Source organism: Neoarius graeffei, chromosome 26 (genome assembly GCF_027579695.1).
Source record: "Neoarius graeffei isolate fNeoGra1 chromosome 26, fNeoGra1.pri, whole genome shotgun sequence".
NCBI classification, from domain to species: domain Eukaryota; kingdom Metazoa; phylum Chordata; class Actinopteri; order Siluriformes; family Ariidae; genus Neoarius; species Neoarius graeffei.
The window spans coordinates 56122837-56194610 of record NC_083594.1 but is presented as its reverse complement, the minus strand read 5'-3'; the positions used below and the strand labels follow the sequence as shown (position 1 = coordinate 56194610).

Sequence of the window (71774 nt, the reverse complement as noted above, 5' to 3'; positions counted from 1 at the left end):
TAAATATGTTATTTGAACCCTTTCATGTATAAATTATTCTCAAACATTTCCAAATTCTTTAAATGTTTTATTTATTTAAAATTGTACATCATATGAATTGTGACTGTTTTGAAGCTGGTTAAGAGAATGACAATAGTGTACAGCAGGGGTGTCCAAACTGATCCATAAAGGGCCATGTGGCTGCAGGTTTTCATTCCAGCCATGCAGCAGCACACCTGATTTGGCTTATTCAATCAACTGACACACCCACCTTTTAATCAAGGGTGGGTGTGGCTGCAAGTATTTGACTGTGTGAAGACAGTTCAGTTGATTGAATGAGCCAAATCAGGTGTGCTGCTGCATGGCTGGAATGAAAACCTGCAGCCACACGGCCCTTTATGGATCAGTTTGGAGACCCCTGGTGTACAGAGTCATCAAAGGAAATGCTGGATACACTGAAGAATCTAAAATATCAAGCAGATGATAACACCTTTTTGTTTTCCACATAATTCCAGATGTGTTCCAGATGTTATTTCATTGTTTTGATGTCTTCAGTTTTGTTCTACAGTGTAGAGAATAGTCATGATATAGAAAACCCTCTGAATGAGTAGAGTAGGGGTGTACAAACTTTTGAGTGGTATGGCACATTCATCAGGGACATGAGTGTGATGGCAATTTTGGACTTTCAGTGATTTTTCTTTGAACTGTTCTTTTTCTGTGGCAGAATGATTACAACATCTCTAACAGGGGAAAAAAGAGATCTTGATTTATTTTGGGTTTTCTGAAATCAAAACAGGGTCAAAAATATATGTACACCCAGTTTGATGATTAATTCAGTGGAGCTGAAATTTTCAAAATGTCTAAACTTGCCAAGGCCTCTGAACTTCCTGTTAGTGATGATTGACTGCAGCTGGAAGCTTCTCTGTGCACAACATAGAGTTTGACTGACCAATACGCAGTACAATGGGTAAAGTCCAAGGAGCTCAGTGCAGATCTGAGAAAGAGGATCACAGATTTACACTCAGGAATGTCTCCTGGAGTCGTTTCTAAACATCTGCAGATCCCAACATCATCGGTTCCAATGATTTATACACAAGTACAAGTTATTGAAGTGTGGAGCCACTTTGTTGGAAGAAGATCCAAACTACCCCCCTCACCTGAGAGGAAACTGGTTCAGATGTTCAGGGACCACCAAGACCCAGGCCTGCCATGACCTGGAAGCTGCTGTCTCCAGTCAGGAGAGTTTCACATCCCCATAGACTGAGAGGCTGCTGCCCAAGAAAGAAGCTCCTGCTCCAAAAGCCACACCTTCAAGCTCATGCAAAGTTTACAGCTGATCACATGGACAAAGAAAAAGCCTTCTGGAGGAAAGTTTGATGGTCAGATGAGACAGAGATTGATGTGTTTGGTCACAATGACCAGAGATACAGAGGAACAGTGCACCAGGTGCTCAGCATGGTGGTGGCAGCATCAGGCTCTGAGGCTGCATTCAAGTGGATGGAAGAATAAAGAAGGAGGATGACCTCAGAATTTTTCAGCAGAACCTCAAACCATCAGAAACTTGGACACAGTTGTGTGTTCCAACAGAACAAAAGACCCCTGTGGCAGCGGGAGCGTGGTCAAGCACCGGTCTGGGACAGGAGGGCGGAGTCTGGGAAGGTAAGTGGCAGAATCACGACACCTGAGAACAATTAACCTGTGTTTGTGTGTGTCTTCCCAGTGACCGCGCCCTATTTAAGGAGGGAGAGTGAGAGCAGAGGGGCTGATCTCCGGACTAGACGCTGGCTGTGTGTGTCTCTGTGTCTAGCCAATATATCATTGTTCACTGAAAAGTGTGGCAATAAAGCCTTTTTACAAACCTGATCTCTGTCCTGCCGTCCTCAGTGCTCCACCCACACGTAGGGAGTCTTACAGTGGTGCCGAAACCTGGGACGTGGAGCACCAAATCAGCAGCCCCATGGAATCCTCCCCGTTCGCCGATCTGGTCCACGCCCTCGCCACGGCTCAGCAAAGCCAGCACCAGGCACTCGTCACGCTCCGAAAGGAGCAGGAGCAGCGCTTCGAAGCCCTGGTGCTGGCCCAGCAGGAAGACCGCGAGGCGTTCCGGCATCTCCTCACGTCGGCGGGGTCCACCAGCGCTCCGGCCGCGGGCCCGTCTCCCCTCATTGTCACCAAGATGGGCCTGCAGGACGACCCCGAGGCGTTCATCAAGTTGTTCGAACAGGTCGCCGAAGCCTCGGGGTGGCCAATGGAGCAGCGCGCGGCGCGCCTCCTCCCCCTGCTCACGGGAGAGGCACAGCTGGCCGCGCTACAGCTCCCCGCCGACCGCTGGCTGGCCTACGCGGACCTCCGCCGGGCCGTCCTCCAGCGCGTGGGGCGCACACCAGAGCAACAGCGCCAGCGCTTCCGCGCGCTGCGACTGGAGGAAGTTGGCCGGCCGTTCGCGTTCGGCCAGCAGCTCCGGGACGCCTGCTGGCGGTGGCTGAGGGCCAACAATCGCGACGCCGAGGGAATCGTCGACCAGGTGGTACTGGAACAGTTCGTCGCCCGCTTACCAGACGGAACCGCGGAGTGGGTCCAGTGCCACCGCCCGGCGTCGCTGGATCAGGCAGTCGAGCTGGCGGAGGATCATCTGGCGGCTGTCCCGGCGGCAGGACAGCAGATGGCATCGTCTCTTCTCTCCTCTTCTCTCTCTCTCTCTCTCCCTCTCCTCCTGTGTCCCGTCCTCGCCCCGTTCCCCCACCGCGGAGGCGGGGGCCGGCTCCACCCCAGCCGGCCCGCCGCACCCGCGGTGCCCTCCCGTTTCTCCCTTCTGTGTCTGTCTCTCCCCCACCTCAGGTGAGTGAGCCCCAGATCACAGGTGCAGAGGGAAAGCCCGGGCCGGTTTGCTGGCGCTGCGGGGAGCCGGGCCACCTTCATCAGCAGTGCACAGCAATGGAAGTGGGCGCGGTGGTTCGGATCCCCGACGCGCCAGAGGCCGCCCTCGATCGGGCCGGAGCGTATCGCATACCGGTGAGTATCCAAGGGGCTACATATCAGGCGTTGGTGGATTCTGATTGTAATCAGACCTCAATTCGCCAAAGCCTGGTTCAAAACGAGGCATTGGGGGGAGCACAAGGGGTGAAGGTGTTATGTGTGCATGGGGATGTTCACAGCTACCCTTTGGTGTCGGTCCACATTATTTTCAGAGGGGAAAAATTTATAGTGAAGGCGGCGGTTAATCCTCGCCTTACCCACTCGTTAATTTTGGGGACTGATTGGCCGGGATTTCGGGGTTTAATGACACGCCTAGTAGAGAGTGGGTCCTGCCATTTGACAGGAGGAGGTCCCGGTGTCGCTTTGGCGGGAGCAGCTGTCACAGAGCCGTCTACGTCATCTCCGCGTCAGAGTGAGAAGCCGCCGGCCCCTCCTCTCTCTATTGGGGAATCCCTCGCGGATTTCCCATTAGAGCAGTCGCGAGACGAGACTCTGCGGCATGCGTTTGACCAAGTGAGAGTAATCGATGGTCAAACGCTCCCGCCGAACGCCACCCCGTCCTTCCCCTACTTCGCGATTATGAAGGATAGATTATACCGAGTGACGCAGGACACTCAAACTAAAGAGCGAGTCACGCAGCTTTTAATTCCGAAAAGCCGCTGGGAATTGGTATTCCAGGCGGCTCACTTTAATCCCATGGCTGGACACTTGGGGCAGGATAAAACACTAGCCCGAATAATGGCCCGATTCTATTGGCCGGGGATTCGCGGCGATGTCCGTAGGTGGTGTACGGCATGCCACGAATGCCAGTTAGTAAACCCAGCGGCCATTCCAAAAGCGCCTTTGCGCCCTCTACCGTTAATCGAGACCCCGTTTGAGAGAATTGGGATGGATCTCGTCGGGCCATTAGATCGGTCAGCACGAGGGTATCGCTTTATATTAGTTCTGGTGGACTATGCAACGCGATACCCGGAAGCCGTGCCTCTGCGCAATATCTCAGCACACAGTATTGCAGAGGCACTCTTCCACGTCATCTCCCGAGTTGGAATCCCGAAAGAGATTCTGACTGATCAAGGCACTACGTTTATGTCACGAACACTGCGCGAACTGTATGGGTTATTGGGGATTAAGCCGATCCGCACCAGCGTGTATCACCCACAAACGGACGGTTTGGTAGAACGATTCAACCGCACCCTCAAAAATATTATTAAAAAATTCGTAAGTGAGGACGCACGTAATTGGGATTAGTGGCTCGAACCCTTGCTGTTCTCAGTGCGAGAGGTCCCCCAAGCCTCCACGGGGTTCTCCCCGTTCGAATTATTATATGGGCGTAAGCCGCGCGGCATCCTGGACGTGCTGCGGGAAAATTGGGAGGAGGGACCTTCACAAAGTAAGAATGAAATTCAGTACGTTATGGACCTGCGCGCAAAACTCCACACGCTCACCCACCTAACTCAGGAGAATTTGCGGCAGGCCCAGGAACGGCAAGCCCGCCTGTACAACAAGGGTACGCGCCTTAGAGAGTTCACTCCGGGAGATAAGGTACTCGTACTGTTGCCCACGTCGAGCTCCAAATTGATCGCCAAGTGGCAAGGACCCTTTGAGGTCACACGGCGAGTCGGGGATGTCGACTATGAGGTGAGGCGAACGGACAGGGGTGGGGCGCTACAGATTTACCACCTCAATCTGCTTAAACTCTGGAACGAGGAGGTCCCCGTGGCGTTGGTGTCGGTAGTTCCTGAGAAGGCGGAGCTGGGGCCAGAGGTTCAAAAAGGAACATTGGCATCACGTACCTCTCTGGTCCCCTGTGGAGACCACCTCTCCCCGACCCAACTCACGGAGGTCGCCCAGTTGCAGACCGAGTTTTCGGATGTGTTCTCGCCCCTGCCCGGTCGCACTAACCTCATAGAGCACCACATAGAGACACCCCCGGGGGTGGTAGTGCGTAGCCGCCCTTACAAGCTACCCGAACACAAAAAAAAGGTGGTTCGGGAAGAACTTCAGACCATGCTCGAAATGGGCATTGTCGAGGAGTCCCACAGTGACTGGAGCAGCCCGGTGGTCTTGGTACCCAAGGCCGACGGGTCGGTCCGGTTCTGTGTGGACTATAGAAAAGTCAACGCGGTGTCTAAATTCAACGCGTACCCAATGCCTCGTATTGATGAGCTGCTTGATCGACTCGGCACTGCTCGATTTTATTCGACACTGGATTTGACGAAGGGATATTGGCAGATCCCCTTGACTCCACTATCCCGAGAAAAAACGGCCTTTTCCACACCGTTTGGTTTACACCAATTCGTCACCCTTCCGTTTGGGCTGTTTGGGGTGCCCGCGACGTTTCAGCGGCTGATGGACAGAGTCCTCCGCCCTCACGCCACGTATGCGGCAGCATATTTAGATGACATCATCATCTATAGCAATGACTGGCAGCGACACATCGAACATCTGAGGGCCGTCCTTAGGTCGCTGAGGCGAGCGGGGCTCACAGCCAACCCAAAGAAGTGTGCGATTGGGCGGGTGGAAGTACGGTACCTGGGCTTCCACTTGGGCAACGGGCAGGTGCGTCCCCAAATTAATAAGACGGCAGCAATTGCGGCCTGCCCGAGGCCCAAGACCAAAAAGGGGGTGAGACAGTTCCTGGGGCTGGCTGGCTATTATCGTAGGTTTATACCTAATTATTCGGACGTCACCAGCCCGCTGACTGATCTCACTAAAAAGGGGGCACCAGATCCGGTCCAGTGGACGAAGCAGTGCCAGCGGGCTTTCTCAGAGGTAAAGGCTGCACTGTGTGGGGGGCCACTTCTACACTCCCCTGACTTTTCTCTCCCCTTTGTGTTGCAGACCGATGCGTCGGACAGAGGGCTGGGGGCGGTTTTGTCCCAGGAGGTGGAGGGGGAGGACCGCCCTGTCCTGTATATCAGCAGGAAGCTGTCGGTGCGTGAGGGGCGCTACAGCACCATCGAGAAAGAGTGTCTGGCCATCAAGTGGGCAGTTCTCGCCCTCCGGTACTACCTACTGGGGCGCCCTTTCACCCTCTGTTCGGACCACGCGCCCCTCCAGTGGCTCCACCGCATGAAAGATGCCAACGCGCGGATAACCCGTTGGTATCTGGCGCTCCAACCCTTTAATTTCAAGGTGGTCCACAGGCCGGGGGCGCAGATGGTCGTGGCGGACTTCCTCTCCCGTCAAGGGGGGGGGGGGAGTCGGCTGCAGGCCGGACGGCCGCCCGGCCTGAGTCGGGCGGTGGGGGTATGTGGCAGCGGGGGCGTGGTCAAGTGCCGGTCTGTGACAGGAGGGCGGAGTCTGGGAAGGTAAGTGGCAGAATCACGACACCTGAGAACAATTAACCTGTGTTTGTGTGTGTCTTCCCAGTGACCGCGCCCTATTTAAGGAGGGAGAGTGAGAGCAGAGGGGCTGATCTCCGGACTAGACGCTGGCTGTGTGTGTCTCTGTGTCTAGCCAATATATCATTGTTCACTGAAAAGTGTGGCAATAAAGCCTTTTTACAAACCTGATCTCTGTCCTGCCGTCCTCAGTGCTCCACCCACACGTAGGGAGTCTTACAACCCCAAACACATATCAGAGCTGGTTGTGGATAAAATGGCAGAACATGAAGCTTAAAACGAGTCCTGACCTCAACACCATCTAAGATTTCTCAGAAAGATGCTGCGCTGAGACTGTAGAGTGCCTCAGAAATCAGCAGAAGTGTTTCTGGTTTCTGGAGAACGAAGCGATGTGGAGACGAGTCTCAGTCCGTGTGTTCGCTGGGCTTGAGTTAAAAAAAGCCAAGTCTCACCTTTTGAGTCATGTGACCTGGAGAGTTACAGAGTCTCCACAATCTTACATGATAAACTGGATTTAAAAATATGCTAATGATGTGAGGTACTTTTGAGAAAGCTGCTTGCTAACAGATGCACATGCTAACGCTAGCAACGTATCTCACTGATAAAACCATGAAATAAACTTTTACACACATGAAGTTTATTTACTGCTGAAAGTGGAATATTTTATTCACAGCACGGATTGTTCTGATTGGCTAACCTTTTTTTCTTCTTGTTTGACATCATATTTTGTGATGTCAAAGATGTTGAAAGAAAATTCCCACAGAGACATTTTTAAAGAAAGGAAACGCAGCACAAAGTCCAGCGCTGGAACCGTGATGAATGCAGGGTGAAGCTGGGTGTGCTTAATTACTGATGGGAAACCTGGAGGACACACACTTGTGTGTGTGTGTGTGTGTGTGTGTGTGTGTGTGTTTATTGCATTTTGCTGGAAACATGATGTCACATGATTTTAAATTTCAGTACCTGTCCAGGTTCTTTTTAATCCCTGAGATGTGTTCAAGGTGTGAAGGTTTTCATTTTCATTATCATGCAGCTCCACCCACTGAAGCCCCGCCCCCAAAGCTTAAAAGTGTAATTCCAGCAGAAGCTGAAGGTGCAGAGGACCATAAACTTATTCGTGTGAAACACACTGTACATTTACACGATCACTGATTTGATATGATCAATGAGTGAATAAAGATGTGAGCATATCTTTTTATAGAAATGGCTTAGCGTTAGCTTTATCGTTAGCTTTAGCATTAGCATTACATTCTGAGTTTGTCACAAAGAAGTGATATTTAAACTTGAGCTTGATTATTGAATGTAAACTGAAATGTGAATGACAGTGAAATCTGATCTAACGTGAGCTGCAGTAAAATACACTGTTACGCCTCACTTGAGCGCTGTTAGCACTGCTGAAGGTCAAAGGTCACAGGTTATGGCAGAATGATACCGGCAGCCATGTTTGTTTTTTAAAATCATAAAATCATCCTATTTTGAGTCACATGAGGGGAAATAAAACAAAAACAATCACTTTTACACAGCTTTATAGCTCTGTGTGTGTGTTTGCATGTCAGGTGAACTGTATCTCTGACACACACATTTTATTTCACAGTTGCTATAGCAGCAGCAAACAAATACAAACATGATCATGCACACAGAGCGTGATGAAAAAACACAGAAAAACACAGGGGATAAATAATACACAAACAAAATAATAAATAAATAAATTACACCACCATGTGTATTTATTAATGATATATACAGTGGTGCTTGAAAGTTTGTGAACCCTTTAGAATTTTCTATATTTCTGCATAATTATGACCTAAAACATCATCAGATTTTCACACAAGTCCTAAAAGTAGATAAAGATCTCATCTCATTATCTCTAGCCGCTTTATCCTTCTACAGGGTCGCAGGCAAGCTGGATCCTATCCCAGCTGACTACGGGCGAAAGGCGGGGTACACCCTGGACAAGTCGCCAGGTCATCACAGGGCTGACACATAGACACAGACAACAACACACTCACATTCACACCTACGCTCAATTTAGAGTCACCAGTTAACCTAACCTGCATGTCTTTGGACTGTGGGGGAAACCGGAGCACCCGGAGGAAACCCACGCGGACACGGGGAGAACATGCAAACTCCGCACAGAAAGGCCCTCGCCGGCCACGGGGCTCGAACCCAGACCTTCTTGCTGTGAGGCGACAGCGCTAACCACTACACCACCGTGCCGCCTGTAGATAAAGAGAACCCAGTTAAACAAAAGAGACAAAAATATTATACTTGGTCATTTATTTATTGAGGAAAATGATCCAATATTACATGTCTGCAAGTGGCAAAAGTATGTGAACCTCTAGGATTCACAGTTAATTTGAAGGTGAAATTAGAGTCAGGTGTTTTCAATCAATGGGACGACAATCAGGTGTGAGTGGGCACCCTGTTTTATTTAAAGAACAGGCATCTATCAAAGTCTGATCTTCACAACACATGTTTGTGGAAGTGTATCATGGCATGAACAAAGGAGATTTCTGAGGACCTCAGAAAAAGTGTTGTTGATGCTCATCAGGCTGGAAAAGATTACAAAACCATCTCTAAAGAGTTTGGACTCCACCAATCCACAGTCAGACAGATTGTGTACAAATGGAGGAAATTCAAGACCATTGTTACCCTCCCCAGGAGTGGTCCACCAACAAAGATCACTCCAAGAGCAAGGCGTGTAATAGTCGGCGAGGTCACAAAGGACCCCAGGGTAAATTCTAAGCAACTGAAGGCCTCTCTCACATTGGCTCATGTTAATGTTCATGAGTCCACCATCAGGAGAACACTGAACAACAATGGTGTGCATGGCAGGGTTGCAAGGAGAAAGCCACTGATCTCCAAAAAGAACATTGCTGCTCATCTGCAGTTTGCTAAAGATCACGTGGACAAGCCAGAAGGCTATTGGAAAAATGTTTTGTGGATGGATGAGACCAAAATAGAACTTTTTGGTTTCAATTAGAAGTGTTATGTTTGGAGAAAGGAAAACACTGCATTCCAGCATAAGAACCTTATCCCATCTGTGAAACATGGTGGTGGTAGTATCATGGTTTGGGCCTGTTTTGCTGCATCTGGACCAAGATGGCTTGCCATCATTGATGGAACAATGAATTCTGAATTATACCAGTGAATTCTAAAGGAAAATGTCAGGACATCTGTCCATGAACTGAATCTCAAGAGAAGGTGGGTCATGCAGCAAGACAACGACCCTAAGCACACAAGTCATTCTACCAAAGAATGGTTAAAGAAGAATAAAGTTAATGTTTTGAAATGGCCAAGTCAAAGTCCTGACCTTAATCCAATGGAAATGTTGTGGAAGGACCTGAAGCGAGCAGTTCATGTGAGGAAACCCACCAACATCCCAGAGTTGAAGCTGTTCTGTACGGAGGAACGGGCTAAAATTCCTCCAAGCCGGTGTGCAGGACTGATCAACAGTTACCGCAAACGTTTAGTTGCAGTTATTGCTGCACAAGGGGGTCACACCAGATACTGAAAGCAAAGGTTCACATACTTTTGCCACTCACAGATATGTAATATTGGATCATTTTCCTCAATAAATAAATGACCAAGTCTAATATTTTTGTCTCATTTGTTTAACTGGGTTCTCTTTATCTACTTTTACAATAGCAATAACAGACAATAACAGAGCCGCTCCTGTTTACTCTGAAAATCATAATATGTGATTCTGATCCAGGAGAGGATAAATATCTGATACTCCCTATTAGTCAGACAGAACTGAGGAAGCCTTTTGTATGAGAGGTGAAACGTTTTCAAGAATCTTCAAGCAAGTCCAGTTGCCCATTTCTACCACCCACAGTATAATATGTGCAGCATAACATCAGCAGCACGAGGTTTAACTACACAGAAGAGGTAAGGACTTGTTCTAAGCGCTGAACTCCCTCCGGTCCAAAGTTCACCTAATAACTCCTTACTGGAACTGAACTTTTATGACTATAAAACACACACACACGATGAGAGAAAGACGTACAGTGTGGGATTGTGTGTACATTGTGTGTTTTATTCATGAAAATAAAATTAAATATCATGTGAGTGTGTGATGTGAAACTCAAAGAGCAATGAGGTGTAAAAACTACACACACCCTTCACACACACACACACACACACACACACACACACACACACACACACACAATGCAGTTTCAATCCCGCCCTGAGGAATTTAATTTTTTAGAACCCTGAAAGAAGAATCTCACATTTACACCCTATTAAAAAAAACCTGAAAATAGAATTTAATAAATTAATACAATTCCAAAAAAAATTTGGATAAATAGAATATTTCTGATGATATACAGTAGGGCAAAAAAGTATTTAGTCAAGTTCTCCCACTTAAAAAGATGAGAGAGGCCTGTAATTTTCATCATAGGTCCACTTCAACTATGAGAGACAGAATGGGGGGAAAGAATCCAGGAAATCACATTGTAGGATTTTTAATGAATTAATTGGTAAACACCCGTTTGAACTCGTTATCAGTATAAAAGACACCTGTCCACAACCTCAAACAGTCACACTCCAAACTCCACTATGGCCAAGACCAAAGAGCTGTCAAAGGACACCAGAAACAAAATTGTAGACCTGCACCAGGCTGGGAAGACTGAATCTGCAATAGGTAAGCAGCTTGGTGTGAAGAACTCAACTGTGGGAGCAATTATTAGAAAATGGAAGACATACAAGACCACTGATAATCTCCCTCGATCTGGGGCTCCACGCAAGATCTCACCCCGTGGGGTCAAAATGATCACAAGAACGGTGAGCAAAAATCCCAGAACCACACGGGGGGACCTAGTGAATGACCTGCAGAGAGCTGGGACCAAAGTAACAAAGGCTACCATCAGTAACACACTACGCCGCCAGGGACTCAAATCCTGCAGTGCCAGACGTGTCCCCCTGCTTAAGCCAGTACATGTCCAGGCCCGTCTGAAGTTTGCTAGAGAGCATTTGGATGATCCAGAAGAGGATTGGGAGAATGTCATATGGTCAGATGAAACCAAAATGGAACTTTTTGGTAAAAACTCAACTTGTCGTGTTTGGAGGAGAAAGAATGCTGAGTTGCATCCAAAGAACACCATACCTACTGTGAAGCATGGGGGTGGAAACATCATGCTTTGGGGCTGTTTTTCTGCAAAGGGACCAGGACGACTGATCCGTGTAAAGGAAAGAATGAATGGGGCCATGTATCGTGAGATTTTGAGTGAAAACCTTCTTCCATCAGCAAGGGCATTGAAGATGAAACGTGGCTGGGTCTTTCAGCATGACAATGATCCCAAACACACCACCCAGGCAACGAAGGAGTGGCTTTGTAAGAAGCATTTCAAGGTCCTGGAGTGGCCTAGCCAGTCTCCAGATCTCAACCCCATAGAAAATCTTTGGAAGGAGTTGAAAGTCCGTGTTGCCCAGCGACAGCCCCAAAACATCACTGCTCTAGAGGAGATCTGCATGGAGGAATGGGCCAAAATACCAGCAACAGTGTGTGAAAACCTTGTGAAGACTTACAGAAAACGTTTGACCTCTGTCATTGCCAACAAACAAAGGGTATATAATATAAAGGGTATATAAAGTGTTGAGATGAACTTTTGCTATTGACCAAATACTTATTTTCCATGGGCGGCATGGTGGTGTAGTGGTTAGCGCTGTCACCTCACAGCAAGAAGGTCCTGGGTTCGAGCCCCGTGGCTGGCGAGGGCCTTTCTGTGTGGAGTTTGCATGTTCTCCCCGTGTCTGCGTGGGTTTCCTCCGGGTGCTCCGGTTTCCCCCACAGTCCAAAGACATGCAGGTTAGGTTAACTGGTGACTCTAAATTGAGCGTAGGTGTGAATGTGAGTGTGAATGGTTGTCTGTGTCTATGTGCAGCCCTGTGATGACCTGGCGACTTGTCCAGGGTGAACCCCGCCTTTCACCCGTAGTCAGCTGGGATAGGTTCCAGCTTGCCTGCGACCCTGTAGAAGGATAAAGCGGCTAGAGGTAACGAGAACTTATTTTCCACCATAATTTGCAAATAAATTCTTTAAAAATCAGGCAATGTGATTTTCTGGATTTTTTTTTCTCATTCTGTCTCTCATAGTTGAAGTGGACCTATGATGAAAATTACAGGCCTCTCTCATCTTTTTAAGTGGGAGAACTTGCACAATTGGTGACTGACTAAATACTTTTTTGCCCCACTGTATAACTATTAAGAAGAGTAATGCATTTAAAAACATGTTTAGTTGGGATATTTTCCAAAATGCAATAAAAACAAAAATCTGTGATTTGTTAATTCACGTGAACTTTTATTTAACTGACAAAAGTACAAAGAAAAGATTTTCAGTAGTTTTACTGACCAACTTAACTGGATTTTGTAAAAATAAACAAAGTTAGAATTTGATTCCTGTAACACACTCAATAAAAGTTGGGACCGAGACAAAACAAAACTGAAAAGTTTATCGGATTTTCAACTAACACCATTCTGGAAGATTCCACAATCAGCAGGTTAATTGGTCACATGATTGGGTTTAAAAGGAGCAGCACCAAAGACTCAGTCTGTGTAAGTAAGGATGGGCGTGGCTCACTGCTTTGTGGCAAAATTCATGAGAGAATTGTTCATCAATTCAAAAAGAACATTTCTCACTGTAAGATTTTAGGTCTTTCAGAATCTATAGTCCATAATATTGTGAAAAGATTCAGGGAATTGGAGACGTCTCAGTGCGTAAAGGACCGGGTCAGAACCTCTGCTGAATGGGCGTGACCTTCAAGCCCTCAGGTGGCACTGCTTGAGAAACCGTCATGCTAATGTGACAGATACAGCCACGTGGGTTCGGGAGGACTTCAGAAAACTGTCATCACTTAACACAGTCCACCGCTGCATCCAGAAATCTCATCTCATCTCATTATCTCTAGCCGCTTTTATCCTTCTACAGGGTCGCAGGCAAGCTGGAGCCTATCCCAGCTGACTATGGGCGAAAGGCGGGGTACACCCTGGACAAGTCGCCAGGTCATCACAGGGCTGACACATAGACACAGACAACCATTCACACTCACATTCACATCTACGCTCAATTTAGAGTCACCAGTTAACCTAACCTACATGTCTTTGGACTGTGGGGGAAACCGGAGCACCCGGAGGAAACCCACGCGGACACGGGGAGAACATGCAAACTCCACACAGAAAGGCCCTCGCCGGCCCCGGGGCTCGAACCCAGGACCTTCTTGCTGTGAGGCGACAGCGCTAACCACTACACCACCGTTCCGCCCCGCATCCAGAAATACAACCTGAAACTGTATTACACAAGGAAGAAGCCATTCATCAACTCTATACAGAAACACTGCTGATTTCTCTGGGCTGGAACTCATCTGAGATGGACCAAAAGACAGTGGAAACGTGTGCTGTGGTCAGATGAGTCACATTTCAGCTCATTTTCAGGAAAACCGGATGTCAAGTTCTCAGTGCCAAAGGTGAACACGACCATCCAGTTTGTTATCAGAGAAAGGTGTAAAAGCAGTGTCTCTGATGGTATGGGGGAGGGGGGTTGGTGCCCACGGCATGGGGGAGGTGCATGTGTGTGAAGGTACCAATGATGTAGAGGCATATTTTGGGATTTTAGACACATGTTGTCATCAAGGTGACATCTCTTCCTGGGAAGTCCATGTTTATTTGAGCAGGACAATGCCACACCTCATTCTGCATGGGCTGCAGCAACATGGCTTCATAGACACAGAGTGCATGTGCTTGACTGGCCTGCTGTCAGTCCAGATCTGTCTCCTATTGAGAATGTATGGCTCATCATGAAGAGGAGAATCAGATAATGAAGACTACGGACTGTGGACCAGCTAAAGTCTTGTATCAAGCAAAACTGGACAAAAATTCCAACTGCAAAACTGCAACAATTTGTATCATCAGATCCCATACGATTAAAAAGTGTTATTAAAGGAAAGGTGATGGAACACAATGGGAATAATGCCTCTGTCCCAACTGTTTCTGAGTGTGCTGCAGGAATCAAATTCTAACTTTGTTTATATTTTCAAAATATAATGAAGCTGGTCAGTAAAACTATTGAAAATCTTTTCTTTGGACTTTTGTCAGTTAAATAAAAGTTCACGTGAATTAACAAATCACAGACTTTTGTTTTTATTGTGTTTTGGAAAATATTCCAACTTTTCTGGAAATGGGGTTAGTATAAAGGTTGTTCAAGGCTTCTTTAACAAGCGTGCACTGGATAATTAAATTTCTAGTAAAACTGACCACACCCCCAATTCAATAGAGGACATGTGATTGGACAGATGATTGGATAATTGTGTTGGAACACTCTCCGAGATGAAGACACTGTTACTATTGGGTTGAAGCTCGAACTTGTGTTCATTCCCCCAGAATTACAATCACGAGAGGCTCCTCTTCTGTTTTATTCCTTTATTTGAGAAATGAACGTTAAAGATCACTCTGACTCTGGAGACACGTGCTGTATGACACAATGAATGGAGAGTGTGTGATATTTTCATGCTGCTGGTGCGCTGAGGTTGCGTCCCTCTGCTGCATCATTAACTCTGTCGAGTGGCTCGGAGTGGATCCGCTGTGTTCCTGAAAACACACACAAAACTACACAGAGATGACTTTACAGATTATAAACAGTAAATCAGGAATAACGTTGATGTCGAGGGATGAAGACTTCATCTGAAACTCCATCATGGCTGTTTGAGGTTGTTTGTGTTTGAAGCTTATGAACCGCTGATGTCATCGTTCCTCCACAAGGACAACCAAAGAGCACGTCTACATTTATAAGAGTGTATCATAAACTGTTCTGAATACTGCAGTATACTGTATCACTGATTATTAGCACACACACACACACACACACACACACACACACACACACACACACACACACACTTAAGTGTATTTTTGCTGTTTACACTCACTAATTTCACTCAACATTAAACATTAGAGATTTTAATCTGCACTGCAAAGAAAACTGCGCAATGTGTGTGTGTGTGTGTAATCTGATGCTGTGTGATAAATTTGCAGTTCTGGTCATACCTTTGTGTGTGTGTGTGTGTGTGTGTGTGTGTGTGTGTGTGTGTGTGTGTGTGTGTTGATGGAGGATAAATTTCTACAGCTTTGTGTTAAACCTGTTTGACTTCATTAACGCTGAGGGTCAAACGAGGACCAGTTCAGCTCCAGTTCATCAGATAACACACACACACACACAGCACCTCCTGTTTAAACACACAGTAAGTCACTATTTTGTGTTTCGTATTCGTGATTTGAGGTGTTGAGGTCGTGTGTTTCAGTGAGACACAGTGACGCTTTCATTCCTGCGTGTGCTGTATTTCATGTGTCTCTTCCAGAAATTTTTCTGAACCTGATGTATTTATCAATCTGAGAGAACTCAAGAAAATACTTCAGCTTTAATCTTGTTGCTTTAACACTAATGTTTTCATGACAGTTTATATCACATTAACAACATGAGTGAAAATGTCAGAGTTCCATCGTGTTTCTCCGGACTCTCAGCGTGTGGTCGGTGAGTTGGTGTGAAACCACACGCTGCGTGTCAGATCAAATCCATCAGAACATCATCAGAACATGCAGATCAGACTCAAGGAAAATCTGTATAGAGGAGTTCAACCACGATCAACATCACGAACTTACTGTTACATTTATACACTCCCCGGCCACTTTAATAGGAACTTGTTGTTGATTCTAAGATCCCTGTTCTTGGCTGCAGGAGTGGAACCCAATGTGTTCTTCTGCTGTTGCATGCTGAGATGCTTTTCTGCTTACCACGGTTGTAAAGAGTAATTATATGAGTTATTATAGCCTTCCTGGCAAAAAAGCTTGAACCAATCTGTCCATTTTCAATACAGCTCAGAGTCTTGTCATCTGCAGAAATTCTCAGATGATTCTGCATTAGTGGGGTGTGTCGGGGGGGAGAGGAAACAGAGTATCGGCAGATGGTGGACCGTTTTGTGGAGTGGTGTGGTAACAACCACCTGCTCTTGAACGTGGCCAAGACTAAAGAGATGGTGGTGGATTTTAGAAGAAACAGGGCCAAGCCAAACACCATTACCATTCTGGGCAAGGAGGTAGAGGTGGTAGAGAACTATAAATATCTGGGGGTGCATACTGACAATAAATTGGACTGGAAATGCAACACTGAAGCTGTCTACAAGAAGGGTCAGAGCAGGCTCTATTTCTTGAGGAAACTGAGGTCTTTTAACGTGTGTACTAAGTTGCTACAAATTTTTTATCAGTCTGTGGTGGCAAGTGCAATTTTCTTTGCTGTCATCTGCTGGGGTAGCAGTATCAGGGCAAGTGATTCTAACAGACTAAATAAGCTGATTGGAAAAGCAGGCTCTGTGCTGGGGACCACTTTGGAACCCCTAGAGTTGGTGGTGGAGAGGAGAATGTTACAGAAATTGTTAAACATTATGGACAATGCATCACATCCTCTACACAGCACACTGGCAAAGCAAAAAAGTGTTTTCAGTCGGTTGATTAAAGTATATCTAATTTAATCTAATCTAATTTTCTGATCTCTGACCCTCTCTAATCAACAAGGCGTTTGTTTCCACCCACAGAACTGTCACTCACTCACTCACTCACTCACTCACTCAGTGTTTTTTGTTTTCTGCACCATTCTGTGTAAACGCTAGAGACTGTTGTGTGTGAAAACCCCAGGAGATCAGCAGCTTCCGAAATACTCAAACCTTCACGCTCCATCTGGATCAAACCAACACCCATACCACAGTGAGAGAAAGTCACACTGTGAGATCACAATCATACTGATGAGAGTTTAAATGGAAATCATGAGTTTTGTGTTTCGATGCAGAAAGCTTCACATACAACTCCTTCACTGTTCATGTGGTTAATGTTGAGAAAACACTGTTGCTAGGCAACTGGGAAATGTGGATGCTGTGCAAAAGCTAGCTCATGTTTGAGGCTAATGATTTAGCTCACTAATACACAGCTGTGCGAGATACAGCGAGAGTGTAAACGACACAGGACTGTCAGGAATGTCAGCGCTTCCCTCAGAACTGTTGGACATATTACTGAGAAAAGATGCTGCAAACACACTTAGCATTGACTGCTAACTGCTAACTCAGAGCTGTCAGAAACCCAGGTCTCTGTGTCCAGCACTGCAGTTTATAAGAATCAGGTCTGAGCAGAAAATAAATCCAGATGCAGGATTTTAAAGTCTGCAGAAGGCATGAGGTTGATAAAGACAGCGGGGTTAAACGAGGCTTCGTTTACGGTTAAGCTAAATGAACCTGCAGGTCAAGATTTTTTCTGTCAGATAACTTTGAGTTATGGAGTGTGATATGGATCAAAGCTCTGAGGCTGGAAGTGTGCGGGTGGGAAAGTGAAAGCATGAAGTGGAATAATAACTGGCCTGGTTACTTGTTTACCATCTTGAGACAACAACACAAGAAGCTGATATCACTCTCAGCCAATCACAGCACTCGGCCACGCCCTTCCTGCTCTGCTTTACTGGCAGCACTAACAGAGTTTCCAGTAAGCTACGTGCCTGAAGCCAATCCTGATACTGTGCCAAAAGCACCTGCTGAACAGGTACGGTGCACTCTGAGCCTCAACCACAGGCGTGAATGGCCTTTGTCCTCTTACAGTGTCAAATATCTCTGTTTGTGTGTGTGTGTGTGTGTGTGTGTGTGTGTGTGTGTGTGTGTGTGTGTGTGAGCGTGTGAGTGAAAGAGTGAGACAGAGAATTCTGTCATAATTCACACACATGATCCTGAAGGAATTCACTAACAATAATTCTGTGAAAATATTCCAGATGTCTCACCTGCTGCATTTTACTGTTCCAGTGTGTGGTCCAAATTCACAATAAATAAACAAATAAAATATGGTCATATTGTAAAATATGATAATATGGTGGAATGTATCACAGTGGAAATTTGTATGGAAAAAGTAAAAAATATAATTGTGAGCTGTTTGTACAGAACTCCAGCATCAAGTATCGATATATTTGAAAACTGGATGGAAAACATGTTTTCTAACTCAGTGCAGAAGACTGTGTTTATCTGTGGGATTATAATATTGATCTGTTAAATCCAAAAAAGCATAAAATGACAGAAGATTTCATAAATACAATGTACAGTATGGGTTTATACCCAAAAATCACCAAACCTAGTAGAATTACTTCTCATTGTGTCACATTAATAGATAATATATTTACAAACAGTATGGAAAATAATACAGAAAGTGGGCTTTTATATAATGACATCAGTGACCATTTGCCTGTATTTATTGTCTATCACTGTAATTACTGGAAACCTAAGGATATGAATCAGCTGAAATACAAACAGATAAGAACCGAAGAAAACATAAGGATACTTAAGAGTGAATTACTTAAACAGAACTGGAGAGTCGTATATGAGGAAGAAGATATTGACAAAGCATACAGTGGATTCCTAAATATCTTTAAAACACTATATGATAAAACCTGTCCTGTAAGGAAATACAATGATGGACAAAAACAAGCAAATGGTCCATGGATCACCAAAGGATTAAAAAATGCCTGTAAAAAAAAGAACATGCTGTATAGACAATTCATAAAAAAAATAACTTTGGAGGCAGAAATTAAATATAAAAAATACAAGAATAAATTAACCAGCATTATGAGGACATGTAAGAAGGAATATTATAATAAATTATTAGATAGTAATAAAAATAATATGAAGGGGCTATGGAATGTACTGAATAGTATTATTAGGAATAGAGCTAAAAACACAAGCTACCCTGATCATTATATTGAGAATGACAGATCAATAAATAATATGGAAGAAGTGGTAAATGGTTTTAATAGATTCTATGTAAATGTGGGACCAAAACTAGACAACTTCATTGGAAAATATAAACTTTTAGCTGACAGTCAATATGGATTCCGGAAAAACAGATCAACAACCCTGGCATTAATGGAACTTATTGAGAAAATCACAAATGGTATAGACAATAAAAAACATGTTATGGGAATTTTCATAGATCTAAAGAAAGCATTTGACACAATAAATCACGACATTCTATTCAAAAAAGAGAGAGGTATGGTATCAGAGGGGTTGGTTTGGACTGGGTGAGGAGCTACTTAAGTAACAGGCAACAATTTGTAAAAATTGGAGATCACACATCTGATTATTTGCCCATAACATGTGGAGTACCGCAAGGGTCTGTCTTAGGTCCTAAACTGTTTATATTGTACATTAATGATGTATGTAATGTATCAAGTATAATGAAATGCATTTTATTTGCCGATGATACAAACATCTTTTGCGCCGGGGACAATGCACAGCAGCTTATGGAAACAATCACAACCGAAATGAATGAATTAAAAAGGTGGTTTAACGTAAACAAATTGTCATTGAATTTGAGTAAAACAAAGATTATGTTATTTGGAAAATATAAGTCGAACCCTAAAGTTGAATTGAAAATTGACAACATAACCATAGAAAGAGTTTATGAAATAAAATTTCTGGGTGTGATTGTTGATCATAAAGTCTGCTGGAAACCACATATTAATCATGTTAAAGCAAAAATAGCAAAGATTACTGCAATTTTGGGGAAATCAAGACACATTCTGGACTATAAATCACTACATACTCTGTATAATGCACTCATACTTCCATATCTGAGCTACTGTGTGGAGATACGGGGTAATAGCTACAAATCTAACCTGCAGCTGTTATCCACATTACAAAAAAGAGCAATAAGAATCGTCAATAATACGGGATATCTTGAGCATACAAACGCATTATTCGTAAAAGCACACACTCTGAAATTCACGGATCTGGTTAAACACAAGACTGCACAAATTATGTATAAAGCAAGACATAACCTTCTTCCGGGTGAGGTACAAAATACGTTTATGGAAAGGCACGATGGGTATAACCTGAGAGGGGAGATGAATTTTAAGAGAGTAAATGTTAGAACAACTCTGAAAAGTATGTGCATAACAGCCTGTGGGGTGAAATTGTGGAATGGTCTGGAAAATGAACTCAAAAATAGCATCAACATAAAACTGTTTAAAAAATTATATAAAAACATGTTAATAAAAATATATGAGAATGAGGACAGGCAGACTATATAGGTGATGATGAAATTGAGAGTAAGTCTGTGACTGGTCTTCTTGTATTTAGTGTATAGTTATAGGTATATGTATGTACTGTATATATGTATTGTATGTGTGTATATATGCATAACATAAGTATCTGTATATATGATTCGATTTGGTCGATATTATACCATGTCGGTATGTTTTGGTATGTTGGTATGTTTTCTTTTTTGTTTATTGCTTTTGTTTTCTTTTGTATATATAGTTTATTATGGTGGAAAGTGACATTTGATTAGCGGTGGTATAGAGGGTTAGGACTGGATAAATTATTACTTCTTCCTAATCCTTTCTGAACATTGTTATGTTACTGCCTTGTGGCTACGCTATTCTGTTTGTTTATGACGATGTTTTGATTATTGCATTTTTATTTAAATTTTATTTTTATATCTTCTTTATTGTTCAGAATAAAGTAATCAATCAAAAATCAATCAAATCAATCAAAATCAATCAATCAAAAATGTTGTGAGTTTATTTTGGTCTGTTTAACGTTCCATATGTAATTAACATTTCCACACTTCACGTTAAAATCAGTTTGCTGCAGCACTGATGAACTACACAATACTTACAGAGCACGCGGTTAATATTTAACACGAAACAGCGCCGTGGAACACAACAGCAGTGACTCAGGCGAGGAATTAAACCTGATGCACAAACTCGGCTCTCAGCCTGCAGAGTAAACCTATCGATTGTGACTAACTGGTACACGTTTAATGCGCAGTTAAAGCTAACGCTAGCTCCACAGTTTGGATTGCTAACAACTCTGACAGTGCCGTGTTGATGAAGGTTTGTGTTAAATTACCGCAGCTGGTGAGCCGAGGTCGTGGTCGACGTCAAGTTGAGACATGGAGCCACTGGAGCTTCATTCACACAGCAACCAAACATTTATCAACATCCATCCATCCATTACCCGTAACCACTTATCCTGTGCAGGGTTGCGGTCTGGAGCCTATCCCAGCTGACTACGGGGGAAAGGCGGGGTTCACCCTGGACAAGTCGCCAGGTCATCACAGGGCTGACACATAGACACAGACAACCATTCACACTCACATTCACACCTACGCTCAATTTAGAGTCACCAGTTAACCTAACCTGCATGTCTTTGGACTGTGGGGGAAACCGGAGCACCCGGAGGAAACCCACGCGGACACGGGGAGAACATGCAAACTCCACACAGAAAGGCCCTCGCCGGCCACGGGGCTCGAACCCGGACCTTCTTGCTGTGAGGCGACAGCGCTAACCACTACACCACCGTGCTGCCCTCAACAACATCCATTATACACCAAATCAATTGAGAGATGAAATGGAGTGACTGTTCCAGCCCTGAGGTTGATTATTTTCCCATAACAGCACCGCACCACACACACACACACACACACACACACACACACACACACACACACACACACACACACACACACTCTACTTTCACATGAACACTAATCTTTTACTGTTATTCCGAATACGACGTTACAGGACGTGTGAACAGTATCTTCTGAATTGATACATGTGGGATATTCTGATGTTATTCAGGTGTGAGGCGCGTTCTCTGGATGTGGATACAGTGTGTTTGGAATACGCATCTCCACTGGGGTTTTTACAGCAGGTTGTGACACACGGCCCCTTGTCCGTTTACAGTCAGCTCTGTGTGTTTTACACAAACCAGTGAGACAATCGGAGTATAACAGCTGCATGGAAACAGGAATATTAGTGGAATATTCATTTTCAGTCACCATGGAAACAGCTTAGGCGGAATATTGCCTTTTTCTGAATAAGGGATATTTTGTGCATTTGGAGCAATTTATTAAAGAATGACACATCATACTTTTTTAAATCAATTTATAGTTATATTTCATGTTGTTGCAGTCAGTTTCTGTCTCAGTGATGTTATAGCAGCAATAAACACTTGTTCCCTCACACCTTCATTCTCTCTCTTGAAACTGATAAAACAAAAATAAATCACAGCTTGTTCCACTGTGTTCCTGAGAAACTATAAAGAAGTGTAAACTCCTCTGTCCTGAAGACATCAAAGATCTTACAGGTCCAGCTTCACCTCTGACTGTTACACAGCACTCAGACTGGAGACTCCTTCCAGAAACCTGTTACAGAAACACATTTCTCCTGACAGAGAACTTCACCGTATCAACAGTTTTTAAGATCTGCTACTACAGAAATGATAACGTATTCAATGGAGTGTGTTAATATAAAACTGTGAGGAAGTGAACAACACTGGGCTCTGTGTCAGCCTTTGGGATTTAAACTCACAACCTTATGGTGATTCTTCTCTATGCGTTATACCATTTAAAATAAAGTTGCTAAAATAAAAATGTGGCTTTTGTGAAGAGGAGGCGCTTCAAAACAGCATCAGCCAATCAGATCATCAGCCAATCAGCCCTCTATCCCTCTATCCACAGGACGCATGCACACTTTACACACAAGGCTGACTGCACGGTTGAGTCTGTGGTGCGCAGACTGGGTCTGGAGGGCTGAGTGGGTTGAGTCTCACCTGTATGACTCACTGTAGTGAAAAGTTTTCACTTTTTTCCACAGTGCAAAGGCTCTGTCCTGATTAAATGATTAACCGTGTGTCTCGTCTGTAATATTATTTAAATATTTACGTTAAAGACGTGGTGTGGTGCGCAGTAAACACACAAACAGATGATTTTCACTTCATCAACTTTATTTAAAAAAATTTCCGATATAAAATATGAACAATATGTCATACGCAGTAGTGAATGTCTCTTCTGTGTCATAAATCTGAGAAATATGTCTCATTTAGGAGACAGCGTGTGTGATTAAAACACACACCATCTGAACAGAACAAGCCCTCACCGCCCCCCCCCACACACACTCACACACTCTTCCTGACTGTCACCTGATTTATGTATTAAAGCTGTATTAAAGAGAAGAAACACAGTAATAATAATAATAATAATAATAATAATAATAATAATAATAATAATAATAATAATAATACGTGTGAAGTGATGATGATACTCTGGAGAAACTTCATGTGGCAATTAAAAGATTCGTTCAGGTTTTTATCTCTTCAGTTTGGTCTACATTTAAACAACAACAACAATGACGACAACAACAATTAGATATAAGTTTAAAAACCGTACATTAACCTTTGACACTTATGTTCCAGCAGACGCAAGATGTTAAAACATTCCAAAACATATAAATTTACATTCCCTGTGTTTCAGGCTGGTTCCTAAAGAACCCTGGAGCACTTTGTCTAACATCCTCTATACAACACTCACCATATCTTCACAACAAACCATTTCCACTGATATACAGAGGGTGGACTGCTGCCTAATGGGATTTAATGTGCTCCTGGTGGACTGTAATGGTCTGGACTTCCAAATGGTTCCTCATTTCCATCATCTGCTCATGACAGAGAAGGTCCTTCTGGCTTTTGATGGTGTTTAAAAGAAACCAGAAGCTCCTGAATGGAAGCCTTCAAGCCAGAGCATGACAGATTTTACTTCTGGATTGTAATGTTTTGAGTTTTCAGAAGGGTTTAGTAAAATAAAACTCAGTTGTTCTTGATGTTTTCTGGATCGTTTGTGAGAATAAAGAGTGGAAGTGGACGAGTGTGTGTTTGAAACAGCACTGAAACACAGGAGAGAAAAAAAATCCATAACCTTCATCAAAAGCCGCACCGTAACCCACAGGAGGTCATGTGACAGTCACGCCCGTATGCCCATTAGACAAAAGTGTCAAATTTTCTTTTTTTTTCAGAAGATAAAAAGCAACACAATTTACAACACGACATTATTATCGGTTCATAAAACCTACTTTAGCCAGTACAGGCTTACAGCGTCTCTGTTACGCTCCTCCCTCAGAGCAGGGAGTTCAGCTACAAAACCAGCCTTCACGCTGACCCTATGCCTCTACAGTAAAGTCCTTCATGACGTCTGTACTTGTGACACCTTCCATGTTCCCGTCACATTCCCAACTCCTCCAACTTCCACCCGCTTGAGTTCTTCCCGAACTTGTAGACCAGTCTCCGGCCGTCCACTCGCTCCAGGATTTCTCTCTTGTAATAATACCTGCAGAAGACACAATCCAGATGAGAGCACATTCCTCTCTGCATTCTGATTGGCTGGAGGATGATGATGCAAAGTGCACATAGAGGAGCATGCTAGCTATGTTAGCCATTATGCTAAGTTGAAATACAGCTGTGTTTAGATTCAACACTCAGGGATGAAAAGTTCAATGTAATTTCGTCTTTTCCAAGTAATCCATCAACTCTTCTGAGGGAAATGTTAATGTTTCTGATATTTCTCATTTCACACCTCTGTTAAAATACTTAGCTACATGGTAACCAGTTAAATGGCTAAGATTGTTTAAAGCATTAGCATGTTGTATGCTAGCCTTCTCATTTCAAAAGCAGACATTTTATAGATAATATTCTGTTATTACATTTAATTTCACACCCATCTTATATCCTTTTGTGACTTCATGATAATGAGAAGGAATTGACGATAATTGATGATAATTATGAGCACTTAGTTAAGGGCGGAGTCTCACCTCATAGCTCGGCTCAGTTTCTCGTAAGTCATGCTGCTGTTTTTCTTCTTCTGACCCCAGAGCTGAGCCACAGCCTCCGACTTCAGGAACTTAAAGACACCATCTCTGCGATCCTCCCACTTCATCAGGCCCTGGTTCTTCTCCGGGTGGATCAGAATGTCACGGATGAATTCCCATAGGTGTGTACCGCGTGGAGCTGACGAGTCAGAACAGGAAGTCAGTTAATCCTCCTGTAGTGCGCACTCCTTAGTAAACAAAGCCCCGATGACCCGGTGCTCACTCACCATGTTTGTTCTTTTTGTTCTCGACGAAGTGCTCAGAGCCACGGCTCAATTTAGGAGGTCGACCTCGTCTCTTCTTCTCCACAGGCTCCTGTTTAATGAAGCTCTCTGAGAGAAATCACACACACACTCATTAAAAATGACATCAAGAAAATGCACACATCTAGAAAAGACAAATATAACATTTATGTTAATACACTCATTCATTACGGTTTCTATAGTAACTGCTCGGGGTGTGTACAGCAGATGCTCCACTGATAATAAACAGATTAAAAACAATCATTATCATGGTGAAGTTTTGTGTGAGGAGAAATGTGTTTCTGTGACATTTCTAGAAGGAGTCTCCAGTGGCAGGACTTACAGGAGTTTACGCTTCTTTACAGTTTCTCACTACAAGCCGAGAAAAAAAACAAGCTGCGTTTTTTTTTTTCTTTTTTTTAGAGAAAAGAGACAGGCTAGTGAGGATATGACTGTTTATTAGCTGCTATAATATACATGAAAATTAACTTTCTCACATTAACTGTAACTGTAAATGGATAAAAACTTTGACATTCATTAAGAAGTTAAAACGTGCAATTATTGATAATTTTCTGTGGTATAAAAGGAATAAAGAGGAATAAATCACTTGGGTATGTGCTGTTAAAGGAAAATATTGCACTTCAGTGTAACTCTTTTTCATCACACCAACTGAGTCGTTGATTATTTCCCCATCACAGCACAACAGCAATCCCCATCACAGTGTTTTATTCCTTACATACTGATCACTTCATAATTCTGTACGAATGACTGAGAGCCAACGTCCCGCCAGACACTTCATCTCATCTCATCTCATTATCTGTAGCCGCTTTATCCTGTTCTACAGGGTCGCAGGCGAGCTGGATCCTATCCCAGCTGACTACGGGCGAAAGGCGGGGTTCACCCTGGACAAGTCGCCAGGTCATCACAGGGCTGACACATAGACACAGACAACCATTCACACTCACATTCACACCTACGCTCAATTTAGAGTCTCCAGTTAACCTAACCTGCATGTCTTTGGACTGTGGGGGAAACCGGAGCACCCGGAGGAAACCCACGCGGACACGGGGAGAACATGCAAACTCCGCACAGAAAGGCCCTCGCCGGCCCCGGGGCTCGAACCCAGGACCTTCTTGCTGTGAGGCGACAGCGCTAACCACTACACCACCGTGCCGCCCCAGACACTTCATCATCATTATTATTATTATTATTATTAATGTAATAATGTTCATAATTAAAGCTTACTTGGTGAGTAGGTGTAGTGCGTCTCTGTGTATTCATGATCTGAATCACTTCCAGCGGATTCCGGAGAACTCGGGTTCAAGAAACTTCCTGCAGAGAGACAGAGATAAAGTTCTACTCAGGAGAAAACTCACACTTTCATCATATTAGCACTGAATAATAAGAATGATGAGTGAGATGTTTGTTGATAGAACCAACAGTGTGGAGAAGATTATTAGAGGATTATTAGAGGATTATTAGAGGATTATCTCTGACCTGTGATGGAGCTCTGCAGACTCTCTGAGTACGAGTCATAGCCGTTGTCACTTCCCGGCGTTAGCTGTGTTTTATACTCATAGAAGCTGAAATCGCTCTCTTTCTTACCTATACAGTGAACACACACACACACACACACACACACACTACATGACTGTACTGCTCATTACAGAACCATCAGGTCATTCACTGTGTGTGTGTGTGTGTGTGTGTGTGTGTCACCTGTGGGACCGTTCTGGATGATTACGCTGTCGAGTGTTGGACCGTTGTTGAACGGTGATTGGGGGAGGTCGAACAGGAAGTTGCTCAGCAGCTCATAGGTCTCGTTCAGCATGCAGTTCTGTGTGATGTCATCAACTGGAGACAGAAACAGGAAGTAGAATTCTCACGGTCAGTGTTTTTCACTCAAAGTCACTCTCAAGTCTAATGGGAGTCCACCCATGACAATGAACCTCACCCTGACCCCACCCCTCACCCTGACCCCACCCCTCACCCTGAAGCTCTCCGGGCTCTTCTTGAGTCATTCTCAGCGTGATTGTTCCGCATTGTGTGTGAGTGTGTGTGATGCTTGTAAACACGTGTGAGTGCAGTGTGTGCTCATGGTCCTCACTGTGTTTGTGTTTGAGGTTCTCAAGGCTCTGGTGTAGCGTCTCCCCGAGCTGCGGCCCGAAGGTGGCCATCATGGCGTCCCTGCTGAGCGAGCACAGCACTGAGCCGTCCATGTCACAGCAGTCCAGGTTCAGCAGCGTGGCGTCGTATTTACTCTCCTCGATATGGAAGTCAATCCAGTCCAGAACATTCCGCCTGCTCCAGAACTGAGGGTTCACCTGCTGCCATGGACCTGCAGGAAGGGGCGGGGCTACAGGTGAGACTCTGCAAACACCTGCACAGATGAGCTCCTGTGCATCAGTCACAAACAAAATACACACTGAGCTGCACTGGAGGACCAGAGAATGAGCTTAGCTGTCTGTCTGTCCATCCATCCGTCTGTCTGTCTGTCTGTCTCTCTCAGGTAAACACAGGTGAGAGAGTGATCTCAGACTTCAGATGTGTTCAGAGCTGATTTACTGTTTGATCTGAAAACAAGCAGCTTCTGTTTCAACCTTATCTCTCTATGACATTAGTGTGTGTGTGTGTGTGTGTGTGTGTGTGTGTGTGTGTGTGTGTGTGTGTGTGTGTGTGTGTAAGAGAACTGCATTCCTGGAGGAATGTGAAACATTTTGCATGTTAATTATTTCTCAGTCTGAGGTCACTGTGTTCAGCCAAACAATACACACCACATACTACACAATACACACCACTCAATACACACCACACACTACTCAATATACACTACACAATACACACCACACACCACTCAATACACACTACACACCACGCATCACACACCACTCAAAACACACTACACACTACTCAATACACACTGCACAATACACACCACACACTACACACCACACAATACACACCACTCACTACACAATACACACCACATACCACCCACTATACACTACACACCACACACTACACACTACACACCACACAATACATACCACACAATACACAATACACATCACACAATACACAATACATACCACACAATACACACCACTCACTACACAATACACACCACACAATACACAATACATACCACACAATACACAATACACACCACACAATACACACCACATACCACCCACTACACACTACACACCACACACTACACAATACACACCACACAATACACAATACATACCACACACTACACAATACACACCACACAATACACAATACATATCACACAATACACACCACTCACTACACAATACATACCACACACTACACAATACACACCACCCACTACACAATACACACCACACAATACACAATACACATCACACAATACACACCACTCACTACACAATACACACCGCACAATACACAATACATACCACACAATACACAATACACACCACACACTACACAATACACACCACCCACTACACACTACACACCATACACTACACAATACACACCACACAATACACACCACCCACCACCCACTACTCAATACACACTACACACTACTCAATACACACCACCCACTATATAATACACACCACCCACTACACTACACACCACCCACTACACACTACTCATATTAAAAGAATAACACATTAACATTATTACACATATTATAATTAAATACTAATAATAATCGCTTTTGTTTAATTTTTTTTATTTTAATGAATTGAAACATCTCATCTCATCTCATTATCTCTAGCCGCTTTATCCTGTTCTACAGGGTCGCAGGCGAGCTGGATCCTATCCCAGCTGACTACGGGTGAAAGGCGGGGTTCACCCTGGACAAGTCGCCAGGTCATCACAGGGCTGACACATAGACACAGACAACCACTCACACTCACATTCACACCTAAGCTCAATTTAGAGTCACCAGTTAACCTAACCTGCATGTCTTTGGACTGTGGGGGAAACCGGAGCACCCGGAGGAAACCCATGCGGACACGGGGAGAACATGCAAACTCCACACAGAAAGGCCCTCGCCGGCCACGGGGCTCGAACCCAGGACCTTCTTGCTGTGAGGCAACAGCGCTAACCACTACACCACCGTGCCGCCATTATAATAAATGATTTATTAATTAATTTATTATTTATTTTGAGTGAGCATGCGCTATACAATGTGTGTGATATCTAATTCAGTGTTTTTTTTTCTTTATTTTTATTCATTAAAAGTCACTTCTTGTCTTAAAGCAAGAAGGTTCTGGGTTCGAGCCCCGTGGCCGGCGAGGGCCTTCACTGTAAAATATAATAAGTTGACTTTACTTAAAAAAAATATGCAAAGTCGTTGCCTCAAAAAAAGTCATTTATGTTGATTTAGATAAATTAGATTGGGTTAACTTATTTTTTGTGAGTTTGCAGTACTCAAATTAACTTAGATTAGTTTGATTACATTAACTTATTTATTTTGAGTTTGCAGTACTCACATAAACTTATATTAATTTGATTACATTAACTTATTTATTGTGAGTTTGCAGTACTCATCTTATATAATTTTGATTACATTAACTTATTTATTTTAAGTTTACAGTACTCAAATCAATGGCTTTCAGATATCTTTTTTCATAAATTTAACTTAATATTCATGAATTCCATTGATTTGAGTACTGTAAACTTAAAATAAATAAGTTAATGTAATCAAAATTATATAAGATGAGTACTGCAAACTCACAATAAATAAGTTAATGTAATCAAATTAATATAAGTTTATGTGAGTACTGCAAACTCAAAATAAATAAGTTAATGTAATCAAACTAATCTAAGTTAATTTGAGTACTGCAAACTCACAAAAAATAAGTTAACCCAATCTAATTTATCTAAATCAACATAAATGACTTTTTTTGAGGCAACGACTTTGCATATTTTTTTTAAGTAAAGTCAACTTATTATATTTTACAGTGTTTCTGTGTGGAGTTTGCATGTTCTCCCCGTGTCTGCGTGGGTTTCCTCCGGGTGCTCCGGTTTCCCCCACAGTCCAAAGACATGCAGTTAGGTTGACGTGGGGCGGCCTTGGGCTGAGGTGCCCTTGAGTGAGGTACCAAACCCCTGACTGCTCCCCGGGTGCTCTGGTGTGGCTGCCCACTGCTCTGAGTGTGTGTGTGCGTGTGTTTACTGCTTCAGATGGGTTAAATGCAGAGGATGAATTTCACTGTGCTTGAAGTGTGCATGTGATGAATAAAGGTTTCTTCTTCTTCTTCTAAAGTAATGATGGATGTAGTTTCTCTTTACTTAGTTGTTCGGTTCTTGACATAATATGGATTACTGCAGTTGTGGAATCTGACTATTTACTGTCTTTTTATTATTATTTACTGTTTACTGTTTGATCTCAAATGCTTTAAGAAGGTGAGAAACTCGTTCACTAATGACCTTTTGACGAGATACAGCCGTTAATTGAAGAGTATTCCAAGTGACTCCCTCATGAAGTTGGTTAAGAGAATGACAAAGAGTGTACAAAGAGTCATTAAGGGAAACACTTGAAGAATCTAAAATATCAAATATTTTTTGTTTGTTTTTTTCCACTTTTGTTCACCTCATAATTCCAGATATGTTCCAGATGTTATTTCATCATTTTGATGTCTTCAGTTTTGTTCTACAGTGTAGTCAATGTCAAAGTCCTGCCTGTGCCAGGACCTGGTCTTCCCAGGCAGTCTCCTGTCCCAGTACTAACCAGCCCTAAAGGTACATCGGGTGACGCTGATCTCCATTTCTAAAGCTCTTGGCCTCTCACCTATTAAACAACTGGGGGTGGGGGGTTGGTGGGGTTCCTCTGGTAACCACCACAGTTTGTGAGAGTTTCTGTCCCTACTCATGTCTGTATTGTGGCCTCACCAGATGGCAGTAGGTACCATTTTTATGATGTTCTTTGGTATGACCCAACTGCAGGCAGAACTCATGATCTCCTGATGGAGAGGTGGACACACTAACCCTAGGCCAGATCGCAATTCTACAATGTAGAAAATCTTCAAAATACAGAAAAACCTATGAATGAATAGATGTATCGAAACTTTTGACTGGTACTGTATATGAGTGGTGTGTGTGATATATATGAGCAGTGTGTGTGATGTATATGAGTGGTGTGTGTGATGTATATGAGTGGTGTGTGTGATGTATATGAGTGGTGTGTGTGATGTATATGAGTGGTGTGTGTGATGTATATGAGTGGTGTGTGTGATATATATGAGTGGTGTGTGTGATGTATATATGAGCGGTGTGTGTGGTGTATATGAGTGGTGTGTGATGTATATGAGCAGTGTGTGTGATGTATATGAGTGGTGTGTGTGGTGTATATATGAGTGGTGTGTGTGATGTATGAGTGGTGTGTGTGGTGTATATATGAGTGGTGTGTGTGATGTATGAGTGGTGTGTGTGGTGTATATATGAGTGGTGTGTGTGATGTATGAGTGGTGTGTGTGGTGTATATATGAGTGGTGTGTGTGATGTATGAGTGGTGTGTGTGTGATGTATATGAGCGGTGTGTGTGTGGTGTATATATGAGCGGTGTGTGTGGTGTATATATGAGCGGTGTGTGTGGTGTATATATGAGCGGTGTGTGTGATGTATATGAGTGGTGTGTGTGGTGTATATATGAGCGGTGTGTGTGATGTATATGAGTGGTGTGTGTGGTGTATATATGAGCGGTGTATGTGGTGTATTATATGAGCGGTGTTTGTGGTGTATATATGAGCGGTGTGTGTGGTGTATATATGAGCGGTGTGTGTGTGGTGTATATATGAGTGGTGTGTGTGATGTATGAGCGGTGTATGTGGTGTATTATATGAGCGGTGTTTGTGGTGTATATATGAGCGGTGTGTGTGGTGTATATATGAGTGGTGTGTGTGATGTATATGAGTGGTGTGTGTGATGTATATATGAGTGGTGTGTGTGGTGTATATATGAGCGGTGTGTGTGGTGTATATATGAGCAGTGTGTGTGATGTATATGAGTGGTGTGTGTGATGTATGAGCGGTGTGTGTGATGTATATATGAGCGGTGTGTGTGGTGTATATATGAGCGGTGTGTGTGGTGTATATATGAGCAGTGTGTGTGGTGTATATATGAGCGGTGTGTGTGGTGTATATATGAGCAGTGTGTGTGATGTATATGAGTGGTGTGTGTGATGTATGAGCGGTGTGTGTGGTGTATTATATGAGTGGTGTGTGTGGTGTATATATGAGTGGTGTGTGTGGTGTATATATGAGCAGTGTGTGTGGTGTATATATGAGCGGTGTGTGTGGTGTATATATGAGCAGTGTGTGTGATGTATATGAGTGGTGTGTGTGATGTATGAGCAGTGTGTGTGGTGTATATATGAGCGGTGTGTGTGATGTATGAGCAGTGTGTGTGGTGTATATATGAGCGGTGTTTGTGGTGTATATATGAGCGGTGTGTGTGGTGTATATATGAGCGGTGTGTGTGGTGTATATATGAGTGGTGCGTGTGGTGTATATATGAGTGGTGTGTGTGGTGTATATATGAGTGGTGTGTGTGGTGTATATATGAGTGGTGTGTGTGGTGTATATATGAGTGGTGTGTGTGGTGTATATATGAGCGGTGTGTGTGGTGTATATATGAGCGGTGAGTGTGTGGTGTATATATGAGTGGTGTGTGTGGTGTATATATGAGCGGTGTGTGTGATGTATGAGCAGTGTGTGTGGTGTATATATGAGCGGTGTTTGTGGTGTATATATGAGCGGTGTGTGTGGTGTATATATGAGCGGTGTGTGTGGTGTATATATGAGTGGTGCGTGTGGTGTATATATGAGTGGTGTGTGTGGTGTATATATGAGTGGTGTGTGTGGTGTATATATGAGTGGTGTGTGTGGTGTATATATGAGTGGTGTGTGTGGTGTATATATGAGCGGTGTGTGTGGTGTATATATGAGCGGTGAGTGTGTGGTGTATATATGAGTGGTGTGTGTGGTGTATATATGAGCGGTGTGTGTGATGTATGAGCAGTGTGTGTGGTGTATATATGAGCAGTGTGTGTCTTACCCGCTGTGTTGTGTACAGTATTGCTGTTGTTGTTGCAGTAGTGTGTGTCATTAAACGGTGTGCTGCGGTTTATTGTAGGAAAGCTGGCAGCGTGCAGGCTCGGTTCGCTTGGGTACAGGTTCGCGTTAGCGTTATTCAGGATGTTGCTCAGTTCACTGGAGGCCATTGCGCTCCTGCACACACACACACACACACACACAAATGCATGCATATTCATAACCAGTATGTAAGGGTTCCTAAAAAGTTGTAGTCGAGTTGTACAAATGGTTCCTAAAATGGATTTCCTATTTCAGATTATTTAACATTATGCTATTATCCATTAGCATGCATGTTTAGCATAACACATTCTGGGATTATATAAATACACTCACAAGAACATGAAGAATAAAAGTGAGAAAGTAATAAACACAATCTGAAAATATGATGAAAGCAAAAACAATTAAAGTGATTAATAATAATAATTATCATTAATATTATTATTATAACTAGAAATAAGTGAGTGTTACTACAGCAATAGCACAAGACCATAGACAGAGAAATATGTATTTAGTGTATAACACATTGTGTGTGTGTGTGTGTGTGTGTGTGTGTGTGTGTGTGTGTGTGTGTGTGTGTGTGTGTGTGTGTGTGTTACCTGCTCGGTGTGTGATGGAGGTTTGAGGTGTCCGAGTCCAGAGTGTGTGCTGTATAATCCGCTACACAGTGGCACGAGAGTGTGTGTGTTTAAATTCAGTGTGTTTGTGAGGTGCAGTATTACCTGAGCTCTTCTCACCTGTACACTTTTATAACCAGATGATAGACAGAGGGGTGGAGCTTAAGGGAAGGAGGGAAATTCCACAGAATCAGAACATGACCACTCCCTCCTCTTCATCTCTGTCTGTCTGTCTGTCTCTCTCTCTCTCTCTCTCTCTCTCTATCTATCTATCTATCTATCTATCTATCTTTCAGGTGGGTGGCAGTGTTGGGGATCAGTTAAGATGTGCGCGCGCGCACACACACACACACACACACACACACACACATAAAATGGTATATGTACATCTGACCTGTGTGTGTTTGAACTTGAACAATTAAGTCAATATTTAATGTTGGCCCAATGTGTGTGTGTGTGTGTGTGAGAGAGAGAGAGAGAGAGAGAGAGAGAGAGAGAGAGAGAGAGAGAGAGAGAGAGAGTTTATCACTGATTTCGATTTACTGCAGGAGTGGCTGATTAATGTTTGCTCAGTGTTGTTTTTCAGACAATCCAACACACACACACACACACACACAACTTGTATTTTATAATTTTAGCTGCTAAACTGAGGATGTAATCTGATGCTGTGTCACACTGTAATTAACACTTTGTATGAGTAAGCAGACTAAACACACACACACACACACACACACACACACACACACACACACACACAATCTCTTTGTTTGTGCAAGGTTTTGTTTCATAATGACTGCATTTACAGGCTGAATCATATTTCTGTGTTTTGGTGTGTGTGTGTGCTGCCCCTCAGTGGCTGAAAGAATTAATGAAACTAAAACCTCCTACATGAAAGATCTACGCAATCTGAATAAAATAACTAAAATCACACACCTCTTTGTGCAAGGTTTTGTTTCATAATGCTTGCATTCACATTTTGAAAAGTATTTGTTGGTTTTGATGACAGCTTGTGTGTGTGTGTGTGTGTGTGTGTGTGTGTGTGTGTGTGTGTGTGTGTGTGTGTGTGTGTGTGTTACCTGATCAGTGTGTGATGCAGGTTTGAGGTGTCCAAGTCCTGAGGGTGAGCTGTATAATTTACTCCAGTGAAAAAGTACAACTGTGTCACCAGGAAATTCATTATAGTTTAACAGGAAGTCTGTTTTGTTGAAGTTATCAACTGTTCACTGATGGAAACTTGAGTGTAAAACTGTTCATGACAACTGCAGTCCTAAAGTTAGCGAGACAACGTAGTCCTCAGCCATAAAAGCATTACTGTAAGAGTCCAGAGCGTCTTCCAAGTGTGTCTTTCGACTGTCCATATGGGGCCGTCCTCTACAGGAGCGATGTGATGAGACTCCAGCCAGAAGTAGGGCATCAGGATGGATCAGGCAGGTCTGAGGAGCAGGAGAGGTTCAGCATCACTGGTGTCTCAGGAGTGACATGTGTAAGGAGAGAGAGAGAGAGAGAGAGAGAGAGAACACAGGTTGTTGGGTATGCCCAATGTCACTTAGAGTAAGAACAGTGTACATTTTGCGCTGAGTGCCAGCAGGGACTCTGGCGAGATTAACTATGACCTCATAACTAAAAGGGAGAGCCAGAAGAGAACCCAGACATGAGGGAGGCCCGGGACATAAAACATCCAGCCACTGCACCGTCAGCAAACCCGAGTGAGCGAGTGAGAGTGGGGGGAGGACGACAGCATCCATACATCCCAGTTTACCAAAACACTCTGTCTGAGGATCCTCCAGATCTACTCCTTTACCTTATAAACACCATTAACACAAGGCTTGGCTAAACAGATCTGTTTTCAGCCGAGACTTAAACACTGAGACTGTGTCTGATTCCCGAACACTACTTGGAAGGCTGTTCCATAACTGTGGGGGTTTGTAAGAAAAGGCTCCGCCCCCTGATGTAGCCTTCACTATACGAGGTACCAGCAGATAGCCTGCGCCTTTTGATCTAAGTAGGCGTGGCGGGTCATAGAGGAGCAGAAGTTCACTCAGGTACTGTGGTGCGAGACCATTCAGTGCTTTAAAGGTCAATAGTAGTATTTTATAATCTGTGTGAAATGTGATTGGGAGCCAATGCAGTGTGGATAAGACAGGGGTGATGGGGTCATATTTTCTAGTTCTAGTAAGGACTCTTGCTGCTGCATTTTGAACTAACTGGAGCTTGTTTATGCACTTATTGGAATATCCAGACAGTAAGGCATTACAATAATCCAACCTGGAGGGAACGAAAGCATGAACTAGTTTTTCCGCGTCATGTAGTGACATTAAATTTCTTATCTTTGCAATATTTCTGAGATGAAAGAAAGCTATCTGGGTAATGTTATCAATGTGAGTTTTGAATGAAAGACTGGGGTCAATAATCACTCCGAGGTCTTTTACTGCTGCATGTGAAGAAACAGAAAGGCCATCCAGAGTTACTGTGTAATCAGAAAACTTACTTCTAGCTGCATGTGGTCCGAGTACAAGTACTTCAGTCTCGTCAGAGTTAAGCAGAAGGAAGTTAATAAGCATCCAGTGTCTAATGTCCTTCACACATTCCTCAATTCTATTAAGCTGGTGTCTCTCATCAGGTTTTGCAGAAACATAACATCAGCATATCATCACCATAACATATTATCAGCATAACAGTGGAAACTAATACCACACTTACGAATAATATCACCCAGAGGTAACATATATAAAGAAAAAAGCAGTGGACCTAAGACAGAACCTTGTGGAACACCAAACTTTATCTTTGTATGCAAAGAAAAATCATCATTTACATCAACAAACTAATCAGTTAAATAAGACTTGAGCCAGGAGAGGGCCGTTCCCTTAACTCCAATTACATTTTCTCATTTATCAAGGAGAATAGTATGATCAGTGGTGTCAGTCCTGATCAGAAGCCAACAGTAGGTCGTTCACTACTTTAACCAGTGCTGTCTCTGTGCTATGATGAGGTCTAAATCCTGACTGATGCATTTCATTCATGTTATTCCTATGTAAATATGAGCATAACTGCTGTGCCACAGCTTTTTCAAGGATCTTGGCAATGGGGGGGTGGGGGGGGGTGGTACTGGCCAATAATTGGACAGCTGATGGGGTTGAGGCCAAGTTTTTTAATCAGGGGTTTGATAACTGCTAGTTTGAAGGATTTGGGTACATAGCCAATTCTAATGGAAGAACTGATTATTTTTAGAAGCGGTTCAATTACTTCAGGTATTATCTGTTTGAAGAGTCACGTAGGTAAGGAATCTAGTACACAAGTTGAAGATTTTGATGTGGAAATTAGTGCAATTATTTTAGCCTCTCAAAGCTGAGTAAAGCATTCTAATCACTGATCTGATAGTTATATTGTTATCTCCAGACTTACTTGTCAAATTGTCTGGCTTGAAATTGATAGTCTGAATTTTTTTCCTGTTAACATGAATACGCTAACAGTACCACACTCACTCTAACACAAACACAGACTAACATGAACACACACTAATAAAACTGAATTTGGATAAAGAAAAAAGTTTTATTTCAACTGTATTTAATCTAATAAATTCACCTTCTCTGATCCTCTCACAGGTGCTTGTGTGTCAGGAATAGAGACTAAAATCAGATAAAACTTTGTTGTTATTGAGTAATATCATAAATATAGATAGAAATGTATTCTAATTAGAGTGATGTTTATAAATCTGTGAAGTGGCTCCATTTTTGTGTCGCCGTTTTTTTCCATAGCTTAAAAAAATGGTTATCAAAAACAGGTGAGGCAAGTCCAGGTAATTTTACCTCCTCTTTCCCACATTTCACAATCAGAGAGGCTTTCAGGAATGCAGGCGAGCCAGAATAGTGTGTGTGTGTGTGTGTGTGTGTGTGTGTGTGTGTGTGTGTGTGTGTGTGTGTGTGTGTGTGTGTGTGTGTGTGAACTGTATTGCTTGCTAAATGTAAGTTATTTAAATGGTATTTGTAAACACCCTTGTGATTTGTGGGAGACTGGAGGCAGACTTGCGAAAACTTAAAGTTTAATTTTTGTCACAAAACAGTTGTGAAGCAGATGCACGTGCAGGTTAGTGCTTTTATTAAAAAGTCCAGCAAACAAATCCAAAATGGTAAACAAACTCAAAATTTAGGTCAGGCAACGATTCAGGCAATCAGCAAGCATCAATACTGGGGCAAGTTCCAAAACATCAAAAACCAGAGAACAAAACCAGATCATAAACCAGAGGAGCAAAAACAAAATACAGCCTACAGAGATGGCCGCCACGGACTACAACTCCCAACATGCACAGTCACAGTCCTGTTCACAGTCACCTGAGTACTGATTATGCACACCTTTTCTGTTCCTCATCACTCACACACACACACACACACACACACACACACACACACACACACACACACACACACTATAGAAACAGACTTTGGAAAATGCCTCTTTGCAAAGTAACACTCACTGTCTTTAGCTGATTTACGAAGCCTTTATGTTTTGTCTCTGTGACTCGGATTGATCTGGTTTTGTTCTTGTTTTTTTGCTGTTTATAAGGGGTGTGGCTAATGTTCAGGAATTAGTTAAAGAAAAAAGAAATAAAGAAAGATATAGTTTGTGGGTCATTTAGCCTGTCAGGACAAGGTGTGCGTGTGTGTGTGTGTGTGTGTGTGTGTGTGTGTGTGTGTGTGTGTGTGTGTGTGAAGGAATGTCCCTCGTATCATTTATCTGTCAGTTCTGCAGTGCTTTTTATAGCACACACAGCAGCTGCACACACACACACACACACACACACACAGTTATGGCAGATCAGGCAAATAGCAGCAGTGTGAGACTCAGGAAGGACAGAGCGATGGAGAGAAATAAGGAAATGGAGGAGAAGAAGGGAGACAAGGGGACTAAGGAAGGCGCAGTGAATGGAGATGCAGCCATGATGGGCAACGGAGTGATGGAGAGTGAAAACCCTGAGGTGATGGAGCTGCCACCGTTTGAAATCATCACCGGGTGAGAGAGAGAGAGAGAGATAGAGAGAGAGAGAGAGAGAGAGAGAGAGAGAGAGAGAGTGGTTTAGCCTGTCTGTCCTTCCAGAGTCAAAATCTGGAGAAAACTTTATTTCTTTTTTGAATGATAAGCATGAATGACTGAAGCCCTGCCCCCACTGTCTCATATTCTTCATTTGCAACCATGTGACCAAAACTGCTTGCGTCATTGACCACCACCATGTTAGAGGATATACAATACATTTATACAGCGGTGAGATATACAGTGGTAAGAGTACAGACCAGAAGATAAAGAGGAGCTACATTTAGAAGCTTGTAGTCATTTCTCAAATCTATTTTAAAAACAATAATTTTGGCTGCTTCAAAAGATCAATATCTAACACAATCTATAATATATTTAGTTCTAAACGAGCCCTCACCAGGCAAAGAGGCTGCAGGATTTGAGGTTGTGGATTGACATGAATCTTTTTCAGTTGACTCTGTGATCGTTTGGGAAGATTCTTCAATCATTTTGCATTTCTTTCTGCACTCTGTAAGCCGAGAATTTCAAGCTACTGCTTTAGTACCATCTTTGATTTTGTTGTGGCCCGTATTTTGTGTCGGAGCCCAGTCTGGATCTGTAAAATTATAGAGATCAGCTGGTTCCCCTAATGGACAGAAAAAGCAAAATAAAAGCAGCGTCATGAAAAATGATATACAGATCTTTTTAAAATGAAATAATCGTAGAAGCCTTTGACTGTCAGCTCACACACTCGATGATTGTGGCGAGTTTCTGCATGACCAGGCTATTAAACGATCCAATATTTCTTATATCTTGTGATCTTTCATTAATAACTCGTTCATAGCACTTACCATTGATAAAATGTTCACTTCAGACTCATGTGGCTTTTGCTTCCTCATCGCTGAGATCAGCCCAGTTTATGTTAGACAGTCAGTGATGTCTACACTCCATGGACAACTCTCTTGTTTTTTTCTCCTTGATTATTTATAATTGCTAGAATTCTAAAGAGGGCGGCATGGTGGTGTAGTGGTTAGCGCTGTCGCCTCACAGCAAGAAGGTCTGGGTTCGAGCCCCGGGGCCGGCGAGGGCCTTTCTGTGCGGAGTTTGCATGTTCTCCCCGTGTCCACGTGGGTTTCCTCCGGGTGCTCCGGTTTCCCCCACAGTCCAAAGACATGCAGGTTAGGTTAACTGGTGACTCTAAATTGAGCGTAGGTGTGAATGTGAGTGTGAATGGTTGTCTGTGTCTATGTGTCAGCCCTGTGATGACCTGGCGACTTGTCCAGGGTGAACCCCGCCTTTCGCCCGTAGTCAGCTGGGATAGGCTCCAGCTCGCCTGCGACCCTGTAGAACAGGATAAAGCGGCTACAGATAATGAGATGAGATGAGAATTCTAAAGAACTTATAAGTCCCCTTGTCTCAAATAGAGTTGTGCCCGCATCCAATTACAGCACAAAGAGTTGGCATAGCAAAGAAAGTAAAGGAATTCTTGAGTGTAACAACCTCTCGGGTATATCTTCTGTAGTAAATGTGCGCCGTGTGAGTTTGTGTAGATCCTCCAACATGGCCCACTTCCAGTTCAAAGTGTCATGCATAATTAGCGATGACGTCACATGAAAATGAAGAATTGGCTGACATACTATCAGATTGGAATGCAGTCCAATCAACTCTGATCAATGTGATGAACAAGAAACTGTCACCATCTTCAAGCTTTGTCGCTGCACAACGACACATTGTTTTGATTGAAATGTTTTGTAGAACTCCACCCACTCATCCTGACAGTGCTCAGCCAATCAGAGCTCAGCTCAGTGGTGGATTTACATATAGGTGACATGGTGGCATCTTGCTGTGGGTGACATGGGGCACCCCCCCAAAAAAAAAAATTATCGGAATGGTGACATTTGTATGATTGGTTTTCTGTGGCTCATTTGCATGTGATGTCAGTGATATCCGTTCCTCCGTGTGGGTCAGTTAACCTTGTTGGAGTGATGCCCTCGTTCTAGTTGATGAGCTCAGCAGGTTACTTCCTGGAAAGGTGTCAGAAATCCGAGATGGGAAGGGGCGGGGGGATTACCCCAGGGTAGGGGAGTTTACATGAAGATAAAATGTGTGCGTATTTTGTTGGTATTTTGTATATTTTTGTGAAATACTGTATTGAGTGTTTTTGGGTGTCTTTTGCCAAACAGGTCATACGGATCATTCGGTTCCAATTCAGAAAGTTTGAAAAATTGTGCACAGTGATGTATATTTAATTGTGTAAGAAAAGTATGTTGAGTGTCAGACTCATACAGTCTATTGTATCTCACTGCACATTCAGGGGCACTTCTGAAATATTTTGGAGCACCCTATGAATCTTATTTTTGAATATTTATATAGTTTTAAATATTATGATTATTTTGTGTGACTTGTGTTGTTTTAAATGTGAGAATAAAAATTATAGTCAATGCAGAATTGTGCTTTTTTTGGCTGGAGGGTGGATTGGAGTAGATAGGCAATATTTCTTTGGCGGTTATTGGAGGCACTGAAAGGGGTTCACCCAGGGTGCCATAAAAGCTTGAAGCCCCACTGGCTCAGTTTACTGCAGTGATATGAGTGAAGCCTGCTGACTGGATGCTCTGTCACAGTGTGCCGTGTCACCTGAAACTCAGCCGGCTTTAAGTACTTTAATTCTATCTCTCTGTGGGTCACTCAGTACAGCTGTGTGTGTGTGTGTGTGTGTGTGTGTGTGTGTGTGTGTGTGTGTGTGTGTGTGTGTGTGTGTAACAGCAGGTATAAATAGACTGTGGATTATCACTGATATTTCTGTCCATCAGCATGGAGCCTCATTCCATCTAGCATAGTACACTGAGTGTATGAGTGTGTGCTTGTGTTTCCTGGGTTCTTCGGTTCTTCAGGTCTGTAGTTCTTTGGTTTTGTTTTATCAGGGTTCCACATTCTGTGCAGCATAAATGTATTTAACAGTCACAGGTCTTGCAATGCAGACTTCAGTTTCTCAGAAGGTTCTGTAACCCTGGTGGAAACACATCTGATCTGAAGAGCTCATGTAGCAGTTTGGCAATAATTAAATAATTCAACCTTCTGGTGAATAACAGAGAACCTTAAACACTACAGTAAGACTGCTGCTGGTTTCTGACCCACTCCATTCACATCTCAGGTGAGTTCACTTCCTCATCTTCCCTATTCCCTCCATAGGGACCGAATCGACCCGCTCTTCTTCAAGTTCCAGTATAAGAATGTGGAATACTCATCTGGTCGGAATAAAACCTTCCTGTGCTACCTGGTGAGTGAGGTGCGTGGTGCTGGTGATGAGGCTATACTGCGTGGCTACGTGGAGGATGAACACAGTAGCGGCGACCACGCAGAGAACGCCTTCTTCCGTCTCGTGCTGCCTCAGTATGATGCCTCCACCCACTACACCATCACCTGGTATGTCTCCTCGAGCCCATGTCCCTCCTGCGCCTCAAAGCTGGCCGAGATCCTGCGAGAGCACCAAACACTGCGCCTCACCATCTTCTCAGCCCGGCTGTTTGACTGGGAGGAGCCAGACGTGAGGGCGGGGCTGAAGGCACTTGCGGGGGCAGGCTGTAAGCTACGCATGATGAAGCCACTGGACTTCTCATACACGTGGGAAACGTTTGTGGAACACGACGGCCAGCGCTTCGAACTGTGGGAGGACTGTCAGGAAAACTACGAGTACTACCAGGACAAATTGGCTGACATCCTGCATTTTGACTGTGAGACACGTGTGCAGACACACACACACACACACACACACACACACACACACACACACACACCTAGATAGAACTAGATAGAACTCGACGCCAACGGCGTCGATGGGGATGCCTCCACCCGGTAGACTACACACTTTATTAAGTTGTGATTTGGGGATGGACATTTGACCTCACAGTAATCTTGACCTGGTGAAATTACTTGTATTAGCCTTGGAAATACTGTGTTCACAAGGTTTTCGGACAGACATTTGACCTCACAGTGACCTTGACCTTAGACCTTTTGATCTCAAAATCTAATCAGTTTATCTTTGTCCTCAAATGCACAAATTGTGAAAGTTTGGTGAAATTCCTTTCATTAGCCTTTGAGATATCGCGTTCACAAGGTTTCCGGACGGACGCACGCACGGACGCACGCACGCACGGACGGACGGACGGACAACCCGAAAACATAATGCCTCCTGCACCTTATGGTGGCGGAGGCATAAAAAGGCAGACAAGGAATAGGTGTAACTAATCAGCAGGAAGTGATGACCATATAAGGAAAGTGGTGAGCAAAAAAGGACAGAGGGAGTGCAAAGTGGGATGAGTCATCAGAGTGGACAAAATGTCAGACAAAAAGGCCAAAATATTTTGGCTATTATATATATATATATATATGTATATTGATTTATAAATTGTGGTGATTTACAAAGAGATTCATCACTCGAATATTTTTTTAGTATTAATACACAGGTGATTGTAGGAAATTGTGCGCTCTGATTGGTCAAGAGATTGATTGATTGATTGATTGATTGATTGATTGATTTTATTTTGTAAAATAATGCACAAAATACAACCCCGATTCCAAAAAAGTTGGGACAAAGTACAAATTGTAAATAAAAACGGAATGCAATGATGTGGAAGTTTCAAAATTCCATATTTTATTCAGAATAGAACATAGATGACATATCAAATGTTTAAACTGAGAAAATGTATCATTTAAAGAGAAAAATTAGGTGATTTTAAATTTCATGACAACAACACATCTCAAAAAAGTTGGGACAAGGCCATGTTTCCCACTGTGAGACATCCCCTTTTCTCTTTACAACAGTCTGTAAACGTCTGGGGACTGAGGAGACAAGTTGCTCAAGTTTAGGGATAGGAATGTTAACCCATTCTTGTCTAATGTAGGATTCTAGTTGCTCAACTGTCTTAGGTCTTTTTTGTCATATCTTCCATTTTATGATGCGCCAAATGTTTTCTATGGGTGAAAGATCTGGACTGCAGGCTGGCCAGTTCAGTACCCGGACCCTTCTTCTACGCAGCCATGATGCTGTAACTGATGCAGTATGTGGTTTGGCATTGTCATGTTGGAAAATGCAAGGTCTTCCCTGAAAGAGACATCGTCTGGATGGGAGCATGTGTTGCTCTAGAACCTGGATATACCTTTCAGCATTGATGGTGTCTTTCCAGAAGTGTAAGCTGCCCATGCCACACGCACTAATGCAACCCCATACCATCAGAGATGCAGGCTTCTGAACTGAGCGCTGATAACAACTCGGGTCGTCCTTCTCCTCTTTAGTCCGAATGACACGGCATCCCTGATTTCCATAAAGAACTTCAAATTTTCATTCGTCTGACCACAGAACAGTTTTCCACTTTGCCACAGTCCATTTTAAATGAGCCTTGGCCCAGAGAAGACGTCTGAGCTTCTGGATCGTGTTTAGATACGGCTTCTTCTTTGAACTATAGAGTTTGAGCTGGCAACGGCGGATGGCACGGTGAATTGTGTTCACAGATAATGTTCTCTGGAAATATTCCTGAGCCCATTTTGTGATTTCCAATACAGAAGCATGCCTGTATGTGATGCAGTGCTGTCTAAGGGCCCGAAGATCACGAGCACCCAGTATGGTTTTCCGGCCTTGACCCTTACGCACAGAGATTCTTCCAGATTCTCTGAATCTTTTGATGATATTATGCACTGTAGATGATGATATGTTCAAACTCTTTGCAATTTTACACTGTCGAACTCCTTTCTGATATTGCTCCACTATTTGTCGGCGCAGAATTAGGGGGATTGGTGATCCTCTTCCCATCTTTACTTCTGAGAGCCGCTGCCACTCCAAGATGCTCTTTTTATACCCAGTCATGTTAATGACCTATTGCCAATTGACCTAATGAGTTGCAATTTGGTCCTCCAGCTGTTCCTTTTTTGTCCCTTTAACTTTTCCAGTCTCTTATTGCCCCTGTCCCAACTTTTTTGAGATGTGTTGCTGTCATGAAATTTCAAATGAGCCAATATTTGGCATGAAATTTCAAAATGTCTCACTTTCGACATTTGATATGTTGTCTATGTTCTATTGTGAATACAATATCAGTTTTTGAGATTTGTAAATTATTGCATTCCGATTTAATTTACAATTTGTACTTTGTCCCAACTTTTTTGGAATCGGGGTTGTACATAAATATAGTGTACATTAAGATACATGGATAACACAAGAAAGTGTATAACACTTATTTCCATTGTGGTCCAGATTCGGATTATTTCTCGATAATCACCTTGAGTGACTCAGCAAAATGGTGGCTGATCACTCAGTCACTGTAAAGGAGGAAGAATTACAAATGATGAAAGAAAATGTTGTTCCTAAAAGCACTAAAGATGCTCTGAAATTTGGTCTAAAACTATTCAAAGGGATCGTGGAATTGGGATTTATTTTATCGATTTCAGAGCAAAGTATTTTATGTGACTCGGTGTAGATCAGTGAAGTAAGTCTGCGCCGCAAAGTTATTACATTTACATAAAGATTTTGATGTTTGAAATCAATAATTTTTTAAAATAATCACCTGTGTATTTGTACTAAAACAATTATCCGCCTCAGGCTCAGTGAATAATTGTTAAATATTACTCAGTCATCCAGCTCAGCTCAGTGAGGGTGTGATTATTTGTATTAAACTTTTATACAGAGAGGAAGAGATACTCAGTATACTGAAAACAGATCAGGGGTCTCTCTCTCTCTCACACACACACACACACACACACACACACACACACACACACTATCCTTTTACACTTTTATAAATACACACAGTAAATCAACATCACTGTCATGGAGCAGCAGCAGACTGTATATCAATGAATCTATCTCTCTCTCTCTCTCTCTCTCAGGATCCAAATGGGAAGTGAACGATTGGAGTTGCAGATGGTTTATTACTGTGTGCATCCTTCAAATTTACTTCAAAAGCCTGAAACATTTTGTTATATCACGTTTTTATTATTGATTTAATGTTATGGGGGGAGTATTTTGTACTGCTGTTTAGCTGCATATTAATGTTTATATATAATTTCTTGTCTCATATATAGGCGTGTGCTGATATTACACTCTCATGTCATAATAATGACACCACATTTTATCCTGGTTTACAATAATGTCACAAAATTATGTTATAAAATGACAGTCGTCCTCCCTGCAGACTCCACAGTGGGAGTGACAGTGTTTATTCATCTTACTCATGATTACAGGATTGTGTGTGTGTTGAACATGGAGGAATCGTTTACATTATCAGCACAGGACTAATCTATATACCACATTTTAAAGCAGTAATTATCAGATGTTTTTATTTTATTTCATTTTTCTACAGACAAGCTGTCTCACCTTAATTCTGCACCTTCTGTTTATTATTATTCACATTTCGGATGAGTCAAATGTTTTATATTGTTTAAAAACAATGCAGTGCAGAAATGAAGTTCATTTAGTTTAACTCTTCTATCCTGTTTAGGGTCCAGCTAATAAAATAAAATAAAATCTGGGCGGCACAGTGGTGTAGTGGTTAGCACTGTCACGTCACAGCAAGAAGGTCCGGGTTCGAGCCCCATGGTTGGCGAGGGCCTTTCTGTGCGGAGTTTGCATGTTCTCCCCGTGTCCGCGTGGGTTTCCTCCGGGTGCTCCGGTTTCCCCCACAGTCCAAAGACATGCAGGTTAGGTTAACTGGTGACTCTAAATTGAGCGTAGGTGTGAATGTGAGTGTGAATGGTTGTCTGTGTCTATGTGTCAGCCCTGTGATGACCTGGCGACTTGTCCAGGGTGAACCCCGCCTTTCGCCCGTAGTCAGCTGGGATAGGCTCCAGCTCGCCTGCGACCCTGTAGAAGGATAAAGCGGCTACAGATAATGAGATGAGATGAGAAAATAAAATCTTTTATTTAGCATATCACAGTTGACCCTGTGTGTTTCTGGGGCAGTTACACAGTCTGACTAGCAGGTGTCTCCAAACAGTGACTTGTTTGTTTGATTGTTTGTTTGTTGGTTTGAAACCTTCAAGATTCTCCATCATTTCAAAAACAGCAGATCCATAATCATAACCAGATGAAGTAGTATAAGAAGAGAGAGAGAGAGAGAGAGAGAGAGAGAGAGAGAGAACAGGAAGCTGTGACCAAATATGGATTGAAGGAACCATGACAAGGGTGAGAGTGTACTGAATCATCAGGAGGAAAGCAGTATCATCTGTAAGTAAAGTCTTATTAAAAGGAAGTTGTGAAGTGGAAACTCCATCAATCAATCAAATGTATTAAACATGGGCAGTGTATCGTCTCAAAAAAGTTAAACTATCACAGGTCTAGCGCCCCTGCTGGCTGACTGCAGTATAATCTTAGCCCCGCCCATCCCCATCAGTTTCAATAGCAAAACAGCATTTTCCCCCCAAGTTACTTTTATCGTCCAAACTGTCTCTCCACCTCCAGTGTCTAATCTGAGCAGTTAGTTTTCCTTCTGCTGAGATCTGCACATCTTTATCTGCCCCAGAAATTAGATTTTAAAGCGTTATTCTTCAATAAAGAAAAAAGGCATGGCTACACTTGGGAATTAAGTGATTGACAGCTTTCTTAAACAGTTAAACAGCCATTTCTCTGGGGGAAAAAACATCTGAAACACCGAGAAGTTTAAGAGGAAAAGGGTTCGTTTAATCACACGAGCTTCATCATCTCAGCACATATAGAGGTTTTCGACCCATGTGACCGTTGCCATGTCAACAAGTAGCCGGCGCCATTTTGACGGTCACAAATATGGCGACTACCGGTAGCGATACACTGTTGATCATGATGAAGTCTCATTGTCGAGTATTTTATCCGGCCTAGATGACACGAGTAAGAAGCGATATCACCAGAAAATCAATGATGCTGGTGTACGTGATCCGTACACGTTACCAGGCTATCTTTTTCTGGCTTTGCAGCGCTGCAGATCTTCCTGACCTGCAGTCAGGCGTGTGGGAAATACCAGGGAAAAAACATAAAAGAAAAAGGAACGAGATGCAGAAAACACCTTCACTATCCAGCGACGTAGGGCATTTACAGGGCGAGCAGAGGGAGAGGTATTTGCAAAAATTGAGGTTAGCAGGCTTAGAGAACGACGTTTACCTGCTTCCACCAGGATTGTTCACTGATGTACGGAAGTACACGAAGCCCTCGTCTTTACCTGACTTTGGCCCACATGATCTGTATACCCATGTCGTTAAAAACCAGGCTGGGTAACATGCCTACATCAGCGGGTCGTCTCTGGAGCCGGTGGTCGCCATCTTATTACAGCTAAGGTTTGTTCACCTTTTCATTTACTTTCGGTCCTCAGGATAAACAAAATGTTATTAAATGTCATTGAAATAACTTCTTAGTCTGTTGAGACATGGCCCGTTATAAATTTGCTGTTACCAGGCAATGACCAAGAACTGTATTATTAGGGTCGGTGTCTGTGTTGTAGCAGTTTACTAGCAGCTAGCTGTTAGCACTAGCTAATGTCAACAACATCATAGCTGGTATGTTACTGTAGCAATGTTTACGTTCAGTCATTTGGATGACTGTTAAAACCTTTCAGTCTCAAGTTTTTCCTTTACTGTATTTACTAGTTTACTGAGCTAGCGCGCTCGGGCAGGCTGGGAGCGAGCGCGTTAGGGTTAGCCTGCCCGAGCTACTAGCTCCCAGCCTGCCCGAGCGCGCTAGCTCAGTAAACTAGTAAATACAGTAAAGGAAAAACTTGAGACTGAAAGGTTTTAACAGTCATCCAAATGACTGAACGTAAACATTGCTACAGTAACATACTAGCTACTGTTGTTGACATTAGCTGGCTTGACCTTCAAAATGGTGGACACCAGGGCGTCACGTCACCTGTGACGTCACGTCGAAAACCTCTATACACAGCAAAATCCCCAGTGTTGAATTAACACCCAGAGTGTTGATTTGATTTCCAATTGGACACATATAAACACAGTAGGGTGTTAAATCAACACTCTGGGTGTTAATTCAACACTGGGGATTTTGCTGTGACCATGATCGGGATATGATTTCAGGATTCACGACAGCAGCAACTGAAATCTGCACAAAAGCCATTTGTTCATCAGTGAACACACACACACACACACACACACACACACTGCTTATAACATGAGGTCAGTGTCCAGAGTAATGAGTTCTCCCTCCCTGTGCACTGCTGACTGCGGTCTAAAGCAGCTGCTCCTCCTGACAGCAGGTGAAGCAGGTGGTGCTGAATGTCCAGGTCATGTTCACACACCCTGATGAAGAAATATCTCCAGCTGAAACTATTTAAACTCTCTGGATAAATGTAATAAAGAGAATTTGAGAATGTGACCACATTTGTCTGATTTGTTTCTCCCTGAGAACAGTGAGGTTCCCCAGCACACACACACACACACACACACACACACACTGCTGACAGATTAACACCATGATGGAGGAATTCTGCCTTCATCTCTCTGGAATGGGAGTACGCCATCCATTTTTATAGTCAATCAATCAGTCGATATGGTCACAACATTTTGAAATTAAATTAAATTTTAATTTACATTTAATTTAATACATTTCATTTTTCTTTTCATTTCTTTGTGCAACATAATGAATTCACAGTTTTCACTTTACATGACGTACAAATAATATTTTATATCACACAGAATAAATCATTCGTCCTGATGTTCAAATCTCACTTTAATGAGTTATTTCTTTATATGTGATTTTATATATTTTGGGCAGTTTTGTACGAGTATCTATCTATCTATCTATCTATCTATCTATCTATCTATCTATCACCTTTTTTCATTTTTTGTTCTCGTTTATTTTTGTAGTTTTCTGAAGAGTCTAAATTAATTTCTGTGCCATGTTCTGACCGGCGCAGTTCCTCTTCAGTGTTTGCTGGAGTCAGTGCAGTGTGTTGGGTTGATTCTCCTTGGTGCCCTGTGCATGTCTCTCAGCGCCAGCGCCCCCTGGTGGACGCCGCTGTCCATCACAGGATGATATCTGAAGGCATCTTCCTCATTCCCCTCATCATCATATTTCGTGAAGGAGGAGAGAGAGGAGGGTAAAGAGCGCGGCTCTGCTGTGTGCAGCCTCTCGATGGCGCTGGAGAGCCAAATCAGTCTCCTCAGACTCTGAATGGAGCGACCACGATCATGCATCAACTGATGCTCCGCCACTGCACGCCTACACACACACACACACACACACACACACACTGATTCAGCTGATTTTTCTGTTACTAAATTATAGATAGATAGATAGATAGATAGATAGATAGATAGATAGATAGATAGATAGATAGATAGGAGTTGAGTGCAAAAGTTTGCAGCCCCTGGGCACTTTTAATTTTCTCCCTTTTTATAATTTATCTATAAATATCAGCTATCTTTATCTATAATATTTTTAATGAAATGATGGTGGGCGGCACGGTGGTGTAGTGGTTAGCGCTGTCGCCTCACAGCAAGAAGGTCCGGGTTCGAGCCCCGTGGCCGGCGAGGGCCTTTCTGTGTGGAGTTTGCATGTTCTCCCCGTGTCCGCGTGGGTTTCCTCCGGGTGCTCCGGTTTCCCCCACAGTCCAAAGACATGCAGGTTAGGTTAACTGGTGACTCTAAATTGAGCGTAGGTGTGAATGTGAGTGTGAATGGTTGTCTGTGTCTATGTGTCAGCCCTGTGATGACCTGGCGACTTGTCCAGGGTGTACCCCGCCTTTCACCCGTAGTCAGCTGGGATAGGATCCAGCCCGCGACCCTGTAGAACAGGATAAAGCGGCTAGAGATAATGATGATGAGATGAAATGATGGTGAATCCTGCAACAAAACATCCCTCCAGAATATAAAGAACATGAAAAGAGAAATCTTATTCTTATCATCTCAACACACACCATTTCATCATTTTAGTTCTTGTGAAACTGAACTCACTGAAGTCTTTCCGCTATATTTTAGATTTCTTTTCAATTTCTTCCGGGGGTTTACAAACTTTTGCACTTGAGTAAAACCAGACACTTGCCTCTCGTCCTCCTGACTGTGAGCGACCGTTAGCACGATGAACAACATGCAGCTGATGAGGAGGCAACAGCTCCGTCCTTCCTGCACCATCTACAGATCTCACACACACACTGTTAAATAAATCCTCTAACACTGTAAAACATTCACAAATTTCCTGTAATAACACAAAATAAATTATAAAAGCAGTTTGACTTTAAAATAGTTGAATGAAATGAAAGTGTGCACTCACCCTGAGTGTGTGAGTGTGTGTGAGTGTGTGTGTGAGAGAGAGGTTCAGGTGTGAAGCCAGCAGCTCTCAGTGTGTGTGGTGTGTGTGTGTCTCACTGTGATGGCTTTTATATATCACGCTGACCTCACACAACTCTATCGGCAACACACACACACCAACCTATGTATGTGTGTGTATCAGTCTGACACAGATGTAAGGATTATTCATTAATCAGTGCTGCAGAATGTCTCATGCTTGCTGAAGGTTATAATTTTGTCTTGAGCTTTAAAGAAACAATGCAACTCACAAAGTTTTACATTCCAGGCGTTTAGCAGACGCTCTTATTGAGAGTGATGCACAACACACCCAGAGCAGCCTGGGGGGCAGTTGGGGGTTCAATGCCTTGCTCAAGGGCACTCCAGCCATTCCTGCTGGTCCAGGGAATTGAACCAGTGACCTTTGGTTCCAAAGCTGCTTCTCTAACAATAAGGCCACAGCTTCCCTTTTCCAAGGAATAAAATTTGACAGAAAAGTCAATTTGAATAAAGAAGACACAAAGTTGTGGATTAAACACACATGAAATTTGATTAAGGTTCAGGTTTTGTGGTGTTTTTACACTCCGAGTTCTAGAGGAGCCATTAAAAGTTCTCTGTAGAATGTTTTCGTATCATCAAGAGTTCTAAGTGGAACCATGTGAGGAGGGTGAAGAACTCTTAATTATCCACTGAATCCTCAAAGAACCCTTTTCCAACAGTGTACTAAAAACTCAGTCACTCGCTTTATCAGCGTCGCTTCAGTGTAAAGAGAAAGAAGGAAATTTCCCATTGACATTAAACATATTATTATTATTATTATTATTATTATGTCTCAGCTGATCTCTGACGTTTGATCAGTGATTATTTTTTTCATCTTCAACTGTCAGGTTAAAAAAATCAATTAAAAATGATAATTCATATTGAAATAAACCATGTGCACGAATGAAACGTGGAGCTCCATAGAATCTCCAAGAACTTTTAAAGAGAATTGAACACTTTGGTCAGATCAGTTTGGTTTTATTTTTAGTTTTAGTTTTTAATTTAAAAGAGTAGGAAGTGTCGTTGATTGGGTTCGAATAAAATCTGCAGTCTGAAAAGAAGAGTTTAAGGTAATGTGTGTGTGCATGTGTGTGTGTGTGAGGGAGAGAGAGAGAGAGAGAGAGAGAGATATGCCTGTGGTCAGTCTCACTGATTCACCTCATCAGCATATTTGTCTCTGAGTGATGAGAGCACAGAGAGGAGCGATGGAGTCTTTACCTTTGAAATATTAAACCTTAGAAACGTTAAACACTACTGGTTTCTGTCTGTTAGACATACGGTAGTGTGCGTGTGTGTGTGTGTGTGTGTGTGTGTGTGTGTGTGTGTGTGTGTGTGTGGTCTTCATTCTCCTACACACTGAATTCCTGAGAACTATAAATCAGCTCAGCTAGCAACCAGGATATGATCAGAAAAAAACTGAAAGAAATCCATTGTTAATCTGAGTCACACACACACACACACACACACACACACACACACACACACACACACAGAGAAATAGGTTTTGATCTGTCTGTACTGAAGAATTGATAAAGTATGATCTCTGAGTGTAGTCTTCGGCTGTCCAGGAGATTGTGCCTCATGGATCCGGGAGCGACAATCACTGACACAGAAACTGTTCAGAGATGTTTCTCAGTTTATTGAAAGAAAAACATGAAAATATGTTCACATTCAAGAGTGTGGTGGAGCTAAACGATTGGAAGATGGAATTGATGAAGCTCAGTTATCTATGTAGGACAAGGTAATGTAAAATTACATCACTCATTAGGATCAGCTTATGAAAGAAGAGAAACATCACCGGCCAACAAAACCTTCATCAAGCAGAGAGCAGAATGTGTGAGTGAAGATCAGTTTCAAGGATTGAACTAACCAAAACAAGGAGCAATCAAAACAGCCTGTACCAGTTTCAAGCATGCCAAACACATCTCTCTACCACACACACACACACACACACACTAGTGTCCTAGTCAGTTAATCACCACCCAATAAGCTGCAGCTCGTCATCAATTCACTATTAATTGTTCATGTGTGGAAACTGTAAACCATTACAAGTCAAGTCAACTTTATTGTCAAATATGCTATACATGCTCGACATACAGCACAGATGAAATTTCAGTCCTCTCTGACCCACGGTGCAAACAGGCAATGCAATAAATAAAAATAGAATAACTGAAATAAACAATATAAACAGTATAAACACTCTAGATAAGAAAACTCACAGGTATATATATATATATATATATACACACACACATATACAGTGGGGCAAAAAAGTATTTAGTCAGCCACCAATTGTGCAAGTTCTCCGACTTAAAAAGATGAGAGAGGCCTGTAATTTTCATCATAGGTCCACTTCAACTATGAGAGACAGAATGGGGGGAAAGAATCCAGGAAATCACATTGTAGAATTAATTGGTAAATTCCTCGGTAAAATAAGTATTTGGTCACCTACAAACAAGCAAGATTTCTGGCTCTCACAGACCTGTAACAACTTCTTTAAGAGGCTCCTCTGTCCTCCACTCGTTACCTGTATTAATGGCACCTGTTTGAACTCGTTATCAGTATAAAAGACACCTGTCCACAACCTCAAACAGTCACACTCCAAACTCCACTATGGCCAAGACCAAAGAGCTGTCAAAGGACACCAGAAACAAAATTGTAGACCTGCACCAGGCTGGGAAGACTGAATCTGCAATAGGTAAGCAGCTTGGTGTGAAGAAATCAACTGTGGGAGCAATTATTAGAAAATGGAAGACATACAAGACCACTGATAATCTCCCTCGATCTGGGGCTCCACGCAAGATCTCACCCCGTGGGGTCAAAATGATCACAAGAACGGTGAGCAAAAATCCCAGAACCACACGGGGGGACCTAGTGAATGAACTGCAGAGAGCTGGGACCAAAGTAACAAAGGCTACCATCAGTAACACACTACGCCGCCAGGGACTCAAATCCTGCAGTGCCAGACGTGTCCCCCTGCTTAAGCCAGTACATGTCCAGGCCCGTCTGAAGTTTGCTAGAGAGCATTTGGATGATCCAGAAGAGGACTGGGAGAATGTCATATGGTCAAATGAAACCAAAATAGAACTTTTTGGTAAAAACTCAACTTGTCGTGTTTGGAGGAGAAAGAATGCTGAGTTGCATCCAAAGAACACCATACCTACTGTGAAGCATGGGGGTGGAAACATCATGCTTTGGGGCTGTTTTTCTGCAAAGGGACCAGGATGACTGATCCGTGTAAAGGAAAGAATGAATGGGGCCATGTATCGTGAGATTTTGAGTGAAAACCTCCTTCCATCAGCAAGGGCATTGAAGATGAAACGTCTTTCAGCATGACAATGATCCCAAACACACCGCCCGGGCAACGAAGGAGTGGCTTCGTAAGAAGCATTTCAAGGTCCTGGAGTGGCCTAGCCAGTCTCCAGATCTCAACCCCATAGAAAATCTTTGGAGGGAGTTGAAAGTCCGTGTTGCCCAGCGACAGCCCCAAAACATCACTGCTCTAGAGGAGATCTGCATGGAGGAATGGGCCAAAATACCAGCAACAGTGTGTGAAAACCTTGTGAAGACTTACAGAAAACGTTTGACCTCTGTCATTGCCAACAAAGGGTATATAACGAAGTACTGAGACGAACTTTTGTTATTGACCAAATACTTATTTTCCACCATAATTTGCAAATAAATTCTTTAAAAATCCTACAATGTGATTTCCTGGATTCTTTTTCTCATTCTGTCTCTCATAGTTGAAGTGTACCTATGATGAAAATTACAGGCCTCTCTCATCTTTTTAAGTGGGAGAACTTGCACAATTGATGACTGACTAAATACTTTTTTGCCCCACTGTGTGTGTGTGTGTGTGTGTGTGTGTGTGTGTGTGTGTGTGTATATATACAGACATAATATAAATTGGAGCAAAGGGACATAAAATAAACAGTCAAGGGCACTTGAGGTATAGCAGGTAAACATGAAATAAGCAAAATAAACAATAAACTAATAGCTGTTAAGGTGAGGTAGTGCAGAATAGTGCAAATGAGCGAGGTAAAGTGAAATGTGCAGTCCCTGAGTTCAGTGTGCGAATGAATGTTGAGAGTGTGTGTGTGTGTGTGTGTGTGTGTATGTGTGTGTGTGTTGGGGGGGGAAACTGTGAGGATGACATGTCAGATGCTGAAGGGGGGGCAGGGGGTGTGGGTGGGCAGAATCTGTGGCAGGGGGCAGAGGGGGGAGGAGGGGCAGAACAGGGAGGGAGTTGAGCCTCCTGACCGCCTGGTGAAAGAAACTGTCCTTGAGCCTGCTGGTTTTGGCCCGGAGACTCCGCAGTCTCCCCCCCGACGGCAGCAGGCTGAAGAGGTTGTGAGATGGGTGGGTGGGGTCACCTGCAATCCTGATGGCTTTGCGGGTGAGGCGGGAGTTATAGATATCTATATCCAAACTTTCCACATTAAATTCGTTTCATATTTTTCAGTGAAATAAAGTGTTTCATAGTTTATAGACACTCTTCTGGACTCCTGTGCACTTCATCCAGAATGAATGAGCATGTTGTGGTGCACAGGTTCCCAACCCTGCTCCTGAAGAACCCCCTGTCCTGATGATTTTACTCTTTTCTGCTCCAACATGCATCTTATTCAACTAATCATTTCATAGCCATTGAGTCAAATCGTATGTGTTGTTAGCAGGAAAACACTAAACTGTGCAGGAGAGAACAGAGGGTTCTCCAGGATCAGGGTTGGGAACCTGTACTTTTGAATGACAGAGACATTCAGAGACCTGTACACCTGACATCATTATATGTTTGTTAATTCTCCACAAATCAGACATTCAACCAGTACACACTGCAAAAACTAGCCATCCTAATATAAGGAAAACCATAATAAATTTGAGAACATTTAGACTAATCAAGTGAAATAATCTGCCAGTGCAGTAAGATAATTACACTTGGTAAGATTTCTTGAAATAAGAAAAAATATATAGGCATTAGACAAGTGAGAAATAGCTTAAAACAAGTGGTTAAACACTCATTTCAAGCTCTTCATTAAGTTAAATAAACTCAAAATTAGCCTGTAAGTACTTCTTTGATTGTTGTTTCTTTCTAATTTTGAAAGAAAAGATCTTAAAACAGGAGCAACTAAACAAGATGAATAGTCTGAATTCAAGAATTGTTTTTAGGTTTTCTGTCTTAAAATAAGACAAAGCATTTACACTAAATGAAATCAAGCACATCCTCTTCAACAATATTTATTTGAATTGCTTCTTCAAATAGCAACAAATGCTTGAAACATTGCGCACACAAATGTGAAAAAAGTTATAATGCAATTAATGACATACATTGTACACTATGTCATCATTATTTAACTAAAGTAAGCGTGTGATTGTTACTGGGAGGTCTTGAAACAAGTTTTCACAACTAAAAATGGTTATGAAAGACTGAATGTGATCTCAAACTGTTGCAGTGATATAATTTGGCCTAATATGCATTTAAAATAACTAATTTTATGATTTAGCAACTTAGGAAGAAATAAAGGACATATATTCTCAAAACAAGATTAATAATTTTACACAATCTGCTATTGCTTAGCATATCGCTCTCAAAACAAGATCAAAAAGGTTTTTTTGTCTGAATATAAGATTGAGGCGGCACGGTGGTGTAGTGGTTAGCGCTGGTGCCTCACAGCAAGAAGGTTCCGGGTTCGAGCCCCGGGGCCCGGCGAGGGCCTTTCTGTGCGGAGTTTGCATGCTCTCCCCGTGTCCGCGTGGGTTTCCTCCAGGTGCTCCGGTTTCCCCCACAGTCCAAAGACATGCAGGTTAGGTTAACTGGTGACTCTAAATTGAGCGTAGGTGTGAGTGTGAATGGTTGTCTGTGTCTATGTGCAGCCCTGTGATGACCTGGCGACTTGTCCAGGGTGAACCCCGCCTTTCACCCGTAGTCAGCTGGGATAGGCTCCAGCTCGCCTGCGACCCTGTAGAACAGGATAAAGCGGCTACAGATAATGAGGTGAGATGAATATAAGATTGTAAGACTTGGTTAGGTAGCCAGTTTTTGCAGTGCAGCTCTGTTCTGTCCTTCAATGTGCCACATGGACTGACTGCAGCAGCTCAGGAGACATGAGGCGTCTGAACATCATCTCGTTTCCTGTTTCATTTAAGAGAATATGACAACTTTGAGGCCAGATAAAGGACATTTAACATGTTGGACATGAAACAAACAGGTTGTACGTATAACTGAGTTCAGTTCTTTGAAGATAATAACCATAGAATGTTCAGGATCCAAGACAAAGAGAGACATGAGAAGGCTGTAACTGATCATCCGAAAGCTGATCGTTATAAAATAAAGATTAAAAATATCATCACTAAGTAGAAAAAATTCTGTTGTTTAAATCCACCTGATGAATATAAACCTGCTGTACAAATAAATTTGGTTATTTGATAAACAAGAGCTAGAACAACACCGGCTTTAGTTAACCAATCAGAATCCGCTCACGTCATTAGTCTGACGTCTTACGTAGATACGTACGGAAGAGAGTTTAGCTCCTCCCATTACGTGAGCACGTACGCTACGTCAGGGCGACAGGAGAAGGCATTTCACAGCAGCGCCATTTTGCTGTAGGAGAGTTGGAGCGCGCGGTGAGGAAAAGGAGAAAACACGCATAACGACGCTGAAAGAGCTACGGTTTAAAATCGAGTAAGCGGTTTTTCCGGTAATGTTGCTTTGTAAATGTATACTTCTGTAGTGTAGTCCTACTTTAATGTGTTTACTTCAGCACGATGCGTTTATGTTTTGTGTTTAATTTAACTGGCGTTTCTGCGTCTTCTCTGAAGGCTAACTGAGGTAAATTAGCTGCATGGCTAGCATGAAGGCTAACCTCATAAAATGGCGTCACTCTTGTGAGTAGTGAGGGGTTTGGTTTTTTTTTTTAAATTTCCCCCACGTTATTTTGTTATGCATTTCGATGTCGTATAATTCAGTTAAGCTCGTCTTTGAAAGGCGAAAATATTTATTTTTAAAAGGTCACGTAAGCTAATGCTGTGGGCTTGACTCCGGCGTCCGGCGCCATTTTGAGCCTCGAACAAAGGCGGGGTGTTCGCATCACTGGGCCGAACTGGTTCGCAAGTTCGCAATGAATCGAATTGTGTTCGGATTTTTCGGCCATCGTTAGACTTATACACACAGTGCAGGGGTTCTTTTGCCCTAGAAAATCTAATTTTAGCTATGTTTCTGCGGTGGAAAGAAGTACCACGCAGCTTATAAATGGTTAATAAACAAACCTGAGCTGTATGTTGATGCTTGAGTGATGCACTCACTGTGTAGGTGTGACTGAATTGTGTATGAAGTGTTATGCGATTGAATTGCAGTGCAAGAAAAATAATCAACTGAAAGCACCTTAACGCCATGTTCATTAAATTCTCTCTTCCTCCTTTTCTCTCTGATCTTATTTTCCAGGTCCCCATCATGCATCGAGACTGTCCCTTAGACTGTAAGGTGTACGTTGGGAATCTTGGGAATAATGGGAACAAATCTGAGCTGGAGCGAGCCTTTGGTTATTATGGGCCTCTGCGCAGTGTTTGGGTGGCCAGGAATCCTCCTGGTTTTGCCTTTGTTGAGTTTGAGGACCCAAGGGATGCCACCGATGCTGTGAGAGAGCTGGATGGCAGGTAAATCACACCGATAGGACATGAGCAGGTGGTTTGGCCAGCAGTACTTCATGCTGCCTATTCTCATCCTGTTCCCCAGCACACAGTCACCACCAGGCTGGGCATGTGAGCCCCAACATGCCTACCTCAGTGTGGTAGTGGGCAGCACCTTTACCTTGCAGTAAGAAGGTCCTAGGTTCGAGCCCAGTGGCTGATGGGAGGGGGCTGTCCGTGTGGGTTTCAAAGAACAACTTTATTTGTCACATGCTTGTGAAATTCCTCTCTGCATTTAACCCATCTGAAGCAGTGAATACACATGTGAGCAATGAGTGCACACATACCCGGAGTAGTGGGCAGCCATGCTAACAGCGCTCTGGGAGTAGTTGGGACTTGGGGGCCCTCACTAAAGGGCAGCTCAGCCCAAGGCTGTCCCATATTAACCTAACCGCGTGTCTTTGGACTGGGGGGAAACCAGAGCACCCGGAGGAAACCCACACAGATATGGGGAGAACATGCAAACTCCACACAGAAAGGCCCCCACTGGCTGCTGGGCTCAAACCCAGAGCACCCGGAGGAAACCAGAGCACCCAGAGGAAACCCACACAGATATGGGGAGAACATGCAAACTCCACACAGAAAGGCCCCCACTGGCTGCTGGGCTCAAACCCAAACTTTCTTGCTGTGAGGTGACAGTCCTAACCACTACACCACCACGTCCAAAGACCTGTGGTTGGGCTGAAGTGTAAATAAAGGTTGTTTGTCTCAAAAATATCCACACACACCTAATGATCATTACACACAGTGCAGGGGGACACGCGCACACCCCTGCTCTGGAGTATCTGTGAAGGGAAATGGTGTAGTCTCTGTTTCAGGATGTAGATTAGCGACCACTCAAGTTTGAGACTGTAACCCTGCATTTGTAGTGGGTGATAAGCAGCTGCTTGAGTGCCTGAGCCACTGGGGACCCGACCTGTATTGTTAAGGGCTCAGAAGCTCTGTTCATGCGATCAAGGTTTTCCAGTACTGTGGGTGTTCTCATGAGTTTGAGTGAGATGATGGGGTTGTGCTGTCTGGGTTGGATGTGTGGGACACCTTATCATTCAGAATAAGGACTGTTGGACAGGCTGCTGTCATGTTGGAACTGATGTGACATAGGAACTTTTCCCAGCAGCAGAATCTGATGGTGTATTCACACATGGTGGATGGAGATGGTTGGTTTTTTTTTTTTTAAATTTAAAATGTCTCGTATTTCAGGACTCTGTGCGGTTGCCGTGTGAGGGTCGAGCTGTCCAATGGGGAGAAGCGATCCCGTAATCGAGGCCCGCCACCTTCCTGGAGCCGGCGCCCACGTGATGATTACCGCCGCCGAAGCCCACCTCCCAGGCGCAGGTAGCCCCACCCCTCCACACCCATGTGCTACTTGTTAACATTATCAGATATGGCTAATGGATCTTTTTTGCCCCATTTCCCCCCTCAGTATAACACCTGAGCTGTTAAAGCTCCTGCTCTCTCTGAGAACTTCCTGATCTTTCTTCACTTTAAAGCAGTTTAGTTCACATGGGACTCTCTGGTTCAGATTCATGTCAGTTTCTCATCTTCACTTGTCATTAATTGTTCATTATTAAAATCCAGGGTATTAGCTCAGCTAGCATGGACACAGATGTGTGTAAATGAATTTCCTGAGGCTGGGCTTGTTTGCAGTTTTAATGGTCTGAGTAATAGCACCTCTAAATTAGTAATGCATTCATTTTTGTAGCAAATTTTAATACTAGGTTTTTTTTTCATTTTAAAGCCATGAGTGCTGAAAATTTCTCTCAGTGAGGTTTAGTGATGCTTGAAATGCCAGTCTTTTGTTTTTATTTAAAGGATTTATATTTTTCCCTTTATCATCTCTATATTAATAAAAATGAACCCCCGTTGCAGAGTCCACCACCATGCCTCCTTCTCAGCAACCTCTGAGTCAGTCAACTAAACCCTCTTTCAGCATCATGTGACCAGCGTGCCCCAGTCAGCTGGCTCGGTTTCGTGTCACATGACCTCAGGCACGGGCCCAATCGTCGGGTCGCAACCAGCCCATTGGCTCCTGAGCATGCAGCTCTCAGCTCCTACTCCTCCTCCTCTTCCTCCTCCTCCAACCTTAACACCCAATCAGCAGCGGCCCACTTCACATTCCCGACCAATCAACAATCGGCGTGTTTTACGTTCCCAAAAGTCTACACTGCAAAGCAGCAGCAACAATTAAAGCAGGAAAAATCCGCTGCAGCCACTTTCACGGCCGCCAGTCTGCCTCCCCTTCGCCATTTCTAGCTTGTTGAAAACCAAAAGACTAGTAAGTTTTTCCTGCTTCATACAGTTTGATGCTGAATACAGTTGTAAAGAATGAAGAGAAATTCAGGTTTCCTCTTTTCCTTTAAAAAAAAAAAAAGCTCCTTTACTTTGATTCACAATGAAAGGGTTGGTATGACATGCAGTTTAAAGGGAGATGGCTCTTCTGTTAGCTGCTTTACCGTCGAGCTTTCTCCATTTAAACTCCCAAAAGTAAGTTTCTCCTTTGAGCATCGGGGTCCAGAGCTCTGTGCCTTCTCGCATTGCATTATGGTCATCATTTTTCCTGTTTTGTCTTTTTATTTATTTAATTTTTTTTTTTGCTTTGTGCTGGATCATGGGGTTTCTCAAATGTTCAGTTATAATGAGTTAATATTGCGTTTCTAGCATTATCTATATTCAGAATCCATTTTTAACCATTCAACATCACCTATTGGCTTTATGTCCAGATGCAGATTAAACTCGTGCTCATTTACACAGATCGTTACTTGTATAAGTGTTTAATTCCTGTTTATACAAGCCAGATTTCCTGCTCCAGGTGTTTGAAGGTGAGTTAAGGGGGCAGTTCAGTAGCAGGATGAGGGCTGTTGATTCTGTTCTATCCTTCGGAGTCTCACCCTGTCTCTGCTTGTTGCCCCTTTTGTCCTCCTTAGATCCCCCCGCAGGAGGAGCTTCAGCCGCAGCCGGAGCAGGTAAACCCACTGGTCCTGTTAAATTCATATCTATACTTATCTGGAATTAATTGAGTTGGATTAATACAACTTTTTTTATAGACTTAATGATCATATTCATGAATTAACACTTGGTAAATTATAAAACATTAAGGTGCACAGTGTTTAGTCTGGTTGAACAGAACCAGTTCTCCCTCGGTGTGGTTCAGTCTCAATGATTGAGAACCTGATTTGAATCGACTCAGTGCAGGAAGTGAATCAAATATGGTGAATGTTGGGTTCTAAAGTTTTTGTTGATGTGAGCTGTCACATTGCAGGATTCACACCGGTTCTAGAAAGGGTAAATGATGCTTTAATCGAGTTAATATTTTGTAATTATCGAGTCACTTGGTGATATAAATTGTTCTCTGCACTTGGGAGTGACTGGTTATAATTGAACTGCATATGGCTCAAAGAATCACCTGGACACTGATTAGGATTCAGCTCGTGGAAGTGCTCTTGATGAGTCTGCATTTGTGTGTGCGCACAGATCTCTTTCTCGTGACCGTAGAAGGGAGAGATCTCTGTCTCGTGACAGGAACCACAAACTGTCTCGCTCTTTCTCCAGATCCAGAAGGTACATGTTTTTTTGGGGGGGGGGCTGGTCTGCTAACTTATTTGTTTATTAACAGTTGTTTAAGGAGAGCAGTCAGCGTATGGATTTTTTTTTTTTTTTTAATCCTGGTTGTGGTCTTGATCCTTTTTGTTTGTTTGTTTTTTGTCCTCCCCCTCTCTTACAGTCGCTCTCGGTCGAATGACAGGAAGTGAGACGAAGCTGAATGGATGCCTCGTCAAGATCATCTTTTAAACTCCAGCGTTATGGACTCTGACTTGGACACCCTGCTTCATTAGCTTTTTCTTTATTTTATAAACAGATCAGATGTTTTAGAGCGGTTATGTTCTCACCTGTGTGCATGTGTACCAGAGAGAGAGATGCAGAGCTCCATTTCTCAGCTGTCACCATTCCATCGCCGATTTATTTTTAATCATTTGGGTTTATATATTAAAAAAAAAAAAATTTCCCATGCATTCTTGGTCGTGTGAATGTTTCTGAACAGATGTGACTTTTTTTTTTTTTTTGGTGTTTAATGGCGTTTGGGAATTTTGTATTAGTCATGGGCTTGAGATGAGAAACTGAAGTTTCTCCCCCCGCTCTTTTTTTTTTTTCCCTCCCCCCTCTGGTGTTTGTACTGTTTGTAATGTTCATCTGAAATTAAAAAAAAAAAAAAACTGGTTTAAGACTCGAGTTGATTTTTATCTTTTTAAAAAAAAGTTTGCATTAAGTGCCCTTGAGTGATTGCTAGCAGCTGTTTATCCAGCATGCTGTGATGTCTCCTGCCGTACCACCCTGACTGAGGCTGTGTAAATGGAAGGTGGCACATCCTTTGCAACAAGAATTTGGGGGGCATTGTAATAACAATAGTGTTGTGATCTGAGGTGTGTTCAATGATGTAACGGTGTTAGTACTGGGGTTTCAGTGGTGAGTTTCCCAAAAGCTTCTTAATGCTATGCACATCTTAACCAGGGGAGAGTGTGGTCATTGTGCTGCTCGTTCCATCATTTGACAATGATCTTGGTGCTTCAGTACAGTGAGTTTTAAGGCTGTCCTCGTTTTCTTAGATGTGATGCATACTTTTACCAGCAGAAGGCGTACTTAAACGTGTTCTCAACTTTCATTTTGAGGAGTTGGTGAGATATGGTTTTCTTCCTGTAAAGGTTTTTGATTTAAAGAGCTCTCCAAAAGCTGCCCATCAGTAGAAGAAAGCTGTTAATAATGTTCACCCAGGTTTGGAATCACCAAGTGTGTTAGAAATGCTGAAGTGGAGTGTGATGTAATTTATTCACTGCTGCGGCCGGAAGGTGAAAGTTGGCATCCGCTCCAAGGAACAATGCTTAGATATAAAAGGTGTGTGCTGTGTAGTAAACCAGTTATATGAAGCTCCATAATACTAATACCTCCCACCACTTCTGTTTAACTGGATTTCCTGAGGACTGCACACTCCATGAAGGCTACATACACAAATCATTTTCGTTCTAAAATACATCACTCTTGTTACATTTACATCTGCAGTCCACACGACTCTGGAGTTATGGGCCTTTTGGAGATGCTGTGGGCCTCGTTTTTGTTTGAAAGCTTTGTGTTATGTTTTATTGGAGATGGAGCAGGAACAGACATTGGGGAATAATGATGATACTTCAGTTCTCATTAGTCATGACTTGTCCTTCCCTGATTCGTCAGGCTCCGATCACATTCCTTTTCCAGAATACAATAAACTATTGTGCGTTATGTTGGCACGCATGTGCCCAGTGTATGTGAGTGGTCATGTGATGTGCATTTTCAGGTACGGAGTGTGGACAGAGATCGTTTAATCCATCCATTATCTGTAGCTGCTTATCCTGTGTGGGGTTGCGGGCAGGCTGGAGCCTATCCCAGCTGACTATGGGTGAGAGGTGGGGTTCACCCTGGACATGTCACCATATCACAGGGCTGACACAGAGACAACCATTCATGCTCACATTCACACCTACAGTCAATTTAGAGCCACCAATTATCCTGTTATTGTTATCCTAACCTGCATGTCTTTGGACTGTGGGGGGCTCGGGCGAAAGGCAGGGTACACCCTGGACAAGTCGCCAGGTCATCACAGGGCTGACACATAGACACAGACAACCATTCACACTCACATTCACACCTACGGTCAATTTAGAGTCACCAGTTAACCTAACCTGCATGTCTTTGGACTGTGGGGGAAACCGGAGCACCCGGAGGAAACCCACGCGGACACGGGGAGAACATGCAAACTCCACACAGAAAGGCCCTCGCCGGCCCCGGGGCTCGAACCCAGGACCTTCTTGCTGTGAGGCGACAGCGCTAACCACTACACCACCGTGCCGCCCCCAGAACATTCATTTATTTATTTATAAACTTTGCAGATTAAAGGGCAGGGAATCCATCAACAGAGCAATAAGCTCCAATACCTGAGGTCCTGCTGTGAGGCAACAGTGCTAACCACCACATCACTGAGCCGCATTTAATTTAAAACTAAAATGTATTAATGTGGGCGTAGCCTAATAATAAATGGATTTTAAAAACATGTAATCATTGATATGAAGTTTTGTGGAAAGAGAAATGTGTGTGTGTGGCATCTCTGGAAGGAGTCTCCAGTGTCAGCACTGTGTAACAGTCAGAGGTGAAGCTGGAACTTTAGGTTTATCTTCAGGACAGAGGAGTTTACACTTCTTTGTGGGGGTTTTAGGTGAGGGAAAGACTGTTTATACAGTGCTGAGCGTAAATGAGTGCACCCCCTATGAAAAGTAACATTTTAAACAATATCTCAATGAACACAATTTCCAAAATGTTGAAAGTTTAATATAACATCTGTTTAACTTATAACGTGAAAGTAAGGTTAATAATATAAACTTAGATTACACATTTTTCAGTTTTACTCAAATTAGGGTGGTGCAAAAATGCGTACACCCCACAACAAAAACTACTCCATCTAGTTCTTTGTATGGCCTCCATGATTTTTAATGACGGCACCAAGTCTTCTAGGCATGGAATGAACAAGTTGGCGACATTTTGCAACATCAATCTTTTTCCATTCTTCAACAATGACCTCTTTTAGTGACTGGATGCTGGATGGAGAGTGATGCTCAACTTGTCTCTTCAGAATTCCCCAAAGAAAATTATTTCTTTCCACCACAAAGGTGAAGGCTACAAGAAGATCAGCAAAGCTTTACTTATCAGTCAGAATACTGTAGCAAAAGTGGTACAAAAATTTAAGAAAGGTAGAACTGCAATCATCTCACAGAGACATCCAGGTCGTCCACGGAAGTTAACACCTCGACAGGAGCGCCTTCTGATGAGAAGGGTTGAAGAAAATCGGCATGCAAGTTCACTGCAGTTATCTAAAGAAGTAGAAAGCCAAACTGGGGTGACTATTTCCCGTGACACAATACGGCGTACGCTGCAGAGGAATGGCATGCATGGTTACCGTCCACGAAAGAAGCCTCTCCTAAAGCCCAGGCACAAAAAAGGCCGCCTAGAGTTTGCCAGGGCCCATGCTGACAAAGATGAAGACTACTGGGACTCTATACTCTGGAGTGATGAGACCAAGATAAATGTTTTTGGAACTGATGGCTTCAAAACTGTATGGCGTCGCAAAGGTGAGGAATACAAAGAAAAATGCCTGGTGCCTACAGTGAAACATGGTGGTGGCAGTGTCCTTATGTGGGGCTGCATGAGTGCTGCTGGTGTCGGGGAGCTGCATTTCACTGATGGCATCATGAATTCACAGATGTATTGCTCTATACTGAAAGAGAAGATGCTACCATCACTCCGTGCCCTTGGTCGTCGTGCACTTTTCCAACATGACAATGATCCTAAACACACATCTAAGGCCACTGTTGGATTTCTGAAGAAGAACAGGGTGAAAGTGATTCAGTGGCCAAGTATGTCTTCTGATCTGAACCCAATCGAACACCTATGGGGAATTCTGAAGAGACAAGTTGAGCATCACTCTCCATCCAGCATCCAGTCACTAATGAAATGAAAGATCTGTTCTGCCTTCCGTTTCGTTGATGAAGAATGGAAAAAGATTGATGTTGCAAAATGTCGCCAACTTGTTCATTCCATGCCTAGAAGACTTGGTGCCGTCATTAAAAATCATGGAGGCCAGACAAAGTACTAGATGGAGTAGTTTTTGTTGTGGGGTGTACTCATTTTTGCACCACCCTAATTTGAGTAAAACTGAAAAATGTGTAATCTAAGTTATATTATTAACCTTACTTTCACGTTATAAGTTAAACAGATGTTATATTAAACTTTGTCTTTTCAACATTTTGGACATTGTTTGTATTCATTGCGATATTATTTAAAATGTTACTTTTCAAAGGGGGTGCACTCATTTACGCTCAGCACTGTAGCTGCTATAATGCACGTGACAAAAGGAACTAACATGTTTCATGGGAGTTCTACAACATTACTGTAACCAGAAATGGAAAAAAATATATAAATAAACCATTATCATTGTTGGAAATGGCTGTTGTATAAGAGGAATAAAACACTTGAATTTATATAATTTGTGTGTGTGTGTGCAGGGGCGCCGCCAGAAATTTTGGGCCCCATGAAAGATTAGAATTTTGGGCCCCCCAACTTTGCCCACCCTCATCACAATTGCACTATTGTCATTATTTGACTTTTGATAGCCCATGGACCTTGAGTTTGTGACTTTGTTATTACATTTTATGTATTAACCTACCAGGGACTAGATGAAAACTGGTCAGTGACTAATTCTGGTGCATTTACAATCACAAATGAAAATTCAAGATTTTGCCACATGCCTTCTTGTGCTAGGAAAATTGGTAGTGAAATGTGTGATGTGACTGCTAATAAATCATAGAAAATGTTTTCTACCCAGCATCAAAATACCTATGGAAATCCCATGGATTGTTATGTGTTAGGTAGAAAGCTGTGTGTACTGTTCTGCAAAAAGGGAATATGTTCAAAGCAAAGCGTGAAATTTGAAATTTGAGCGTAATCAGAGTTAGACTATTGGTTGCCCTTCCATGGACCAGGAGTTTTTGACCTTGTTTTCTAATTTACACTTTTATATTGTTTGACCCGTAGATGGCAGTATAAGCCCAGACATAATTCAGGCCAATATAAGCCCATACATAAGAAAAAAGGAAATAAAATGGTGAATGATGCAGCAGTTATTATTGAGTTGACTGTAAATAAACATAACCAACATTATTTAACACACTGCTTTGAACTCTTCTTCATTCAAGTGTGCAAAATTGGGCTACTTAGTATGGAGTTCATTCGTTCATGTGTTGAGACAACTTGCATGCATCACTGTATCTGTATGGATTTATAAGATATACATTCTTTATAGGCTACTTCAGTGCCAGAGAGTTCCAGAAAACATCAGTAATCACAATTTCCTGCCTTGATTAATAACTAGGCAACAGTTATTTCATACAACATAATGCACTGCAAGAAATCCACTGAGAGTTTATGCTTTCTTTTAGGCAGCACTCATTTATTGTCAAAGCAAATATTCAAATATCCCTGAACAATAAAATATTCAATATTCAAGATAGATTCTTACCAGCAATATCAACCAATCCAAATGAACATTCCACACACGTAACCATATCAAACACTTGACTAGTGTCCATTATTAGCAACACTTTAATCTAGCAAACTGTATATGGCGCTCGCTCATTAAAAACTTAAATCCTAAAGCATTTATGGGTTGTATTGCTGCTTACCTCCTTCTCCAAAGGGGGGTTCAGTGGTTTGGTAGGGCGAAGGTCCCCCTGAGGCTGAATCTGTGCATATTTAGGGCACCCCATTAGTTATGAAACGGGTTATTAGCATTAGTTATTAGCACCAGCATAACATAATATTTCATCTTGTTTATCACACAAGTCAGTTCAGTTATTAAAATGGAAAAAATGTCACTGTACAAACTGTAAAAGTGTTCTCTTGATAGGCTAATCCAACCACGTTCATACTGTTCATTTACCATTCGCTAATATTTTGAACACACACGTGAGCGATAGCTACCTTTCTTTGGGAAAAACTGAGTGACCAGTTGCCTGCCTCTCCGGTCCCTCTCAGCTTTCAGCTGCCTTTCTTTATGTTTTTGACAGCCACTCTTCATATTTAGCGATCATAGACTGTACGCTCTCCACTGCTGGCTGGCTGGCTGCTGCACCGCGACACAGCAGCAAGTAGCGTTGCACTGATCAGCACACAGATTTAATGCATCGCGCTTCTACCAGAACTGGACCGTACCATTTTGCAAAAGGGGGAGGGTTAAATGACAATATGTTGAAGAACTCAAGAAATAGACAACCTTGTTCAATTAGCTCATTTTACCAGATGGAATATTGCATTGTTGTTATTTCAAAAGTCTTATTAAAATCATTAAAAGCATATTATCAGCCCCTTAAAGGGCCCCATGGCAGTGCTGGGCCCCTAGAATTGTTCTAACCTTTCCCCCCCTGGCGGCGCCCATGTGTGTGTGTGTGGTGGTGATTAATGTGTGTGTGTGTGTGTGTGTGTGTGTGTGTGGTGATGATGAATATGTGTGTGTGTGTGTGTGTGTGTGTGTGTGTGTGTGTGTGTGAGTGTGGTGATGATGAGTGTGTGTGTGTGTGTGTGTGTGTGTGTGTGTGTGTGTGTGTGTGTGTGTGTGTGTGTGAGTGTGGTGATGATGAGTGTGTGTGTGTGTGTGTGTGTGTGTGTGTGTGTGTGTGTTGATGATGAATGTGTGTGTGTGTGTGTGTGTGTGTGTGTGTGTGGTGATGATGAATGTGTGTGATGATGAATGTGTGTGTGTGTGTGTGTGTGTGTGTGTGTGTGTGTGTGTGTGTGTGTGTGTGTGGTGATGATGAATGTGTGTGTGTGTGTGTGTGTGTGTGTGTGTGTGGTGATGATGAATGTGTGTGTGGTGATGATGAGTGTGTGTGTGTGTGTGTGTGTGTGTGTGTGTGGTGATGATGAGTGTGTGTGTGTGTGTGTGTGTGTGTGTGTGTGTGTGTGTGTGTGTGTGTGTGTGTGTGTGTGGTGATGAATGTGTGTGTGTGTGTGTGTGTGTGTGTGTGGTGATGATGAGTGTGTGTGTGTGTGTGTGTGTGTGTGTGTGTGTGTGTGTGATGATGAATGTGTGTGTGTGTGTGTGTGTGTGTGGTGATGATGAATGTGTGTGTGTGTGTGTGTGTGTGTGGTGATGATGAATGTGTGTGTGTGGGAGTGTGTGTGCTGCTCTCGGTGGACCTGCTCCTCCTCTGTGCCCTGAAGCCCCGCCCACTCCCTCGATTTGTCCAATCTGGTGATTCCCCCCCCCCCCCCCCCCCCCCCCCCCCCCGCGCACCTGTCCGGTTCGGCACGTCTTGTCCTCGAGACGCTTGAACATTTCGCGCGTTTTTTCTTTCTGTGCAGCAGGACATTTCTCAGCAGGGGGGTGACGTCAGAGCACGATGACTCAGAGCTCGTGCATGAAAGTTTTCAGGGTTTTCCCGCCCTGAGGTCAAGCTGCAACAAAAGCGCGCGCGAGTTCTATCTCAGAGTTCCGTCAGATTTCCCGCCATTCATTGACGTCACAGCCGAGTGCGCTGCTGGCTGCTCAGAGATCCTTCAGTCAGTCTGTGATCCTTCTGTCAGTCAGAGATCCTTCAGTCAGTCTGTGATCCTTCTGTCAGTCAGAGATCCTTCAGTCAGTCTGTGATCCTTCTGTCAGTCAGAGATCCTTCAGTCAGTCTGTGATCCTTCTGTCAGTCAGAGATCCTTCAGTCAGTCTGTGATCCTTCTGTCAGTCAGAGATCCTTCTGTCAGTCTGTGATCCTTCTGTCAGTCAGAGATCCTTCAGTCAGTCTGTGATCCTTCAGTCAGTCTGTGATCCTTCAGTCAGTCTGTGATCCTTCAGTCAGTCTGTGATCCTTCTGTCAGTCAGAGATCCTTCAGTCAGTCTGTGATCCTTCTGTCAGTCAGAGATCCTTCAGTCAGTCTGTGATCCTTCAGTCAGTCTGTGATCCTTCAGTCAGTCTGTGATCCTTCTGTCAGTCAGAGATCCTTCAGTCAGTCTGTGATCCTTCTGTCAGTCAGAGATCCTTCTGTCAGTCTGTGATCCTTCAGTCAGTCTGTGATCCTTCAGTCAGTCTGTGATCCTTCTGTCAGTCAGAGATCCTTCAGTCAGTCTGTGATCCTTCAGTCAGTCTGTGATCCTTCAGTCAGTCTGTGATCCTTCTGTCAGTCAGAGATCCTTCAGTCAGTCTGTGATCCTTCAGTCAGTCTGTGATCCTTCAGTCAGTCAGAGATCCTTCTGTCAGTCTGAGATCCTTCTGTCAGTCAGAGATCCTTCTGTCAGTCTGTGATCCTTCTGTCAGAGATCCTTCTGTCAGTCAGAGATCCTTCTGTCAGTCAGAGATCCTTCTGTCAGAGATCCTTCTGTCAGTCAGAGATCCTTCTGTCAGTCTGTGATCCTTCAGTCAGTCTGTGATCCTTCTGTCAATCAGAGATCCTTCTGTCAGTCTGAGATCCTTCAGTCAGTCTGTGATCCTTCAGTCAGTCAGAGATCCTTCAGTCAGTCTGTGATCCTTCAGTCAGTCTGTGATCCTTCAGTCAGTCAGAGATCCTTCAGTCAGTCAGAGATCCTTCAGTCAGTCTGTGATCCTTCAGTCAGTCTGTGATCCTTCAGTCAGTCAGAGATCCTTCAGTCAGTCTGTGATCCTTCTGTCAGTCTGTGATCCTTCTGTCAGTCAGAGATCCTTCTGTCAGTCTGTGATCCTTCAGTCAGTCTGTGATCCTTCTGTCAGTCAGAGATCCTTCTGTCAGTCTGTGATCCTTCTGTCAGTCAGAGATCCTTCTGTCAGTCTGTGATCCTTCAGTCAGTCTGTGATCCTTCTGTCAGTCAGAGATCCTTCTGTCAGTCTGAGATCCTTCAGTCAGTCTGTGATCCTTCTGTCAGTCAGAGATCCTTCAGTCAGTCTGTGATCCTTCAGTCAGTCTGTGATCCTTCAGTCAGTCTGAGATCCTTCAGTCAGTCAGAGATCCTTCAGTCAGTCTGTGATCCTTCAGTCAGTCAGAGATCCTTCAGTCAGTCTGTGATCCTTCAGTCAGTCAGAGATCCTTCTGTCAGTCTGTGATCCTTCAGTCAGTCTGTGATCCTTCTGTCAGTCAGAGATCCTTCTGTCAGTCTGTGATCCTTCTGTCAGTCAGAGATCCTTCAGTCAGTCTGTGATCCTTCAGTCAGTCTGTGATCCTTCAGTCAGTCTGTGATCCTTCTGTCAGTCAGAGATCCTTCAGTCAGTCTGTGATCCTTCAGTCAGTCTGTG

At 43.2% G+C, this 71774-nt stretch overlaps 4 protein-coding genes across 5 annotated transcripts; 2 read left to right on the top strand and 2 right to left on the bottom strand.

Annotated features, from left to right (window-relative positions):
- Positions 1-23086: 23086 nt before the first annotated feature.
- On the bottom strand, positions 23087-34086 carry elf3 (E74-like factor 3 (ets domain transcription factor, epithelial-specific)). Its single transcript, XM_060910763.1, has 9 exons — positions 33958-34086; positions 33324-33496; positions 27367-27597; positions 26979-27113; positions 26757-26864; positions 26505-26591; positions 25245-25349; positions 24961-25156; positions 23087-24479 (listed from the first exon to the last, which is right to left on the bottom strand). The coding sequence occupies exons 2-9, from the start codon at positions 33487-33489 to the stop codon at positions 24374-24376; spliced, it is 1134 nt and encodes a 377-aa protein (XP_060766746.1). The 5' UTR covers positions 33490-33496; positions 33958-34086; the 3' UTR covers positions 23087-24373.
- Positions 34087-38779: 4693 nt separating this feature from the next.
- Positions 38780-46291, top strand: apobec2a (apolipoprotein B mRNA editing enzyme, catalytic polypeptide-like 2a). The gene is made up of 3 exons (XM_060910831.1): positions 38780-38982; positions 42169-42710; positions 45856-46291. Coding segments are annotated over exons 1-3 (747 nt in total). The 3' UTR covers positions 45858-46291.
- Positions 46292-49866: 3575 nt separating this feature from the next.
- pth4 (parathyroid hormone 4) lies at positions 49867-51075 on the bottom strand. Its single transcript, XM_060910221.1, has 2 exons — positions 50987-51075; positions 49867-50164 (listed from the first exon to the last, which is right to left on the bottom strand). Exons 1-2 carry the CDS (start codon positions 51073-51075, stop codon positions 49867-49869), a joined length of 387 nt encoding a protein of 128 aa, XP_060766204.1.
- Positions 51076-57834: 6759 nt separating this feature from the next.
- On the top strand, positions 57835-63162 carry srsf3b (serine and arginine rich splicing factor 3b). Of its 2 annotated transcripts, none has more exons than XM_060909760.1 (6): positions 57835-57943; positions 58703-58914; positions 60148-60282; positions 61872-61910; positions 62419-62505; positions 62669-63162. In XM_060909760.1, exons 2-6 carry the CDS (start codon positions 58712-58714, stop codon positions 62694-62696), a joined length of 492 nt encoding a protein of 163 aa, XP_060765743.1. In that variant the 5' UTR covers positions 57835-57943; positions 58703-58711; the 3' UTR covers positions 62697-63162. The 2 variants fall into 2 exon arrangements, with proteins under 2 accessions (XP_060765743.1, XP_060765744.1); XM_060909761.1 differs by having other exon boundaries at positions 57838-57959.
- Positions 63163-71774: the final 8612 nt, after the last annotated feature.

What these genes read in the sequence shown, in the direction of transcription:
- elf3 (XM_060910763.1), bottom strand. Translation starts at nt 33,489, where the DNA reads ATGGCCTCCAGTGAACTGAGCAACATCCTGAATAACGCTAACGCGAAC. An exon ending in GCACTACACCTACTCACCAA is followed by an intron (nt 25,350 to 26,504) that starts GTAAGCTTTAAT and finishes GATTTCTCTCAG; the next exon opens with AGAGCTTCATTAAACAGGAG. An exon ending in GAACAAAAAGAACAAACATG is followed by an intron (nt 25,157 to 25,244) that starts GTGAGTGAGCAC and finishes CTGACTCGTCAG; the next exon opens with CTCCACGCGGTACACACCTA.
- apobec2a (XM_060910831.1), top strand. Translation starts at nt 38,780, where the DNA reads ATGGCAGATCAGGCAAATAGCAGCAGTGTGAGACTCAGGAAGGACAGA. An exon ending in CCGTTTGAAATCATCACCGG is followed by an intron (nt 38,983 to 42,168) that starts GTGAGAGAGAGA and finishes TTCCCTCCATAG; the next exon opens with GGACCGAATCGACCCGCTCT.
- pth4 (XM_060910221.1), bottom strand. Translation starts at nt 51,075, where the DNA reads ATGGTGCAGGAAGGACGGAGCTGTTGCCTCCTCATCAGCTGCATGTTG. An exon ending in CACAGTCAGGAGGACGAGAG is followed by an intron (nt 50,165 to 50,986) that starts GCAAGTGTCTGG and finishes GTGTGTGTGTAG; the next exon opens with GCGTGCAGTGGCGGAGCATC.
- srsf3b (XM_060909760.1), top strand. Translation starts at nt 58,712, where the DNA reads ATGCATCGAGACTGTCCCTTAGACTGTAAGGTGTACGTTGGGAATCTT. An exon ending in AGCCCACCTCCCAGGCGCAG is followed by an intron (nt 60,283 to 61,871) that starts GTAGCCCCACCC and finishes TGTCCTCCTTAG; the next exon opens with ATCCCCCCGCAGGAGGAGCT. An exon ending in TTCAGCCGCAGCCGGAGCAG is followed by an intron (nt 61,911 to 62,418) that starts GTAAACCCACTG and finishes GTGTGCGCACAG; the next exon opens with ATCTCTTTCTCGTGACCGTA.